The 72,089-nt window shown below is 33.8% G+C and overlaps 1 protein-coding gene across 1 annotated transcript; it reads right to left on the bottom strand.

Moving 5' to 3' along the window:
* Positions 1-60,936: 60,936 nt before the first annotated feature.
* LOC128550031 (uncharacterized) lies at positions 60,937-63,064 on the bottom strand. Its single transcript, XM_053527877.1, has 3 exons — positions 61,986-63,064; positions 61,304-61,502; positions 60,937-60,987 (listed from the first exon to the last, which is right to left on the bottom strand). The coding sequence occupies exons 1-3, from the start codon at positions 63,062-63,064 to the stop codon at positions 60,937-60,939; spliced, it is 1,329 nt and encodes a 442-aa protein (XP_053383852.1).
* Positions 63,065-72,089: the final 9,025 nt, after the last annotated feature.

Genomic DNA, 72,089 nt, shown 5'->3' with positions numbered 1-72,089 from the left:
CGATACAGCAGTTTCAAGGACCTTTCTATAAAACATTTATAGCAGTGTCGGTAACTATTTCATGTTTATATAGTACAAAGATTTTCCTGTGCCTGTTTAAGGACTTTTCATCCGCCTGTTGTGAACGCTTGACAGAATAGAATTGATTATATATTTCCGACACACTGACCTTTTCTATACGTTTGGTTGCCGTTTACATTCAAAAATAAACAAGAGGGCCAAGATGGCCCTAGGTCGCTCACCTAAGAAACACTCCATAACAGTGTAAAACATGTTTGACCTAGTGATTTCATGGAAACAAATATTCTGACCAATTTTCATTAAGATTGGAACAAAAAATTGGTCTCTTGCGATAAAACAAGCATTTTCTTAGATATGACCTAGTTTTTGACCCTAGATGACCCATGTTCAAACTCGACCTAGATTTTATCAAGGCAACCATTCTGACCAAAAATCATGAAGATCAACTGAAAAATACAGCCTCTATCACATACAGAAGTTTTTTCTTTGATATGACCAAGTGACCTAGTTTTTGACCTCAGATGACCCATATTCAAATTCGACCTAGATTTCATTAAGGCAATCAACCTGACCAAATTTCATAAATATCAACTGAAAAAAACAGTCTCTATCGCATACACAAGATTTTTCTTTAATTTGACCTAGTGACCTAGTTTTTGACCTCAGATAACCCATATTCAAAACCGACCTAGTTTTCATCAAGGCAATCACTCTGACCAAATTTCATGAAGATCAATTGAAAAATACATCCTCTATTGCATACACAATGTTTTTCTTCGATTTGACCTAGTGACCTATTTTTTGACCCCAGATGACCCATTTTCAAAATCAACCTAGATTTTATCAAGGTAATCATTCTGGCTAAATTTCATGAAGATCAGTTGAAAAATACAGCCTCTATTGCATACACAAGGTTTTTCTTTGATTTGACCTAGTGACCTAGTTTTTGACCCCAGATGACCCATTTTCGAACTTGGTCTAAATTTCATCAAGGCAATCATTCTGACCAAAATTCATGAAGATCAATTGAAAAATACAGCCTCTATCGCATACACAAGGTTTTTACGTGATATGACCTAGTGACCTAGTTTTTGACCCCAGATGACCCATTTTCGAACTCGGCCTAGATTTCATCAAGGTTATCATTCTGACCAAAATTCATGAAGATCAATTGAAAAATACCGCCTCTATCGCATACACAAGGTTTTTCTTTGATTTGACCTAGTGACCTAGTTTTTGACCCGAGATGACCCATTTTAGAACTCGGCCTAGATTTCATCAAGGCAATCATTCTGACCAAAATTCATGAAGATCAATTGAAAAATACAGCCTCTATCGCATACACAAGGTTTTTCTTTGATTTGACCTAGTGACCTAGCTTTTGACCCGAGATGATCCACTTTCGAACTCGGCCTAGATTTCATCAAGGTTATCATTCTGACCAATATTCATGAAGAAGAATTGAAAAATACAGCCTCTATCGCATACACAAGGTTTATCTTTGATTTGACCTAGTGACCTAGTTTTTGACCCGAGATGACCCATTTTCGAACTCGGCCTAGATTTCATCAAGGTTATCATTCTGACCAATATTCATGAAGAAGAATTGAAAAATACAGCCTCTATCGCATACACAAAGTTTTTCTTTGATTTGACCTAGTGACCTAGTTTTTGACCCGAGATGACCCATTTTCGAACTCGGCCTAGATTTCATCAAAGTTATCATTCTGACCAATATTCATGAAGATTAAATGAAAAATACAGTCTCTATCGCATACACAAGGTTTTTCTTTGATTTGACCTAGTGACCTAGTTTTTGACCCGAGATGACCCATTTTCGAACTCGGCCTAGATTTCATCAAGGTTATCATTCTGACCAATATTCATGAAGATTAATTGAAAAATACAGCCTCTATCGCATACACAAGCTAAATGTTGACAGACGACAGACGACGGACGACGGACGCCGGACATCGAGCGATCAGAAAAACTCACCTGAGCATTGCTCAGGTGAGCTAAAAAAAACAGGTCGCCCAACACGACATATCAAACATGGTGCAGGCTCGGTTTGATTCAGCCCGTTCATTGACGGTAGCGTAAATGCAAGCTACCGTCCACGCCCTCTAGCCACTCACATGTTATAAGTACCAGAATATAATTTAGGAATATCCGCGGATGTATTCATACGGCTGTGCACATGGAACCTTCAATGATGCACAGAGTGCAATTCTATGAAAAGCGGCGCATGGTCCCCGAAATAATAGCTTTGCCCTAAACGAGAAAACAATGGACAGAACTAAAAAACTGGAATTTAGAGAGGGGATCTGTGGTTATGCATATCACAGAAACAAAAGCGCACAAAATGACGTTTATGATAGGTAAAAACGCGACAAATGAGAGCATTTTTTTATCATTAATCATGAAATTACCTTTTGAATGTTCTATTTTGTTGACTGATATGACAACGCATTAAATTTGCACATAAATGAATTTATATAACAATTAGTAGGTAAAAATGTACACCAGTTAGGAATAACCAGATTAGTACTGTCAGCATTTTATTTAAAAAAAAAAACGGTTTTAACGACCGTCGTTTGTCATTGTTTATGGATTGATTTACTTACAGGAATAATTTAAAAAAAGAACTCAAAGGAATAGCGATATTAAAAAAAATACTTCCAAACGAAACCTGTATGGATAAGTAGATGACTGACACGTGTTCAATCTGTGGTAGATGATCTTGTTTTGAATAATCGAGGACGTAATTCGCAGAGAACCTGCGAAAGAACAAGCACGCGAACAAAAAATCAGACAACAATATAATTCCAGTAACACCAGATATAGTATGGCAATGTTTCTCGTCTTCAAATAATTATGAATAAAATTTGCATACAAGTCACAGAAAACAGATAAATTATAGCTCCTAAATTTCAATTTAAATGATATAAATAATTAAGAACCATGCAATGTCTGTTTTGAAAGATATTATTCAAATGTGTGCATGATAATATAAGACCACTGGCGACATGAGCGTACACTTCAATCTTGTTATCATGTTTACGTCACGTCCCTCAGAAGATACGTTCTCTATCAGGCGCGGATTTATTTGGACTGCTACAACAGCGATACAAGACAATAAAATCAAATCTGGAAAGTAGATCCCTCGGAAGCATCGAGAACAAGGCAAACAGTGAAAATTGCAGACTCGGTTTGATTGAGTCTGTTCATGAGCAGTAATGGAAAATGCAACACTGCCCACGCCCCCTAGCACCGGCTTAAGCAGTATTCAATCTTCAAATCTAATTGAAACATTATATATATAAATGGAATAATATGAATAAAATAAAGCTTTTTGTTGGGTTTAACGTCATACGACATAATTTTACAGGTCATATGGCGACTTTTCAGTTGTTGGTAATCGAGGAAGACCAAGAGTGCCCCTCCGTGCATTATTTCATCACGGGTTGGCACCTGGGTAGAGCCGCCGACCTTGCATTTTCCATTACTGCTCATGAACAGACTCAATCATACCGAGTCTGCAATTTTCACTGTTTACCTTGTTTTCGGTGCTTCCGATTGATCTACTTTTCAGATTTTATTCCGTAAGCCAGCGGGATGGTTACCTCATGAAAAATGCAACGCCCCAAGCAAGACTCGACCCCACATCGATGAGGGGTAAGTGATTCAAAGTCAGCGACCTTAACAATAGGCCATTTTCCAATGTACTTTACTAGACATTGAAAAGCCCAGTTGATTATATGTCACCTACCTTTACGCCGTACTGATCACTTTGTCTAATGAACAATCAACAAATGGAATGTCAGGAGGAGGCCTTACTAATTATGTCTCTTCCCCCGCCGTCTGTCCGCCACACTCCTTTTCCGATCAATAACTAGAGAACCATTTGACCTGGCTAGAACCTATAAACTTCATTTTGTGGCATGGTTTATGGAGTAGACGATCCTTATTGTTTTTGAGGTCAATCCATCAAAGGTCAAGGTCACAGGAGCCTGAACATGGAAAAACCATTTCCGATCAATAACTTGAGAACGACTTGATCCAGAATGTTGAAACTTCATAGGATGACTGGACATGCAGACTGGATGATCCCTATTGATTTTGGGTCACTCTGGTAAAGGTCAAGGTGACAGGGGCCTGAACATGGTAAACAATTTCCAATCAATAACTTGAGAACCATTTGACCAAGAACTTTCAAACTAAATAGGGTGATAGGACTTACAAAGTAATGACAGGAAGATATAACAAAAACCGTCTGTTGACAGCACGTTCAACTATTCGAAGAATTAATGTAAATATGGGGTCAAAATATATCCCCGAGATTAAGTAATGTAGTCTTGTAGTTTCAAAGCCACGTGTCAAACAGTTTTGACAAAATGTGAACTAGTACTAAATATTTTATTTTGTTGGGTTTAACGTCGCACCGACAAAATTTTAGGTCATATGGCGACTTTCCAGCTTTAATGGTGGAGGAAGACCCCAGATGCCCCTCCGTACATAATTTCATCACGAGCGGGCACCTGGGTAGAACTACCGACCTTCCGTAAGCCAGCTGGATGGCTTCCTCACGTGAAGAATTCTACGCCTCAAATGAGGTTTCGAACCCACATCGATGAGGGGCAAATGGTTTGAAGTCAATGACTCTAACCACTCGGCCACGGAGGCCCCGAACTAGTACTAAAATTTTACCATTTCCAAGAGTAAAAAATGCTCTTGCCTACAGATTGAGACTATCATTGTTACCAAGTGATAAAAGTTTCAAAGTCATATGTCAAACAGTTTTGACAAAATAGTGAGTGAGCTGGGTTTTACGGCGAATCGACACAAAATGGTCATATATCGCCGAGAAAAAGTCATATTGCAAACGCCACCTGTAAAGCATAAACATTGATGTAAAAATGTAAAGCATACCCAAAAACATCCATGTAAAAATGTAAAGAACACTATGAGTAATGTAAAACACATCCAAAAACATCCATGTAAAAATGTAAAGCATATCTAAAAACAGTTATGTAAAAATGTATATACGTGTGTGTTAAAATATCAGCTGCAAACAATAATATTGCAAGATGTAAACAAAAATATGAAATGTTAGATTTTTTGATATATTCCTATCTGCTTTAAAAACGATACAATATTTCCGACTGAAACGTTTTCAAATAACTCTTTCAAAGATTGAACGTCATAATATGTACCGCGCTGTGTAGCAAAGTCCACACAGTCGATTAGAATATGTTTAATAGTTAGTGGTGTTTGACATGGTACATATTCGGGTTGATCTTCTTTATTCAAAAGATAAGAATGAGTCAAACGGATATGACCTATTCGACAGCGAGAAAGAACAACTTTCTCCCTGCGAACAGATCTGTTCCCTTGGTGCCATTCCCCTAGAGTAGGTTTGATATCATGAAGTTTATTGAATGAAGCATTGTTCCATGACGATTGCCATTTAGATAAAATGTATTTGTTTATATTGGGCATAAAATCGGTATGTGGTAATTTCAAATTACATTGTGACAATAAAAGGGGCTTCTTTGCTGCAATATCAGCATCCTCGTTTCAATGAATACCAACATGACTGGGAATCCAACAAAATATGAAAGACTTTTTTAAAGATAGTTCATGAAACCTGAGAAGAATATTTTGAATGAATGGATTTTCCATATTTCGGTCATGAATAGACTGTGAAACAGAAAGCGAGTCGGAAAAGGTAATAAATTTTTCTTCACTATTTTTTTATATAAAATTTAGAGCTAAATCAATAGCTTTGGCCTCGGCTGAAAATATTGTTGCATTATTTGGCAAACGTAATTTTGATTGATGAATGAGGCTGACAGCAGCACAACCAACCTTTGATTCATCTTTTAAACCGTCTGTGTAAATTGCAAAATAGTCCTTGTAAGTTGATTTGATTCATGATATTTGGACTTGAATATTTCAGGGTTTGTTTCAGACTTTCTCAAGGCAATTTTCAAATCGAAAAAACTGTAGGAGTATAAAGGGTCCATGGTGGTGTATCTGGAATTGAATTTTCTTTAGTACCACCGAATTCAAAGTCAGTTTCATTCATAGAAGATGTTGTGCGAAATCCAAACGGTTTGATTTGTTTTGGTTTTTCCTCATACGAATCGGAGTACTTAGGTTTAAAAATAATTTCATGAGCAGGATTGGATTTGTTGGCAGCCACTCTTAAAGCATATTGCAATGAAAGTTTTTCTCGGCGTGTGTAAAGAGACGGTTCGTTTGCTTCAGCATATAAACTTTCAACTGGCGATGTTCAGTCGAAATCTAGATAGTTGCTTATTAGATTTTTCAGAAAGAAAACATTTCCCGCATTTTGAAATAAAATGTTGAACCTGTTTCCACGGAAAGGATCAAGTTGTACACTTCTCATTTTTCTCTGAGATAGGAATCTTCTGTAAATAAATAAAATTGCATGTGATGTCCTTACTTGTCATCGCCACCCCTGGCAAATGCTTTACAACAAGTTCTGACTAGTTTAACAGTTCGTCGCCCTAATTCCATAGTGTTGTAACTCCATTTTTGAACTCATTTTTGGTATCAAAATGTTCGTCTTCTCAAGCTCTATGTAATGGTGTGACCAGTATCATTGTGGAACTTACCTACAGGGCGATTTTATTAGGATCACAATGTTGTAAGTCCATAAATTGCAAAAAAAAAAAAAAAATGAAATTCATATTGTTTAACTTTTGAGCCAATAGCATTCCAAGATTATGGTCATGTGATGCCGTGTTTACAAGATGATAGATGTTTCAGATACAGAAGAACCATTTTTGGAGGTTGATTTTTGTCTTAAACCATGTAAGTGTTTGACTTAAAAGGATATTTGATTAACGAAATGTGTACGATTTGTTGCACTGTTCCATAAATTGAATTGAAATTATAGCTGCTCTGAACTGATCTATCAAATTCAGACCAACATAGTTGCTCCATCATTCGGATACGACACATTCGGGATAACTTTGTTTTATTTTCTATTAATTAATTCCACCAGTCCTGTCAGTGTATATATAAAATGTAAACGTTTTATAAATTCGTGGGTTATTGTTCTGAATTTGACCTAATAAATGTAAATATACCAGCTTTATTAGACAATTAACAAAGCACAGTTTTGATACCATTATACTTTGTTTTTATAGGACAAAGTTTCTTGAATTGCCGACGGAACTGATTGTTCAAATCTTTTGTTACATCGAACTGGAAGAACTTTTACTTTGAGCTCAAGCCAGCAGTACCTTGAAAGTGGACTGTCCTTGAAAAAGATGTTTGAAATGTACCAGGAGAAATGCAGAGAATCTGATAGAGTGTCTCTGAAGTTCAACATGTATAGAAAGGTTTTCAAGGAAGTTTAATTTAGCCTTTCATGTACCGAAAAAAGATCGATGTGATCTGTGTGAAGAAGAAAAGTGCATGTCAGAAAGTAATAGCGTAACAGAGGAGCTAAAGTTGAAATATGAACACCATCAAGAAGACAAGGTACTTACAAAATCTGAGAGAGATCGTGATAGAGCTAAGCCAAAAGATACATGTGCAGTAATTTGTTTTGATTTGGAAAACGTACTTCTTCTTCCCAGAGCTATTGTGTCCCATTTTTTTTATAAAAGAAAATTAAGCACGTTTAACTTAACAGCCCATTATTCATTGGACAAAACTTTATATAGTGCATTATGGACTAAAGCAATGGCTGGGAGAGGCGGTAATGAAATTGCTAGTGCTCTTACTCATATATCGTATCAAATATCAGAAAAGCATCCTCAGGTCGAATGCTATACGCTCTGATCAGACTCTTGTGTACCTCAGAACAAAAATTCTATAATGTGCTATGCCTTAAAAAGATTTATGATTGATCATCGAAATATCAAAGAAATCGTCCAAAAGTTTTGCTGCCCAGGACACTCCTCCATCCAAGAAGTGGACAATACCCATAGTCACATTGAAAAGGCTTTGAAAATAGCAGAAGTTTTAAGTCCTGTTTCTACAGTCCGTGTTCTCAAACCCGTGCGACCAAAGTTTTTCAATATTTTGCAAATGTACGCGCACAATTTTTATGACTATCAAAAGAACATACTCGGATTAAAGTTTCATAATATTCCATTCACAAAAGTGAAAAGAATGAAATACAGTTCTAGTACACCATTTCGGGTGGAGTACAAGACATCTTTTTCACAGTCTACATACACAGAGGCTCGGATTTCTAAACGTATGACACGAAAGGGACCTTGTCTTACTTTACCAAGGCCTACACATCTGAACAAAACCCCAGTGATCTCCCTTGAGAAGCAACGGGATTTGACAGGTATGTTGAAATTTATGTCTGAATCTAAAGCTATGAAACTGATAAGTGACAGACAATAACATTTCTAGCGACCGTCTTGAGCCATCAAGAAAGAGAACGCGCCGTCAGTAGGAAATTACATGTATGCACTTTGATGGAAACTCATAGGTAGTAGCACACTATGATTGGAACTCATAGAAAACAGCATACTGTACTGCTAAAAAAAAACAAAGAAAAATATCAAACAGGGAATGCCACGCACCAAAAAGGTAGCCTTCTCAAAATGAAACCCCCAGCACGCATACTGTACTTCTAAGTTTAGCAATTCTTATACGTGTGTGAATGAACAGCACTCTTGTATATGTATAAACACTAATACTTCATTGGACAGAATTTGATGTAACTGGGAAAGCTTTCAGATTGTTGTTAACTAACTGTCTGATACCAATTTTTTAAGCTTGTAAGTGAAGAACAATTATTCAATTTAGAATGTTATACCAAAGTAGTACTTTGTTTTAGTATGTAAATTATGTAAGTTAGAAATTTTCACGAAAGGAGATACATTCTTGCAGTTTAGTACATTTTTCAAGTTTTATCCATTTTAAGCAAAGCTGTTACTTTGCACATTTCTTGTTGTGTTTAGTAAGTTAGAAATACTTTTCTTACTTTTTAAAACTATTGTCTGCTCGCAAGCTTAGAGGTACTAAGCAATGAGAGTTAGTCATTAGTCAGTGAAATTACTGTACATTATACCACCTCGTAAATAAATCTTGTGAGCAAACTGAGGAGAAACATACTTTGTGTAATGTGGCAAAATTCATTTATCTATTTCAGGGTTTATTAGAATTTACTTATGTTTGTAATCAAGTGTATGGGAACAAATTGTGCACCCCTTGTTGCAGATTTGTTTTTATATTGTTATGAAAGAGATTTTATGTTGAGCCTTTCTCAAGATACACAGGCAGACATTATAACTGCATTTAATAATACATCACGCTATCTGGATGATATACTTAATATGGATAATTCGTTTTTTGGTCAGTTAGTGGAACATATATATCCCAGGGAGCTGCAGTTAAACAAAACTAACAACTCGGATAATACTACTTCATTTCTAGATTTACATCTCTCTATTTACGACAATTTCATACATACCAAAATTTATGACAAGAGGGATGATTTTAATTTCAGTATTGTAAATTTCCCACATTTGGATGGAGATGTACCCCAGGCTTCAGCTTATGGGGTATATATTTCTCAGTTAGTTCGGTTTGCAAGAGCGTGTAGTCATGTTGAAGATTTCAATTAACGTAACTTATTTATTAAAAATAAGCTTCTTCAACAGGGCTATCGTTATTATAAATTACGAAAATGCTTTTCTAAATTTTACTATCGTAATTCAGATTTGGTTTTCAAAAATACAACCTACTTTAGGTGAATGGCACCAAGGAAATAGATCTGTTCGCAGGGAGGAAGTTGTTCTTTCTCGTTGTCGAATAGGTCATACTCGGTTGACTCATTCGTATTTGCTGAACAATGAAGATGAACCTGAATGTATACCATGTCAAACACCACTTACTATTAAACATATTTTAATCGACTGTATAGACTTCGATCCACAGCGCAACTCATACTATAATGTTGAATCTCTAAAAGAGCTGTACGAGCAAATTTCAGCCGACAAAATTTTGCAGTTTTTGAAAGAAATAGGTATATATCATAAAATCTGAACCTTATTTGATTTTTATTCACCGCTTTTATACTTTTTAATGTTTGCATTTGATTTTTTACACTATTTATGTATTTACGCTTTTACTTCAATGGTTTTATTTATGCTTTGCAATTAACGTAATCCATTTAACATTTTCTCGGCGATATATGACCTTTTTGTGTCGATTCGCCGTAAAACCCAACTCATTCATTCATTCATTCATTCAAAAATACAATAGCAATTTAAAATCACTTCTGCGGGAAGGTATATCAAATAAAATCTGCAAAGTAGATCCCTCGGAAGCACCGAGAACAAGGCAAACAGTGAAAATTGCAGACTCGGTTTGATTGAGTCTGTTCATGAGCAGTAATGGAAAATGCAACACTGTCCACGCCCCCTAGCACCGGCTTAAGCAGTATTCAATCTTCGAATCTAAATGAGTTGAAATCAATGATCCCGAAGGACCAGAAAACATAACAACACTGAGAACCCGCTTTTTATGGGGATGTGGTTTACAAACTTCGTAAGATTTTGGGTCATGGCAATTTTCCAATTGTATTTAGTAAAGTAATTAAACGTTTTATTAAATGATGTTATGACCCAATTTGTTTTGAGACACACCGCATGTTTGGTGTTCAACCCTTTTACAGTTGGACGCTACGCTTTCCTCTTTGATAGTGTCTGACGGATCAGGTAGAGGACTCTATGATTAGTAGTTCTTAAATCCCACCAGGACTGAGCTATTTTGATTTCCGTCTTCTGGCCTGTTCCGTCGGGCCCTTAAGGGTGTTTCCCTTGTTGCTCTGTCTTCTGCAAAGGCATTGAGTACATGCGTTTTAGGTTCTCAAGGATTGCATTTTTATATTATATCTACAAGAGCATCTTTGTGTTTTACATTACATACCTTCTGTTGCCTTTACGTGTGTTAGAGTTTCACCTGGCGGAGATTACTTTTATTTACACTGTCTTGTGACTTTGGAACATGGTGGGGGTAAGAGTGAGGTTAGGTGCACCATAAACCGGTTTTAAGCTCCCCAGTGGTGGTTTTGCCACTGACCGTTCCAAGGCGGTGCCCCACTGTGTTCCTGTATTTGTTTGTTTTGTCCTTTGTGTTCATGTTTGTGTATGGTTAGGAAGAGTTGTTCGTGTGTGTCTTTGGGGAGGCTGCGTTTTTTGAACGTGGTTTTTCCTGTTTGATATTCTTCCTTGTTTTTTAATATCAATATGGTAAGGGTGTTTCCAAATTTGGTTTGCTGATTTATATCGAAGTGTTATACTACATGCAGAATATATGGTATCGTTTCTGTGATTTTGTCGATTCACCCTTCCGTTTAATCGGCAAGGGTTACTGTGGCAACGCTCAACACGACAAAAGTGAAAATGTAGCGGACTGTTTGAGCCTGTTCATAAACCGTAGTGGAAATGCATTCTACCGTGCACGCTTATTAGCTCAAGATTGAGCAGAACTCAACACTTACACATGTTTTTGACAGTTCCTGTGATATGCAGGCTCCATAACCTCAGATCCCATTTCAAAATTGCAGTTTGTTTAGTTTTGTCCATTGTTTTCTCGTTTGGGGTTAACCCATTACTTTATCTGGGGACCAAACGCCGCTTTTCATGGAATTACACGCCACAACCCGTGTATCATTAAAGGTTCCATGTTCACCGCCGTCTGCGGATGTCTCTAAATTGCTTTTTGTACTTTTAGCATGTGTAAATGTTGAGTTCTGCTCAACCCGGGGCTAGAGGGCGTGGACGGTAGCATGCATTTCCACCACCGTCCATGAACAGACTCTATCAAACCGAGCCTGCAACATTTTCGTTTTTGTCGTGTTGAGCGACCTGTGAAGTTTCTACTTTTTGTTTTTTACAATTTTTATATTTTACAAGTACAAAACTGCAGTTGTGTTCATACGGCGGCGCACATGGAATCTTTCAGCGACACACTAGTGTGCAAGTCCATGAAAAACGGCATATGGTCCCCAGTTAAAAAAACAGACTTGCTCTAAATGAAAAAAACAATGGGCAAAACTAAACAAACTGAATTTTAGAGAGGGATCTGTGGTTATGGACCCTGCATTGGGCACTGCCGAAAGACAAAATTAAATATCAGGCACCATATCCATGGGGTTTAAAAAAAAAACAAAGACAAATATCAAACAGGGAATGCCACGTACCAAAAACGCAGCCTCCCCAAAACGAAACCCACAGCACGCAGACGTGCACACTACAATCACACAAGACTCGCACACAAAGCCAACACAAGAGGACAAAAGGAACACAGCGGGGCACCGCCTTGGAACGGTCAGTGGCAAAAACACCACTGGGGAGCTTAAACCGGTTTATGGTGCACCTAACCTCACTCTTACCCCCACCATATATAAAAAATAAAGAAAAATATCAAACAGGGAATGCCACGCACCAAAAACGTAGCCTCCTCAAAACGAAACCCCCAGCACGCAGACGCGTGTACCACACACACACACACATACACACCCCCCAAAGCCAACACATAAGGACAAAACGAACAACACACACGCACACAAAGCCAACACATAAGACGAAACGAACAAACAAAGGAACACAGTGGGGCACCGCCTTGGAACGGTCAGTGGCAAAAACACCACTGGGGAGCTTAAACCGGTTTATGGTGCACCAAACCTCACTCTTACCCCCACCATGTTCCAAAGACATGGGACAGTGTAAATTAAAGTAATCCCCTCCAGGTGAATCCCTTACACACGTAATGGAAACAAAAAGGCATGGCATGTAAAACACAAAAATGCTCGTGTATAAATATATAAAAAACAAACCTTAAGAACCAAAAACGTAAAAGCAAACCTTAAGACCAAAAAACGTATGTACTCGATGCCTTGGCAGAAGACAGAGCAACAAGAAAAACACCCTTAAGGGCCCGACGAAACAGGCCAGAAGACAGATATCAAAACAGTTCAGTCCTGGTGGATTTAAAAACTAAAAACTGCTTATCATAGAGTCCTCCCCTTTTCCGTCAGACACAATCAAAGAGGGAAGTGTAGTCTCCAACTGTAAACGGGTCGAACACTAAACATGCGGTATGACTAAAAAAAAAACAAAGAAAAATATCAAACAGGGAATGCCACGTACCAAAAGCGCAGCCTCCTCAAAACGAACCCCCCAGCACGCAAACGCGTGCACCACAAACACACACACTCAAAGCTTACACATCAGGACAAAACGAACAACACACACACACACACTCAAAGCCAACACATAGACGAATAATAAGCATACACACACGCGCGCACACAAAGTCAACACACAAGGACAAAACGAACAAACAAAGGAACACAGTGGGGCACCGCCTTGGAACGGTCAGTGGCAAAAACACCACTGGGGAGCTTAAACCGGTTTAAAACAGTTGAGTCGTAACCTCTTTTAATAAAACGTTTTATAATTTTACCAAATACAGTTGGAAAATTACCATGAGCCAAGATCTTACGAAGTTTGTAAAAACAAACAAAGACAAATATCAAACAGGGAATGCCACGTAACAAAAACGCAGCCTCCCCAAAACGAAATCCACAGCACGCAGACGCGTACACCACAAACACACACACACATACACGCGCACATACAAAGCCAACACATTAGGACAAAACGAACGAACAAAGAAACACAGTGGGGCACCGCCTTGGAACGGTCATTAGCAAAAACACCATTGGGGAGCTTTAACCGGTTTATTGTGTGCACCCAACCTCACTCTTGCCCCCACCATGTTCCAAAGACACGGGACAGTGTAAATAAAAGTAATCCCCTCCAGGCAAATCTCTAACACACGTAATGGAAACAAAAAGGCATGGCATGTAAAACACAAAAATGCTAGTGTATAAATATATAAAAAGCAAACCGAAAGAACCAAAAACGTATGTACCCAATGCCTGTTCAGAAGACAGAGCAACAAAAAGAAACACCCTTAAGGGCCCGATGAAACAGGTCAGAAGACAGATATCAAAACAGTTCAGTACTAGTAGGATTTAAAAACTGCTTATCATAGAGTCCTCCTCCTCTTCCATCAGACACAATCAAAGAGGGAAACCACATGCCCCACTGTGTTTCATTGTTTGTTCGTTTTGTCCTCTTGTGTTGGCTTTGTGTGTGTGCGCGTGTATGTGTGTGTGTTCCTTTGTTCGTTTTATGCGTGGGTGTGTTCGTGGTGTGCACGCCTGCGTGCTGTGAGTTTCGTTTTGGGGAGGCTGCGTTTTTGGTACGTGGCATAGTGGTGTGTGCGTATATAATTATTTATCATTTCTACACCATTTGCATGCGCAGGTATGTTCTTACAGTGTATCTATTCATCGGAATGGTGTTCGAATACTGGCCGATATGAAAATGTGCCACTGTCAGATCCGGGAGAAAAGCTCCTGACACCACAATTTGCATATTATTTTAACTAAATTACAGCAAACCTGTAGTAAAAGTGTTGTTACACAGAACTACATTCTCCGATTTTCGAAAAAAGTTCTATCAATAAAAATATAAGATAAAATGTAAATTTTACTCACGTGTTTACAAGTAGAAACGGACGATAGCTGCACCACGGAAATGTCGATAGCTCTTTTCCTTATCACCACAATTTGGTGGTGGCGCTAGTGTTTAGTAGCCGTGTATTAGCATCACTGACATTTAGCTCTCCTTTCTTCTCTTGGCCTGATAATTAAAAACACTTCTTTCTCTTTCCTCCATCTAACAGGTCTTTCCCTCTTCTCTGTGAATATTCAAATAGTTTATTCCTCCATAAAAAGGAGGGTGACTTTAGCAAACATGAAAACAATTCAAGACAGGACCTGCTGTGCAGTCAGCATATTTTCTGCACACCACGTGTTCTCATATTATGTTCATGCATTTACACAGATCATGTTATGAATGTTAGAACCTGAAAATGTATCACATATATATATGGCATTCAGTTTATATTCTTGCTGCGCGTTTCTTCCATTTCCGACAGCACAGTTTGTGAAGAAAAATTATACTTACACGTCTTGACTAAAGGTATCGAATATTCTTCTGGCTCTTTCAAAGTAACACATAATGTTTTACTCTTATCTATCTTAACACCGAGTCCGCCCGCTTAGCTCAGTAGGGAGAGCGTTGGTCTACGGATCGCGGAGTCGCGAGTTCGATCCCCGGGCGGGGCGTATGTTCTCCGTGAATATTTGATAAACGACATTGTGTCTGAAATCATTAGTCCTCCACCTCTGATTCATGTGGGGATGTTGGCAGTTACTTGCGGAAAACAGGTTTGTACTGGATCCAGGAACACTGGTTAGGTTAACTGCTCGCCGTTACATGACTGAAATACTGTTGAAAAACGGCGTTAAACCCAAACAGGGTGCATGTACCACGTGACTTTTTCGCTAATCTGGGGTGCCAAGAACATGGCGGACTGCTCGATAAAGGTAACATTTTCTTAAATATCTTTTCAGCAACCTGTTCAAATGAAAGGAAACATAGATGAGTGCCGTCTCATATGAAAATTCAACACTCGGCTACAAGTTTTCTGTCTCAAAAGTCCGTTCGTTTTCTCTAAAAGTGCAACCGCGCAACTGAGGTGAACAAATTTGACGATGTTAGGACGGGGGACATTTTTGCAAATTCAATAAATAAACCCTTTAAGAGACCGTAAAAGACTATTTTGCGACACGGATATTTGTACGAGTATTGTCTTGACATATACACTTTAAGAAATTACAAATTAAGAGCCTTCAATAGCTTCCTATGCCGGATTTATCAAATTGCTAAGCGGGGGTCCGTTTTTCTTAATGCTGAGACGGGGGCTTGATTTAAAGATTTGTTATTAAAAGTCTATCTACTTCATTTAAGTTTTCCCCATGTATATACTGCTTACTGTAAGAAAAATTTCGTTATATGTGTAGTAAAATTCAAATGGTTATGACATATGAAAGCTTTTCGCCGAGTGTAAAATGTGAAATTTTACCTAAGGTGAACTACTTAGTACTTAATTTGACTGATTTTATTGAAAATGCACCAACTTTCCATTTATGTACTACATTTCTAGGTCGACTAAAATGGCATGTGTAACCTTTGTAACAAATACTGTTAAGTTTTTGAAAAAGCAACAGTTCATATTTAATTCTATTTCAGTCGCGTTAACTTTGAATTCTTTTTTTCGGCTGAATGAAATACATTTGCGCATCTGACATGAGCGTCAGTAACAGTTGTCAAAAGAAATCGGAAATTGTACTGGTTTCGTTGGTCATAAAATGTATGTTATTTCCAGATCTCTTATTTTAAGACATTTTGTTCGGAATGTCCTTTTTGGTTTAAAAAATATGAAATATTATTATCAATGTAGTAGTAAAGTGCATAAATTTACATTTCAGACATTTGTGTGCCAGGAATGTGGAAAGACATATAAGTCCAGAAAAAGCCTTCTGCGTGGCTTTATTTCCAGAAAGAGGCGACAGAAATCACGGATCTTATAACTGCGGCAATCGGTCTTTCTCGGTGAGACTAATCATATTATTACTAGTACAATGTATATTATAATATTATTACTAGTATATTACGACCTTACATTAGCATTGCTCATTTTATCCATCTCCTTTTTACTTCTAGAAATTGTTTTGACTATAATTTGGATTACTTTACATCTTTCACAGCTGATATGCCATGGTTTGCAGGAGACCGTAAATGGTGGATATTTTGGTCCTGTGTTTCAATGACCCTTAATCATTCCCATACAGTATGCTTTGGTGTCCACCTTCCCATTTTGTTGTATCGAATACGACGAATAACCTATACAGCCCACAGAATATCATTTTACTGAGCAGTCGTTTGAATGAAGTACTGGCCTGCGATGTATACGCTCATCTTTTTTGCAGATCGACTAATATACATGAAGGCTTTAATTCTTTTTCTGTGTCATTATTTTTTGCAACAACGTACTGAGAAACTTGACAGTGTTAACGTTTTTGCATGCATTCATAAATAATTTTACCTTACTCACAACTTATTTGTCTTTATTTACTTTCCATTTTATGAAATTTAACGCCAGTTGTATTGTGATCAGTTTATCGAACCATTATTCCTGGGAAGAACCGGCACCATATTCAAATCTTCTTAAAAGAAATGTCCACTTTCTTTCATAAGAGACATAGTCGGTTTCGGGCTTCGAATCATGGTCGTCTGTGAAAGAGATCTTACAACTCGACAATTGAGGCGGTCGACCTCTTTATAGTATGATTAAGTATCAAAATGATCACTGCGTCTATCAAACCATTTTATGTTTTATGATAAATATTGGCTCTGAATTATGTTTTCTTTTGTTGTAATTCAATGGTTTAAAAAAAAAGTTCTTTAAACTTTAACCTTCGAACATTTACTCTGATTTCACAACACATGTGAAGAAATTACTAGCACATAAGACTGATAATTCAATACATGTATCTAAATAACATTCGAAAGTATGATAATTTATTTCAAACTGAAGTTCAGATATGTATTCCAACAAAAGCGATAAAAACAGCACAGTTATGATCTAAAGAGAAAAAAATGAGATTATCATTGCTGTGCAGATTCTCAACCATTTCAGTGGTTGCCTTAAGAAGCAAAGCAAAAGTAAGAACTTAGAGACCTGTTTCAGCTAGCATGGCCAACATTCCAATACATTGACCAGTAGTTTCGGCAAAAGTAGTCTCCCTTGAATATACACGGATTGCGGACCAGTTTTACTATAGAGTTGTTTAGAAAAATAATTTCAAACATTAAAAACGTATTTTTATCGTTATTTAACAAAATTTTATAACCTCGTGAAGTAATCTTTATTTTTTGCCCTTTATTTCAATATATCTTTTGTCGCTGTGATACAAAAACTTATTGCTTCCATTTTTGTTTGAAGTTAGTTATGTCAGGTTATCGAAAGTTAAACCAAAAGAAGCAAACTAACTTAAACAATGAAGACAAAACCAATGCGATAAAAACAGACTTACTATTTTTCCAAAGCCTACCTGGAAATGTAATAAAACTATTAAGATAGGGTGTCACCCAGGTATTGTAGTACTTCCAGGTCGTTGTATCCTAGGAAGCAGTTAATTCTTTGAAATTTGAAGTTCCCGATTTGAAGCCATCTCTGCTTTGACTTGTTAAACATTTTGTGTCATTTCCTATGTCTTTAACAGTTGTTTTGTCCGTGTATTTTCCAGGACAACATTTCTGTGCGGAAGGATTAGAAACTTTTCCAGACTGGCGGCCATGACAGATGTGGGTGACTGAATACTTTGATATGTAGCAAAGACGTTCATTGTTGATGACAGTGTTTCTTTATGATTTATTGACATTATTCATCTTCAGAAATACAGAACTTTCAATGCTGTAAATTTGTTGTGAAATTCGCCACTGAATCTATGTCCAAAAGTGCTTGTTTTTACTATACAGCAAAGGAGAAATTGTACCCGGCCGACACCATAGAGTGAAAGTTGGTGAATTTTTCATTAAATCAGTCAAATTAAGTATTTCACCTTAGGTAAAATTTCACAGTTCACAGTCGGTAAAAAGCTTTCATTTGTCATGACCATTTGAATTTTAACATACATACAACCGGATTTTTCTTATAGTAAGCAGTATAAACATGGAAAAACTTAAATGAAGCGGGTTAATGAAATACAAAAGAGTTCCATTACCAAATCATTGAATCACGCCCCCGTCTTAGCATCAAGAAAAACGGACCCCTGCTTAGCAATTTGATAAATCCGGCCTAGGAAGCTACTGAAGGCTCTTAATTTGTAATTTCTTAAATTGTGCATGTCAAGACAATACTCGTACAAATATCTGTGTCGCTAAAAAAGTCTTTTACGGCCTTTTAAAGGATTAATCAATTGAATTTGCGAAAATGTCCCCCTTCTCAACATCATCAAATTTGTTCACTTCAGTTGCGCGGTTGCACTTTTAGAGAAAACGAATGGACTTAGAAACAAAAAACTTGTAGCCGAGTGTTGGATTTTCATATGAGACGGCACTCATCTATGTTTCCTTTTATTTGAACAGGCTGCCGAAAAGATATTTAAGAAAATGTCACTTTTACCGAGGTATCCGCCATGTTTTTTGAACCCCAGATTAGCGAAAAAGTCACGTGGTACATGCACCCTGCCAAAACAAACAAACAAAAAACTATTTATTTTGGTTTTACGGCGCACCAACACAGTATAGGTTATATGGCGCCAAACAGGACTACAAATTTTGGTTCCACATCTCATTTACATCGAAATAAAAACATGAGGTATGGAATCAAAATTTGCATACCTGCTGGGATCACAGAGTTACAGCAAAACCAAGGGTTAAGACCCTATTACTCGCCTCTTACGATCATGCAAGGGTAAGGCAGTGGTTCCAATTCTTTTCATACACAGATCGTCCCAGAACCACATGGGGCAACAAAAAACAAACATTTCATTTTTTTTTTTTTTTTTTTTTTTTTGCATTTTTAGCAAACGAAAAAGAATTAAAACTAGCAAATGTGTTTTATTAAAACAGAGAGTGTATTCTGGAAGACACATTCATTAACGCTTCATGATGTAAAATGACAATATTCTATATATGAAAGTACTTTTCCTGCCTCTGGGGATGAGTTTAGATGGAAAAGGGATTATTTGCACATAAAATATAGCCTCTCAGCTTGTGATACAATCAGTAAAATTGCTATAAACTCGATCATAAAATTTGTCTGCAGCCTGTCCTTGTTATAACGTGAATACTCTGTTATACATGTAAATACTGATACTTTTACAATTGAAGGATTGTAGCCGGCATTTTAATACTGACGATGAAGGTCTTGAACTAAAAAAGAGCGGTCATTAGAATTTAAGAATATATATTAAGAATCAGCTGACTTTCTGTGTAGGCCAGTTTCAAGCCTTCCATAAAGGTGGGGAAAAAAGTAAAATCATATGACTGTTGATTCTCCGCGCCCACAGGTGCTGAGTATTTGTGGCTTTTTGTGAGTGCAGTGTAGTGTATGTCGTAAATGACGATGTTTTCCTTTCGATTTGCAAAATTTCAAATTTTTATTTTTCACATCTAATCTGGCCCATAATAATATAATCAGATTTAACAGCAAAAACGTGAAAAATAAGTTTCACTAGAAAAAAAAGAAGCAGGAATGAAATCAAAGAGCAGAAAAGAAAGCACTTTCTGTCGGACATCACGTGAAAAATTCCTTTCGTTTTCAGTAATAGATGAATGCGCCAGAAAGAAGCTTTTTCGTGTGTAAGAATTTTTTATTTTATTTTAAATACATTTGTATTGATTTAGTATATTGTAGGCATTATTATTTGCCACATTTATTTCATATGATAAGTGGTATATACGGGAAAAAAACAAAGAGAAATATCAAACAGGGAATGCCACGCACCAAAAGCGCAGCCTCCTCAAAACGAACCCCTAGCACGCAAACGTGTGCACCACACACACACTCAAAGCTTACACATCAGGACAAAACGAACAACACACACACACTCAAAGCCAACACATAAGGACAAGACGAACAATAAGCATACACACACGCGCGCACACAAAGTCAACACACAAGGACAAAACGAACAAACAAAGGAACACAGTGGGGTACCGCCTTGGAACGGTCAGTGGCAAAAACACCACTGGGGAGCTTAAACCGGTTTATGGTGCGCACCCAACCTCACTCTTACCCCCACCATGTTCCAAAGACATGGGACAGTGTAAATAAAAGTAATCCCCTCCAGGCAAATCTCTAACACACGTAATGGAAACAAAAAGGCATGGCATGAAAAAAACACAAAAATGCTCGTGTATAAATATATAAAAAGCAAACCTTAAGAACCAAAAACGTATGTACTCACTGCCTTTTCAGAAGACAGAGCAACAAGAGAAACACCCTTAAGGGTCCGACGAAACAGGTCAGAAGACAAATATCAAAACAATTCAGTCCTGGTAGGATTTAAAAACTGCTCATCATAGAGTCCTCCCCCTCTTCCGTCAGACGCAATCAAAGAGGGAAGCGTAGTGTCCAACTGTAAACGGGTTGAACACTAAACATGCGGTATGTCTCAAAACAGTTGGGTCGTAACCTCTTTTAATAAAACGTTTGATAAACTTTCCAAATACATTTGGAAAATTACCATGACTCAAGATCTTACGAAGCCTATTAGGGACATTTTGTCTTAGTTTTTATGCATTACCTCTTATGTGTGATGTATTATACGTTACCTATTATTTATTACATCTTAGATTATACACGTAAGGTAGAGGTGAAGCGGGAAACATGAACTCAATCGTATGTATGTGGAATGTATAAAGTTTTCTTTCACAAAGCTCGACCGAATAACTGTTAACTGGAATCTACATGCCGCATGGAAATAAAATCTGGAAAGTAGATCCCTCGGAAGCACCGAAAACAATGCAAACAGTGAAAATTGCAGACTCGGTTTGATTGAGTCTGTTCATGAGCAGTAATGGAAAATGCAGCACTGCCCACGCCCCCTAGCACCTGATCTAATGTACTTTGTTACCAAAGTATTTGATCGGTATGATTTTGGCAAGAAAGTTAGCTAAGAAGATGTCAATATATGCTGTGATATGTGGTTCGCGTAGGAAGATATATAGTCAAGACTCAGAATGTCTAGTAAGACGGCACAGACCTATAGTGTTCAAATTTCCATACATGTACAAGATGCTATATAGAGAGCTAGTAACACTGATTGAAGAAAAGTTTGATTTAATCACTTACTAACATAATGAAAAGGTCGTTCATTTCAATATATTATTTTTCCTTGTATTTATGAAAATAAAGGTTCTATTGGATATGATACAGATATAGTTAGGGGACACTTCTATGACGTTTGAATCAATTCCTTTGCCTCAAGGAAACTGTATGTAAATTTATCCTGGGCTTACGCTAAACATTGATTTGTAGCAACAATCGCACATACGCTTTAAGAATATTTTCATCGAAATTCTTAGTTGAAAAAGGGACACTAAACTGCCGAAGTGATGTATGTTTTGTTTTTAAATGTTGGTGTAAGGTGTTAAATAGCTTTTAATACTGGTGAAGTTATAAATATGCTGGAAGAAAACTTCAGTCATTAGTGCATATCGAACTGCGAATTCCTACTTCCTACTTAAGTCAAATTTATCAGCTCTTGCATATATATAATGTACATAATTTTGCATTGGGTATTTCATCTTATGTCTAAGGTATTAGGAATTAGGTATTTCATCTTATGTCTAAGGACATATATATATACTCTCTATTGTGGCTAATGTACTTTATAATAGATAAAGTATATAATTTGTATAAAAATAGTTTTCAGTTACAGACTTATGTTAGTTCAGAGAACACTTACTGCGCAGTTAACAAAAGACGATAGGCGCACAAGATCTGTTGTCAGACAGAGCCCTATAAGTACAACTGCGCATTTGGTGTTTGCACAACCGTTAGCGTTTATCTTTGTACTATCCTTGAAGTCTCCTTTAATGGCAGAGTGAAGGAGTCGTAAGCACCGAAAATCCTTGGCAAATATCATTTCCTATGTGTATCGTAAGAGGCGACAAAACGGGCTTTAACAATTGAAATATGTCCTACACTAGATTGTAGCAGGAGGGCAGTTTTGATCCCGAGCATTGTGTTGTCCAAAATCCTCCTCCTGTAAAACAAGGTGTCAGTTTCTTTTACAATTGGTACTGGTGGGTTAGTTTACCCAGGAAAGATATATAAACTGAATGCCTTAGCATGACGTGAAAGCGACGTAAAACCCAGCATTAACTGGCCAGGAAACTAGTGCAATTTGAATGGAAACGTCGGTAAAGAAAGGAAACTAATATATTATTTTAATATTAAGAATATTATATCACTATTGACCTAGGTCAAAATGGACCAGACCTGCTAAAATCTGTTTTTCGTTTTGTTTTGAGTGTCTATAGACAGTAATGAAATATATAATGCAGCAAGACAACAAACCGAAAAAGAAAAAAAAAAGAAAATTAGAAATGGGTAGTAATGAAATACATAATGCTGCATATGCCCTTTTGAACCAGTTTAAGCCATCCTCTATTTTTAGGAACAGCAAACCCCGACTTCCTTTTACAATAAGTATATTTTAACTAAGTCATGGCCATGGTCTGGCTTTATACTAAAAAAAACAAAGAGAAATATCAAACAGGGAATGCCACGCACCAAAAGCACAGTACCAGATGTACAATGTAACATGTTTAATAACAGTCCTAGCTCTGATGACTCTAGGTTAAATACTTTTTGAGATATACATGGCATATATTCGGACAGACGTACGGACAAGAACAATTTTAGGTCTCCCATAAAAAAACAAGAAACAAAAGCTGTGTTGACAGCGCACTCGACTATCCGAAAAATTGATGGAAGTATGGGTTCAAAATATTAACAGAGATTTTCTGACAAAAGAAAAAGATAAACAATCTACCTGTATTTGTGGATCAAGATATATCTTGCGCTATATGGCAATGTGTGGCCATGATGGTAAGCAAGTGTTCAAAGTTTCGAAGTTATATATCAAACATTTTAGACAAAATGGAATTGTATGCGAAACGTAACTAATTTCTATGCCAAAAGAAAACGCCGTGACTGAGCTAAAGACCTTGTCCTAGTTATGTAGTCTTGCCTACATATGTTTACTATGATGGTAACATGTGGTCATCAGAAAAAGTTGTTTAAAGGTATTTTTATCTCTTACGGTTTCAGAAAGGGATTAAATGCCCCGTGTTTAAACTACAGAAGTTTGATGAAAATTCAGCAAAAGACTTCATGAAAAAAAATGTTTAAAGGTATTTCTGTGTTTAGCTCTAGAGGGCCCTACAAGGGGACCATTGCGCGTTTTGAAACAAATTTGGAAATGACCTTATAACGGTGGTACAGACCAGGTTTGATCAAGATCCATTATTCTGTTCATAGCAGAAGTCGTTTAAAGCTTTTTTCTAGTTTTAGCTCTAATGTCTGGAACAAACATACATGAACTGTGTGTTTAGTTTAATACTTTGATTTTTTAAAGTCAAGTATGTATGTATTTAATGTTTGATATGCATAATTATAGTTAAACTTTTTACAAATGTCACCTAACAATAAGGCAAACACTGGCTTTTGAACCAAGGTGACATGCATTTTAAAGTATCATTGCTCAATGTAGGTTTCTTACAGGCTGACCTTTAGCAATATCAGAACAATGGTCTTTCTTGAGAGGTGGCTGATTGCACAACATTCACTGTTTGTCCTTCCAAAATACCAATTGATCAGTATATGACTGTATATAGTGGTAAAGGTTTCATTCATTGTACATCTTAGTCCTTCCTCATCATTTAACTTGAAAGTATCATATACAGCCCACACTTCTGATTAGACATCTATCAAAATAATGGTCTTGGTAACATCTGAGCAAAGTTTTAAACTCAGTCAATTCGGTTGAACAACTACGTTAGAATTTAAGCACAACCTTGTGTATGCAATACATTTCATTCCATATACCGAAACTTAGTGGGGGTTAGAGTGAGGTTAGGTGCACCATAAACCTGTTTAAGCTCCCCAGTGGTGTTTTTGCCACTGACCGTTCCAAGGCGGTGCCCCACTGTGTTCCTTTGTTTGTTCGTTTCGTCTTATGTGTTGGCTTTGTGTGCGTGTGTGTTGTTCGTTTTGTCCTTATGTGTTGGCTTTGTGTGTGTGTGTGTGTGGTGCACGCGTCTGCGTGCTGGGGGTTTCGTTTTGAGGAGGCTACGTTTTTGGTGCGTGGCATTCCCTGTTTGATATTTTTCTTTGTTTTTTAGAGGTCAATTTCGCATATGGGTCATGATCAGTCAATACTTAGGTCACTAAATACAACAATAAAACTCCTGTTCACACTACAACATTTATAAAACCCGATCAGACTGTCTGTTTGCTTAGGGTCTACAACAACGACACCAGTATCGTTATATCATCTCCTATCAGTACTATGTACACTGCTTTCTTTGGCGCGGAGTTTCCTTTTGCCGCATCTTGTAGCAGTAGTGAATAAAATAAGGCTGCGGGCGTTATTTGACCCCACTTAACCCCTTGCCCCTCTTTTTAAAAATCCAACACCGACCAATTCAAATTTAAAAAATCCAAAACCAGCCAATCTTAAAATACTAACTCGGCGTATTTGTACCCTGAAAATCTTTAAGAGAAACACAGTTTCTATCTTTGATTGGCGTAAGGTTGAAGGGATAAAATGAAAACCAAGGTCCACACACCCTCTTCTAAAAATTCAAAAACTCTGGTATTATGAACGTAAATGGGTTGAAACGTCGTCTACCCACACAATTAAAAAACCTCACAAGTTTAGATTCATTTCATTTAAAACACTAAAAAACAATTTTCAATAGAAGTGCCCTTATTGATAAAACACAACGCATTAGATTTTTACTACGTTTATTCATTCATAAAGCGTAGTAAATATTGGTCTAGACAAAGAGAGAGTTTATCATGCGGAGTGACAATCGATACTAGCTGTCAATAATTTCTCACTAGAGAGAAATCAATATCATTATTGCCAGTGTTGAAAGCATTAAAAGCTTGGACAAACAAATATACCTGGGAATACCTCTTTTAGTACAAAAATTTTCACTAGCGAGAAATGGTCCCAACCCCATTTGGCGGACCTTCCACAGTCTCGAAATGCACGGAAGGTTCACCTGAAGTAGTGAAATGTATGAACAATAACGTGATCAAAGCTATCAGTCACACAAATCCGTACTTCAGTCGGACAGTTTTCATAACTTCATAAGAATAATTTATCTTTAATATTCCAAGTATGCTACAGGTAAACCGTTTAATTATAAATATCGATATTTACACACGTTTATACACAAGCGTTCATTGCTCAATCGGTTAGATGGAACGAAACAGTTTTTATTACCGCCACGGTCAGGGGTTCGATTCCAGGACCAGGTGTTTTTTTTTCTTTTGTTTTTTTGGTAAAAGTGGGGTTTTTTTAATAATTTTAAATACATATAATATAAATGAATCAAAAACAAATATATTGTGTAAAAGAAAGGAAATTTACTGATAGTATAAATCCTCAATACGTTACAACAAAAAATGGTAGACTTATGTTAAGAGCTCAATGTGCATCCTGCGGTAATATAAAAACACAATTTGTTAAACGCTCTGGAGGTGCAGTTGATATTCATAAAGCAATGTTACCTTTATTACCTAAGAAAGGTCTGCTTTTACCAGGCGGCTTCCGCTATTGTGGTCCTGGAAACGCTTTAGATAATGGACAACCCATAAATGAACTAGATGCAGCATGTAGGGACCATGATATCTGTTATAGTTCAGAAGTAATAAACAAAAATGCGATAAGCAAATGCTTTCCGACTTAAATAACACTAAATCAAAAACATTTGGGGAAAAGATTGCAAAACATTTAGTTGTGAAACCTATAATTAAAACGAAATACAAACTTGGGCTGGGACAAAAGTCAAAAAACGGGAAAAGGGGGTAGAGTACACCCCCGAAATAACTGTACCAAGCTACCACTGGAGTGATGAATTAGCAGAAGAATTACACAAACCAATTAAAAGAAAATTTAGGAAACGAAGAGTGATTGTCAATGATATTGATGATACTTGGTCTGCCGATTTAGTTGATATGCAAGCTTTTTCAAAATATAATAAAGGAGTACTTGTTAACCGTTATTGATATATTCAGTAAATATGCTTGGGTTATTCCATTAAAGAATAAAACCGGAGAATCTGTTACTGAAGCATTTGAAAAAAATAATTTAAAAGGTAGAATTCAGGGACGAAAGTCCCCGAAGACTGCAAAGATTCCACAAAATTTATGGGTAGATGAAGGAAAAGAATTTTATAATAAAAAGTTTTAATCATTTTTGAATAAAAATAAGATTAATATGTATCATACATTTATTGAAGGAAAAGCTGTCGTAATCGAAAGATTTGATAGAAGTTTAAAAAGAATAATTTGGAAATATTTTACAGCAAATAATACTTATACTTATTTAGATAATTTGCAGGAAATGGTTGATAAATATAACAAAACAAAACATTCTAGTATAAAAATGACACCAACCGAAGCCAGTAAAAACTAAAATAAAGGTACTGTTTACTTTAACTTATATGGTAATTTAAAGGTACCAAAGAGTAAAGCAAAATTTAAAATTGGTGATCGAGTTCGTTTAAGCAAACTTAAAAAACATTTTGAAAAAGGATATACACCAAACTGGACAGAGGAAATATTTATAATTTATAAAATTAATAATACAAATCCCAGAGCATACACTATAAAAGATTTAAATGATGAAATAATTCAAGGATCATTTTATGAACAAGAACTTTTACCTACTACACAAGAAGTTTTTAGAATAGAAAAAGTTATTAGACGAGACTATAAGAAAAAACAAGCTTTAGTAAAATGGAAAGGTTAAAATAAAAAATTTAATAGTTGGGTACCATTTAATGAATTGGAAGAAATTTAATGAATTGGAAGAAATTTAAATTGAAAATATATTATATAAATGAGTAATAAAAATCTAATTTCTAATAATGGAATAGAAACAATAGATCAGTTAATTATTCACCAAACTAAACTAGCTGCTGCTTACAGAAAAAGTTATAAATTTTGTGGGAGAGTAAGTACTGGGTTATATATTACAACAAATATCTTTGGTTGTTCAGCTGCATTAGCACTTGTTCCAGCTATTCCTATATTTGTAGCAGTTGTTGGTGTTGTTCCACCAGTAATTACCATATGTATTGATAGACTAAAACTTGACGACAAGAAATTTATTTTAAAAACACATCATCACAAAATAAAACAACTAACAACAAAAGCACGGATTGCAGCTTTAGCTGTTCATAACCCAAATGATCCTTGAAAAGAAGAAGAGAAAAAAGTTATTCAAGATATTTTTACAATACCGTTAGAAGTGCAGAAAGAAAAAAACTATTTAATGCCCTTTGAAACATATATGAAGGAATTTAAACTTAACGGTTATAAAAGTAAAAAGGAAGAAGAGTTATATTAACTTTAACTTTAATTAAAGATTTTTTATATAAATGAGAAAAATTATATCACCTGAAGGTTATATTGCATCAGGAAAAAGTACGTTTTTAGATATTATTAAAGAATATAATCCTAATTTTAATATAATTCCAGAACCAATTCATGAATGGCAAAATGTTATGGACCCAAGCGGAAATTCATATAACCTTTTTGAACTTGCTGCTCAAGAACCTCTAAAAAATATTCATTTCCTTTTCAATTAGCAACTTTAAACAGTCACATAAAAATGTTAAATTCTGCTAAAATATTTGATGGTGTTTCTTTTCTTGAACGATGTTATTTAACTAACAACAACGTTTTTACAAAACAATATCACGACAACGATGTTATAAATGACCCCGAGTGGGCAGTATACAATCTTTTCTTAATTGATCATGTTATTAAAATACATGGAAAAAACCAATTGATGCTTTTATTTATGTTAAAACCGATCCTAAAATATGTTTCCAAAGACTTCAAAAAAGAAGCAGAACTGAAGAAAACAGAGTTGGTTTAGATTATTTAGAAAAACTACACAAATTACATGAAGAATGGTTAAACAGAATGTCTCAAGAAGGTATTAAAATTTTAACAGTTGATAACAATTTAGAAAAAATAACTTTAAAATCTTATTCAAAAGATATAGATAATAGAAACAAATTTCTCAAATCAATATAATTTCTATAAGTATATTATATATAGATGGTTAATAGAAAGATAGATTGAATGATTATGCCAAAATTATCTAGCACTTTAGGAGAAATAATGAATCGAGGCAAAAATTCATATAAAAAAGTTCTTAAAAAAAAGAAATGTTATTAAATCAAAACTTAATCAAATAGTTAGTGATGAAAATAAAAGTCATGTCATTGATAAATTACAAAATGTTATAGATCCTTATCTATTAGAAAGGAATTTATTTGAATGGGACTGTGGTTGTCTATTAACTGAAGAAGAAAATGTCGAAAGGTTATGTGATTGTCCCAGACCAAATAATCATCGAAACAACCCTAAAAGAGTTATTGCAACTGGTTGTGACACTAATGAAGAAAAAATATATATAATAGCACATACGCAGCATTTAAAGACCTTGATATTAATTCAGGGTTAATAAAAATGTGCTGTGAAGGGAAAAACAGAGTAAAATGTGGAATATCAAAAACTAATGGAAAAAGATATAAATTTAAATATTTTATTTCTTCTTAAACTTTATTTATTTTATTATTTTTTAACCCTTTTTTGCTTAACGACTTTTTTCTAAATATAATATATAGATGGAAATTGAGAGATCTATAAAGCAATATTATAAGAAATTTGAAATTAAAATTGAATAAAGACAAGATCCAAAAAATCAGTTATATTTAACTATAAACGACTCTTATGAAATACTTAAAGCTGAACTTAAAGCTTTAAAAGGTATAAAAATAAACGTTGTTTTAAAAATAACTTTTGTAAAAATGAGTGCAACAGATACAATATATAAACCAGCTTATTTTCAATCAAAAGCTTTAGAAATTATTAACACAAACGAAATAAAAAAACACTTTACGTCAAGCCTTTGATGAATTAATAGATAGAATTGGCAACTGGATTTCAGAAAGAAGTGGTTGGAGAATAGAGTCAGTTGATGCTCATTATATAAATAGATATAAATATACACCACTGGCTGCTTCAAGTTATTTAGAATTACCAAAACCATTACAAAATTCAATGAAAGGATTGATAAATATAAAGAATGATGATAATGAATGTTTTAGATTGTGTCATTTAGCTTATAAATTTCCTGTTGATCCTCAAAAAATTTCAAAATATAAAAAAACATATAGATAAACTTAATTATAAAGGAATAAAGTTTCCCGTTACATTAAATCAAATACCTAAAATAGAAATTTCAAATAATATTTCATTTAATATATTTGGTTATGAAGAACCTGCGGGAATTTATTCATTGTACATATCAAAATATCATTACGAAGAACACTGACATGTTACTAATTAATAATAACGAAATAACACAGTGAAGCTCACCAGAGGCTTCACCGGCGGTGCAACATTATGTTTGGATAAAAGACTTTAATAGATTAATGTTTAAAAAAAAATGTAAAAATAAAAAACAATTTTGCAAATCATGCCTACAAAATTTTTCACAAGAAAGAATATTAAAAGAACATGTTGAAAATTGTTTAGCTATTAATGGTGTTCAGGGTGTAAAAATGCCAAAAGAGGGAAGCAAAATACAATTTAAAAATTATCATAAAGGTTTAGCAGTACCTTTTATAATTTATGCTGATTTTGAATCAGTAACTAGAAAAATATCAACTGCTTTGCCATCATCTAAATCTTCATTTACAGAACCGTACCAATAACATATAGGTTGTGGTTACGGTTATAAAGTCGTTGTTGTTATGACGACAAATCTACTAAACTAACCCAGATTTTCAGAGGACCCAATGCAATACAGTTTATAAGTTTATTAAAAAAATGCTTGAGGAAGAAGAGTATTGTAAGGAAATATTTAGAGATAATTTTAACAAAGATTTAAGAATGTCTAAAAAATATGAAATTGAATTTAAAAAGCAGAAATCTTGCCACATCTGTGGAAAATAATATATAGAAGGTGAAGTTCGAGTAAGAGACCACTGTCATATAACAGGAAAATTTAGAGGAAGTGCACATCAAGACTGTAATATTAATTTTAGACTAACACATAAAATTCCCGTCATTTTTCATAATTTAAGAGGTTATGATTCCCATTTTATTATACAACAAATAGGGAAATTCAAAAAAGAAATTAATGTAATTCCTAATAATATGGAAAGATATATGGCCTTTATGGTAAGTGATTTAATTTTTATTGATTCATTCCAATTTATGTCTCAACCATTGGATAACTTAGTAAAAAATATTCCAGAATTTAAATATCTTCTGGAAGAATTTCCTAAAAATACAGAATTATTAAAAACAAAAGGTATTTATCCATATGATTACATGGATTCATTTAAAAAATTCAAAGAAACAGAATTACCTCCTAAAGAAGAGTTTTATTCAATTTTAAATGAAACACACATATCTAATGAAGAATATGAACATGCTAAAAATGTTTGGAATAAATTTAAAATTAAAACAATGGGAGAATATCATGATCTATATTTAAAAACTGACGTATTACTTTTAGCTGATGTATTCGAAAATTTTAGAAGGTTGTGTTTAGAGTACTACAAATTAGACCCTTGTCATTATTTTAGTAGTCCTGGTTTAGCTTGGGATGCAATGTTAAAAATGACTGGAATTAAGTTAGATTTAATAACTGATATTGATATGTATCTTTTTATTGAAAAGGGACTGAGAGGAGGAATAAGTTATATTTCAAACAGATACAGTAAAGCAAACAATAAATATATGAAAGATTATGATCCTTAACTTGACAGCAAATACATTATGTACCTCGACGCCAATAACCTTTACGGTTGGGCCATGTGTCAACCTTTGCCCTCTGGAAACTTTAAATTTATATCAGAAAAACAATTCAAGAAATTAATTGCAAAAGGTAAAACTAACTTTATAGTTGAATGTGATCTTGAATATCCAAAAGAATTACACACTGTACATAATGATTATCCTTTGGCTTCTGAAAAAATCAAAATACCAGACGAATGGCTTTCAAATTATAGTAAAAATATTAAAAAAGAATTTGAAATAGGAAAAAGTAATGCAAAAAAATAAGTTCCAACTTTAATGGAAAAACAAAATTATGTAGTTCATTATAAAAATCTTGAACTATATACACAATTAGGGTTAAAAATAACAAAAATACACAAAATATTAACTTTTGATTCATCTCCTTGGTTAAAAAAGTATATTGATTTTAATACTCAAAAAAGATCTAAAGCAAAAAATTCATTTGAAAAGGACTTTTTTAAGTTAATAACAACTCCGTATTCGGTAAGACGATGGAGAATTTACGTAAAAGAATCAATATTAAATTAACTCATGATGAAAACCTTTTATTAAAATATATAGCAAAACCTTCTTTTGTTAGTTCAACGATGTTTAACAAGAATTTATTTGGTATTCGTAGAATAAAAGAAAGCTTGTTATTAAACAGACCTTGTTATGTTGGAATGTGCATTCTAGATTTATCAAAATATTTAATGTATGATTTTCATTATAATTACATTAAGGAAAAGTACGAGAGTAATTGTAAATTACTATTCACTGACACTGATTCATTTTGTTATGAAATAAATACTGAAGATGCATATGAGGATTTTTATAAGGACAAAGATTTATTTGATAATAGTGATTACGATAACAACTCAAAGTTTTATTTTGATAATAATAAAAAAGTAATTGGAAAATTTAAAGATGAAGCTGCCAGTATTCCAATCGTTGAATTTGTTGGATTACGTAGTAAAATGTATTTATATTTATTTCAAAACGAAGTTAATGTTAAAAAATGTAAAGGAATTAAAAAACATGTTGTAAAGAAAACAATAGTTCATAAAAATTACAAAGATACTTTGTTTAATTCAACTCGAAGTAATCACACCTTTAAAGTTATTCGTTCTGATAAGCATAATATTTCCAGTTATGTTATAAATAAAACATCTTTATCATGTTCTTACGATAAAAGATATATTCTTGATAATGGTATTGATACATTAGCTTATTTTTAAATTATAGAACCATAAATTGTTAATTGAATATTTTTAACGTTTAAAGAATTAATATAAATTACATCATTCATTTTAAATTTATTAGCATAATTAATAGAAATACATTCATTTTTTCTGTTATTTTTTACATCGTAACTTTGAAGAATTATATTTTCTTTATTTTTTAGTTGTAATTTAGCTTCTCCTTTATCTAATTTAATTCCATCAACAAGAATAGTTAAAATAGAATCATGCTTGATTCTTACATTATTACCATTTTGAACTAAACCAGGACTAGCATTTACAGTTTTCCACTGAAATAATCCACTATCAGTATCTTCAGTATAACATGTTAAAAACAATGGAGGTTTTCTTATTATTTGTCTTTCTATTTTACTTACTTCTTCGTTTATATTATTGAATATTCCTATTATATAAAATGGAAATAAATGGAAATAAATCAATTGACTAGATATATTTTGAGATAACTTTCTGGTTCTATAGTATATGTATCACCACCTTTAGGAAATTTCGATATGTCTTCATTTGGTAAAATTGCAAACCATGTTTTTTTTTGCTTAAATTAATTTTTTCTTAAAAACAAGTGTTGTATTTTTAACCTCAGGTTTTATACACTCTATTCCTTTTGTGTGACCATCCAACCCCAACCAGCTTAAAATAAAATCAAAACTTTATTAAAGGAATCTACGATACCTACGATAATGTTAACTTCAATTATATAATACTCATCTTGTTCGATTAGAAATTTACTTGTTCCTTTTTTAAATAAAACTTTTATAATCTGTAATCTTATTAGCTCGTATTCCAAATAATGCAAAAAAATCTTCCGTTATCACTGTTTGTTGTAACAGTTTATCTTCAATTATATATGATAAATTACCAAAAACCGTTATATGTAGTTGTCTGTTGTTGTAATGTTCAAAAAGAAACACTTCACGTCTTACTGTTTCTAGTTCATCTTCTATTGCTTTATAGTTTTCATTTAGTTCAAGAATTACTTCAGCTAAATCATCAAGTCGTTTTGTTGTAGCAACTTCAGAAGCAGACAAATTGTCAACAACACCTTTTGTTCTAGCTAATTGTGTTTCTTGTTTTAAGAAAACATTTTTTACTTTTATAATTTCTTCAGCATTAGTAGAAATTACTTGGGTATTAGCAGTAATTGATTCTCCTTGTTTAGCTGATATTTCAACTACAGAGTCCAGATCATTTATTATTTTTTTAATTTTATCATTAAATTCGTTGATATCTTTTTGTAATATTTCTGTAAGTGTACTTAATTCCGCGTACTTTAAATTATGACGTGTGTCAACAGTACTAATCAAGATCCGGAGTTGTTTCTTTAAATTTTTTAGTTGATCATTAATTGTGTTAATTGCTTCTCCTTGTTTAACTGATTTTTCAACTACAAGGTCCAGTTCATTTTTATGTTCTTCAACTTTAGCATTAAGCTGTGTTATATCTTCTTGTAATATTTTTGTAAGTTTACTTAAGTCTGCATACTTTAAATTATAACGTGTGTCAACAGTACTAGTCCAAATTCGAATTTGTTTTTTAAAGTCATCTGTTTTAGAATTAAACTCTTTTTTAAGGTTATTTAATGTAGTGTCATGGTCATCACCTCTTTGCGAAGCTGCCTTTTCCAGTTCAGATTTATATTCTGCAAATTTATTTGAAAATGTATCGAGTAAATCTTGGTGTTTTTTTTTTCAGCTTCAGTATTTAGTTTATTTATTTCTGTTCTGATTTCTAACTGATACATATTTTGTAACTTTTTCTCGGCTTCAATAATCTTGTCTTTTTGTTCTTCATGTTTAATCATACTATCTTTTAATTCTTGAACTTGAGTGTATAACTTTTCAAAATTTGTTTTAAATACTTCTTTTATGTTTTCGTCTGTCAAATCAGATTTCTCTTCAAGTTCTTTAATAGAATCAACCATAGCTTTCATTTCTTTTTCAATTTTATCTTGTAATTGAACTATTAATAATGAATTCTTTTTAAAATCTTTTGTTAATTCTTCAATATTCTTTACTTCTGTTTCTAGTGTCTGTTTTATACTTTTGATATCTTCAAGGTTATAGTCATCTATTACACCTTGAACTTTTTTAAACATAAATCGTCTCGAAACTGCATCGTTGGGTTTATCTGGATTTCATAGGTTAATAAGGTTATTACCTCCCATATCCAATGCTCTGTTCATTGTGTTATCAAGTTCCTTATTTCTGTGAAGATACGATTCCGTTTCCTTTTTAAGTTTTTTGAATTGTTTTTAGTAGCATAACCACTTAAATCAATATCAAATTTAACTTTACTTATACTGTCGGGTTCACTTATTTGTTTTACATCATTAAAAACTCCCATCTATATATTACCAGTAAAGTTTTTTCTTAAAAACTTCCTTGGTTTGTCAATATATAAGAAATCATATTTTTGATTTGTTGCATTAGCAAAAGAGTTAGGGTTAATATTTTGTTCTTTACAAATCATATCATTTTCCCGTTTACTTGGACTTTCAAATAAAATATAATGTGAACAGTTAATCCGAATATCTTTTGGTGTTTTATAATAAGACTGACTTAAATAAATAACACAACAGTTTTTGTGACGTCCTTGAATAAAGGACTTTGTTATTTCATTCTGAACCTTTTTATCTTCGCATACAAAATCATCAAATATTACTATTTTTTGTTTTTCTGATTCAAGATTCTCACAAGGTTCAATTTGGTTGGGATCAGTCGAATATTCGAGTATTTCATTTGGATCTACTTTAATATTTCTTGCAGTTCCATTTAAGAGTTTAATTAAATCCTGATATTTAGATTGTTCTAGGTTTTTAGCATATAAGTATAATTTATCATAATATATAAGAGGTTTTCGAAGTATATGCATTAATGTATTTGTTTTTCCAGATCCAGAAGATCCACATATTAACATTCTAAAACATGAATCTGGCATAAAAGGATATTGTTTAATTTGTTTAAACTTATTGTGCTTGACATTACTTTTTGTATCATAATTCGGAATTTCCATTATATAATAATATTACATTATCTTACAATATCTTACATTATCTTACATTATTATATAAATGTTAGCAAAACTTAAAGAAATAAGAGAACTAAACAACCTAGTTGAACAAAAAGCAAAAACTAAAAGAGAAGAAATAAGAAGAGAAAAAAAAGAAAAGCTACTAGTCAAGAAATGTATAATGAAATTTATAAACCAATTACCGAAGGAATAGAAAGTCAAAAAGAAAAATTATCAAGTCAGTTAAAAGCATTACCTGGAATAAAACAACAATTAGCGTTACTAGGTGATGAAATGAAAGACATACAAACATATCAAAGCCCGCCCGCTTAGCTCAGTAGGTAGAGCGTCGGTCTACGGATCGCGGGGTCGTGAGTTCGATCCTCGGGCTGGGCGTATGTTCTCCGTGACTGTTTGATAAACGACACTGTGTCTGAAATCATTAGTCCTCCACCTCTGATTCATGTGGGGAAGTTGGCAGTTACTTGCGGAGAACAGGTTTGTACTGGTACAGAATCCAGGAACACTGGTTAGGTTAACTGCCCGCCGTTACATGACAGAAATACTGTTGAAAAACGGCGTTAAACCCAAAACTAACAAACAAACATATCAAGGTTTACCACAGCTATTCCAAGAACCGCTACCATCATTACCGGACTCCTGTGAACGTGTTAAAAATCTTGCAAAAATATTGGCAGATTATGAAAATAAAATAAGAAAAGAACAAGCTTTAGAATCGACTCCTCATTTTCATTCAGTAGATTGGGGAGATGAACCTGTTGAATGGGTTTCTCAAGATGAATTTAAAAGATTAGAAGATTACGGAAGGGAAAAGATGGGAATAACTGAAAAACCAGTACCAACAATTGATGAATCAGAAGAATTTGTGGCAAATTTAGATGAAAATATCAATAATAATGTATTATCAGAATGGGGATTACCCACAGTAACAGAGTTAGCAATGAACAAAGATAAAGATGGTTGGATAGAAACAAGAAAAGAGGTTTCTGAAAGTTTAAAGAACTGTACTCGTAAAAAAAATAAACACAGGAAAAAAAATCCAGATGAAATAATTGAATTTTCAAATGCAGAACCTATGACTGCAGGTGAGTATGTTTCAGAGTTAGAATTAGACAAAGAAAATCTTAAAAGATACGGTAAACGCTTATCAAAAATGATTAATGACTCAGAGGTATTTGGAAAGGGAATAAGATATCATAACCCATATAAAGTTTCACCAAATGGACATTATGGTAATTTAATTAATAACTTAAATAAACTTTGTGGTCAAAACAAATTAATTGCTAAAGATAGAATAACTGGAAAAGAAGTAATTAACACTAAAGTAGATGATGATTTAATTGATTTGATTAATAAAAGATGTAACAATGATAAAAAACATTCAATTCATTCTAGAAAAATATTTAAAGAATTAACAGAAAAATCAGGATTACCTATCAATAAAAGATCTATGAAATTTAAAAAAGTAATTAGGGGACAAGGCTATGACGTTTGTCCATGTAATCCAGAAGAATTGGTTAATGACTTGGAGTTTATTTGTGGTTCGATTGATGCTGGAAATAATAATGAAGAACTAAAAAATGAAGGTATTAGGGTAGTAGATCAATTATTAAAAATGGATAAATTGTTACCAGAACAACATGAAATGTTATATAAAAATATTTTTCTTGAATATATAAATGGAACAAAAATAGTATTAAGTTCTGAAACAGTTAAAGATGATAATAAAAATACTCCGAGTGATTTTACAATCAGATTTGGTCGTTCTTTAATTTTAGATAAAAATAAAACTTATGTTGTCGGCTTGGATAGTATTAACACTATGACTTATTCTTGGCATAATATTAGTGATGAATATGATAATAAAAGAATTCGTTATAATGATGGTAAGGATTGGAAAGATATCATTTTTTCGAATGGTTCTTACAGTTACACAGACATTAATAATTATATAAGGGAAACATTAATAACCAATGATGATTTTAAATTTGATAAATCAGACATTGCTCCAATAAGTTTAGAATTTGATTTAAGTAGTTTTAAGATTTTGATTTCAATTCATGATAATTTTATGTTGGATTTAAGAATGTCAAATTTTCATACATTACTTGGATTTGAGAAAAAAGCATTGAGAAATACTGAATGGGGAACTACAACACCAAATATAACTAACTCTGTGGATACAATTTATATTCATTGTGATCTTATTGATAATTCACTTGTTAATGGTAATTTCAGTGATATTATCTATGCTTTAAGTACTGCAGATTTAACAAGAGCTTATCCATTTACAAAAGAACCACAAAGAGTTGGATATTCTGAAATTAATAAAAATATTATAAATTCAATAAGAATATATATTACAGACATATTTGGTAGAATAATTAATTTTAATGGGGTTGAAACAAGTTTTACACTAATTTTAAAAGAAATATAAATTTTAGTTTTATATAATGTACAAGAAGGTTTATGATAAAAATAAAGGAATATTTATTTATGTTGATGCTCACACAGGAGAAGAAAATATACATGGTATACCTGTGGTCTCCGAGGACGCAGTCCTTGGTACATGTATCTTTGACACTTTAACGAAATTGTTTTCAAGTGGAGTTGCATCTTCAATTAGAACACAGCTCGAAAAAAGGCTCTGGAAACAGCAGGAAAAGCAACACTTGAAAGTGGAACAAAAAAGGTTGGAATGGAAGTTGGAAATTTAGCTGCTAATAAAATTGTTGAAAATTTTAAAAAGAAACCTGCTCCAGTAGTTGGTGATTTAATTGTTAAGGAATTACAAGAAAAGAATAACAGTAAAAATAATGAGGAGGAGGAGGATATTAATATAAGATTAAATAGATTATTGTCAGGGTCGGGGACGCGTAAACGTATTAACAGACTAATTTATAAAAAATAAAATAATATATAATATACATGTTTAGAACAAAACAATATTGTGAAAGATACGAATTAACTCTTACTCAGTTAGATACAGCCTTAATATCTGTCTTGGGAAATAATGTTAAACAACAAAAAAGTGGGTATCACTTTACAATTAATGATAGAAGTTCATATTTTGATTGGTTAAATGGTTATTTTGCAGTAAGTTTTAAAGTAAATAAGTTTGCTAATGGTAATCATTATGTTGACGGAGATCAAATTGCTTTAATTAATAATGTAGCTTCATTAATTGATCAGCTTATAGTAAAACAAAATGGAAAAATTGTATATGATTGTAATAATTTATACAAGGTAATAAATGTAAAGGATTTAGTTGAACTATCTAAGGATTATGCAGAAACAACTGAAACAAATGAATTTATTTATTTAGACGTTAACGCTAGTGCTGAAAGCAGAAAAGACCAAGCTACATATAATAGTGGTTTTGCTTCTAGAAAGTTATTAATCCAGGGTGGTAAAGAGGTAAATGCTAAAATTCCACTAAATAATTATTCATTTTTTCAGGGTTTAGAACAAAACATGTTACCACCATGCCAAATACAAATAACACTTCAATTAACAAATGATGATGAATTAATTTTTAGAGCTAATGCTGCTGATCCAGGTAGGGTAATTGTAACTAGATTAATTTTGTGGGTTCCACGTTTAATTTTTAATCCATATGGAATTAATTTAATTTCTGAAGGATATATGAAAGCAACAAGTTGGAAATACCTTCGTGAAATGATTTCACAATCAACTGATACGCAACAGGTTAATACAACTTTTAGAATAACAGCTGGTGTAATAAAACCCGAGAATGTCTTTGTTTATTTACAATGACCTGATAAAAGTAATTCACAAGCACATAATCCACATTTATTAGATACATTTAAAGCTAATGCTGCAGATAATGATTGTAGGCTGGAATCTTGCCGTCTTGAAGTTGGTAATGGTGTTTTTTATCCGGAAACGGAATATACAAGCATATCAAGAATTCATGATGATGTTCTTAATTATTATTATAAACAAAGTAACAAAACTGCTGGAAGTTTCTTAAATAGATTTAATTTTCAAAGTTTGTTTGGTTTTGTTCATTTTAACTTAGAATTCAAAAAGGAAGGAATGGCAGAAGATCCTAAGCATATTACATTACACTTACGTTTAAACACACTTCCCACTGCAAGATATCGTATTTATGCAATTGTATTATATGAAGAAACAGTTAAAATAAATACTATTGGAAATGAACTTGTTATTGTGTAAATAAAATATAAATTTAATATATAATGACATCAAATTATATTGAACATAAAGTTAACCTAACAGATGGACAAAAGAAAAATTTAGCACAAGCTTATAATAATAAAATTCCATATACTTTTAGATTAAAACATGAACAATTACGTAGAAACTTCCCTTTACTTTTAACAAAAACACAAATCAATCAAATTAGAAAAGCTGTTGCAAATAAGAAGGGATTACTAATTACAATTACAAAAAAACAGATGTCCAGTCAAGGTCAAAATGGTGGATTTTTAGGAGCTTTAGTTGGTTTGTTGGGAAAAACAATTCTTCCAATGGCAGCAAAAATAGCTCCAAAAATATTAGCCCCTCTAGGCATCGGAACCCTCTCTGGGTTGGCCAGTACCGGTGTTAGTAAGTTATTTGGGAATGGTATGATTTCAGTAGCTAATGATAAGAGAAATATGATATTACCATATCTTACACCTAATCAAAGAAAGCAACTAGTAGGATCTGGAGTGATTAAATTAACACAAAAACAGAGACAAATTGGCGGCTTTTTGGGTATGCTGGCTGCTAGTCTAGGAATACCTTTGATTACATCTTTGTTAAGTGGGAAAGGATTACAGATTGATTCCCAACGGAGGTCGTACAGACGAATTCCTATAGTAAAAAAAAAATAAAATTTATAAACAAACCAATTTCTAACTTTGGAATTGAACAATGGGTTAAAAAATTAAAAATTAAAAATTTTAGGGGTGCATTTAGTAGAAATAATTTAACAAAATCAAAGTTGAATAATGAATGTGGAATTATAAATTTGGACGACTCTGTTGGACCTGGAACACACTGGGTTTGTTACTTAAATACTTTGTACTTTGATAAAACCGGAGGTTTTCGGAAAAGTACTTTGTACTTTGATCCATTTGGACTTCCACCGCCGAAGGAGGTAACTGAATATATACCCGGAGTTAAGTATAACAACATACAATATCAAGACAAAACAAGTACACTTTGTGGTTATTATTGTTTATTTTTCATTAAAATGTTACAAGATGGTATAAATATTTATGATTTATTGTATAAAATACTAAAAGTTAACAATCAAAGAGTAAATGAACAAACAATTATAAATTATTTTAATTAATAAGGACATTTTCTTCCCTTTTTTCTGTTTAATTAATGTGTTTTGATTTGAGTGGACCTTGGTTTTCATTTTATCCCTTCAACCTTACGTCCATCAAAGATAGAAACTGTGTTTCTCTTAAAGATTTTCAGGGTACAAATACGCCGAGTATTTTAAGATTGGTTGGTTTTGGATTTTTAGCTCACCTGAGCAATGCTCAGGTGAGTTTTTCTGATCGCTCGATGTCCGGCGTCCGTCGTCCGTCGTCTGTCGTCTGTCGTCTGTCAACATTTAGCTTGTGTATGCGATAGAGGCTGTATTTTTCAATTAATCTTCATGAATATTGGTCAGAATGATAACCTTGATGAAATCTAGGCCGAGTTCGAAAATGGGTCATCTCGGGTCAAAAACTAGGTCACTAGGTCAAATCAAAGAAAAACCTTGTGTATGCGATAGAGACTGTATTTTTCATTTAATCTTCATGAATATTGGTCAGAATGATAACTTTGATGAAATCTAGGCCGAGTTCGAAAATGGGTCATCTCGGGTCAAAAACTAGGTCACTAGGTCAAATCAAAGAAAAACCTTGTGTATGCGATAGAGGCGGTATTTTTCAATTAATCTTCATGAATATTGGTCAGAATGATAACCTTGATAAAATCTAAGCCGAGTTCGAAAATGGGTCATCTCGGGTCAAAAACTAGGTCACTAGGTCAAATCAAATTAAAACCTTGTGTATGCGATAGAGGCTGTATTTTTCAATTGATCTTCATGAATTTTGGTCAGAATGATTACCTTGATGAAATCTAGGCCGAGTTCGAAAATGGGTCATCTCGGGTCAAAAACTAGGTCACAAGGTCAAATCAAAGAAAAACCTTGTGTATGCGATAGAGGCTGTATTTTTCAATTGATCTTCATGAATTTTGGTCAGAATGATAACCTTGATGAAATCTAGGCCGAGTTCGAAAATGGGTCATCTGGGGTCAAAAACTAGGTCACTAGGTCATATCACGTAAAAACCTTGTGTATGCGATAGAGGCTGTATTTTTCAATTGATCTTCATGAATTTTGGTCAGAATGATTGCCTTGATGAAATTTAGACTAAGTTCGAAAATGGGTCATCTGGGGTCAAAAACTAGGTCACTAGGTCAAATCAAAGAAAAACCTTGTGTATGCAATAGAGGCTGTATTTTTCAACTGATCTTCATGAAATTAGCCAGAGTGATAACCTTGATAAAATCTAGGCTGATTTCGAAAATGGGTCATCTGGGGTCAAAAACTAGGTCACTAGGTCAAATCGAAGAAAAACATTGTGTATGCAATAGAGGATGTATTTTTCAATTGATCTTCATGAAATTTGGTCAGAGTGATTGCCTTGATGAAAACTAGGTCGGTTTTGAATATGGGTTATCTGAGGTAAAAAACTAGGTCACTAGGTCAAATTAAAGAAAAATCTTGTGTATGCGATAGAGACTGTTTTTTTCAGTTGATATTTATGAAATTTGGTCAGGTTGATTGCCTTAATGAAATCTAGGTCGAATTTGAATATGGGTCATCTGAGGTCAAAAACTAGGTCACTCGGTCAAATCAAAGAAAAAACTTCTGTATGTGATAGAGGCTGTATTTTTCAGTTGATCTTCATGAATTTTGGTCAGAATGATTGCCTTGATAAAATCTAGGTCGAGTTTGAACATGGGTCATCTAGGGTCAAAAACTAGGTCATATCTAAGAAAATGCTTGTTTTATCGCAAGAGACCAATTTTTTGGTCCAATCTTAATGAAAATTGGTCAGAATATTTGTTTCCATGAAATCACTAGGTCAAACATGTTTTACACTGTTATGGAGTGTTTCTTAGGTGAGCGACCTAGGGCCATCTTGGCCCTCTTGTTTAAATTTGAATTGGTCGGTGTTGGATTTTTTAAAAGAGGGGCAAGGGGTCAAGTGGGGTCAAATAACGCCCGCAGCCTTATTTTATTCACTACTTGTAGCAACTATTGTATTTGTATTTAAGGAAATGATTGAGTGTGTTAATGACGTCATGTGCACACTACTTCATCATTTATATTGCAAGTGCTTATTTAAATAAATTTATTTCCATATTTTCTTGAGTATAATATTTAGAGCATGATAAGATCGTTCTGTGCAAAACGTAGGAAACACAGTTCTGTAAAATCTGCCATCTCATTGCTCTTTGGTGTTGTCATGGACACAAAAAGCTGCCATTTTAATTAAGTATTGAAATGTTTTTATCGTTCTCATGTTTAGCAAATTTTGAAAGTAATTATCTTCCTTAAATATATTAGAAGACATAAATTTAAAACAGTGTTGCCTTTCTTTTGAACCATTCACTTTTCACTTAGGTTTTCCCCGAAGATTGGAAACGGCATAACGTATTGGGATTTGTAACGTCAGGCAATTTTATAACTTAACTGGAGATTGTAACGGCATATAATATATTGGGTAGAGGGTTTTTTAACGACATATAAGCCGTTAGTTTTTATAACAGTATGTAAGGTATGTAACGTGTTCGGATAAGTTGCGAAATATATCATGTTTAGGGAATTTGTAACAGTAAAGAACGCATTGACATTTGTAATGGTTTAAAACGTATTCAGACTTGTGTATAGCTTATGGTATGTTGCATTATTGCAAGAAAGTTTAAAGCTATACGACAGGCGTAATTGCTTGAAAGAAACCTTAAAACCGACTGACAATAAATTGATTTTTTTAATTCAGAATGTTTTACTTGCATTAAACATAAAAAGGAACTTGGCAGGATATTTTTCAAATAATTATTGATATTAGTAATATAGTTTATTCTTTACTCAGACTGCTAGAGGACCGACCTCTTTTGTAGCCCAAATAGCATACTTAAAATTGCTGGACGGTAACTTTTATTCACACTACGATTATCTAAAGGAGGGTAACTTTTATTCACACTACGATTATCTAAATTGAAATGCGCAGCTACACCGGAAGAGAACGCAAGGTCTACGAGATTATAACGAGATTATATATATCCAATTTGTGGCTGTTTGGAAATAGGTTGGAACTGATTTTTCTTTTACAGCTTCAAAGTATGATATTCGAATAGTAATTTAGACAAATAATGAGCAAATGCCACTCCATGGTCCTTTGTCTCTTTTCCTACTTACAATTCGCATAAAAAGACTTGTTTTACCTTACTTAATTTTCAAGTTACATTCTTTCTAAATTGGATAAATATTTTCATGCAATGTAAGCGTTACGCTAATAAACATCAAATGATAAATATGAAACCCTTTAAATCACTTGGCAAGAATATTGTGCTGGTCATGTCTGAATATCAGTGTTAAACTGATCGATAACATTTTATTTTGAATCGAAATTACGGGACATAGACAATTTATATGCTGAAAGGCAACTGGTATGCTAAACGAAGGTCAAAGGTAAACAAAATGATACAAGTGTGATGTTTAAAAGGGACCAGAAGACAGTAAAGTCCCAGTCACGCTTTGAAATCGAAAGAACTCATTGAAATGGATGGTCGCCTCACAGTACACGAAGTCTTAAAAATATGAAAAGTTCTTATTTGTTCCCAGCAAGGTTTTAGAAAATACTTTTAATTTCGAGAAACATTGAACCATGGACACTTACAAATTATATTAATTAATTTTGTTTGATACACGAATTACATAGGGCCGCTTTAACATTACTGACGTTGCCGTATAAACAGAAAATAAACTAATAGGAGTATACAATTTTCACATATAACATGTACTTATCTATCACAGTTTTAAATTCAGACAAAAAGGACAATAAATAAAGCTTTCGTTAACTACTCCGGGTACTTTTTAACATCCCTTCCAAAGCATACTCGAAATAATTATAATGAGTTTCAGTCACAGATCTGGTTTAATCTTGATATTTTTATAGACTTTTCAACAAAGTATATATTAAATGAATCAGGTTTTTTTTTTTTATTCCCGCGGGTTATTTGAGGTCTTTGCCAGCATCTGATCTTGCAATTATTATTCATCACCGTGGCGATAATTCATATAATATAGTAATGTGAAATACTAGTTCATCCTTAACACCATCTAGTATAACTTATTCAGACAGTTATTTTCGTCTTTATCTATATCTGATATAACAACTGAAAAAGATACAAGTTTTATCGTACTCCTCACGGCTGATAGTATACATATGAATATTCTTTTTATTCATAAACTATCCCTTATATACGTCATAAGAGAATCCACTTACTGTATAGATACTGTAACTGCTACGAGAGATATCTATGTCTGTTTTATATACTTAATGCACAGAATGTCTTCAGTTCAAACAAATATGTACAGAAGTGGTTAGTGTTGTACAATTTGAAGTGTTCCATATTTCTACTACTTCGTTGCAACACAAAGTCGTTAGAATAGAAAAAACTCCATAAAATTAATATGACATCAGAGTAATGGAAAGCATAAAAAGATATCAAAATGTCTGAAGATGCATTGTCTCACCTTTTATGGCAGGGGATGGTTATTGTCACGCCGACACAATATAGGTCTTATGGCGACTTTTCCAGCTTTGATGGCGGATGAATACCAAAGATGTTCCTTTATGCATAGCCTCAAGCACTGCCATATGTCAGCACATTAAGAACTTTGCTCACCAATCGAGGTCCGACCCTACACTGGTGAGGGACATGCTATCTGAAATCAACGACCTTAACTACTCGACCTGCTGCCGTATTATTTTAGGATTGGAAAATAATTCCAAAACACTTTACATTAATAGGGAAAATACATCAACAGTGTTAGGATGCATGATGAGAAGATATGAAAAGATAAATGAATGTTAAAAAATGATACCTATTTAGAAATTTGTGTAAATCAATTACGCTATGCAAAAGTATTTGCATTATTTTAGAAAACAAAAACAAATATAATAGGCTGTGACAAATTGTACACATAAAAAGCTACATTTGTTAATTGTCAATGCTTTCTAACAATAGAGCTACCGCACAGCTATTAACATCACTTCAAAACAACAATGTGAAAATATTACCATACACAAAAGTTGAATTTCATAGATCTTCGGCTAGAAAACCTAAAATAAAATATAAAATTTTAAAGACAGTTACACAAAATATTGACAATAATGACTACAAACGCATGTCACCGACGTTCGTAAATAAATCTCCCTAAACAAAGCGGAGCTTTCAGATATTGGTAATACGAACAATGGTGTTGTGAGCGGTGTTCTTCTTTTTAGCTGTGCCATTGAAAACGACAGAATAAACGTAACGTTATTTTCTGAAGAGACAATTGTAGAGGGGACGCACGCAAGCATAAGAACTAACTTCTGTGCAGTTGGTCTTCTCTCAAAAAGTGTATCATACAATATTTTGGTAGATATTGTTTATGAGAGCACAGTCAACAAATGAAATGGTATTGAATTGATCTAATAAAATTGAGTTTAAAAAAACTACATATAGTAAACTATAATGTTAACTGTCATTAACCTTTTCTACATTTTAGCTGATTTCTTAACCTATCTATTAAATATCTGGAATTTTCACCCAATGAGTGGCGTAGCTGCACAGTGCTAACTGAAATGACAGAAAATTTGTCAAGACTAAAAGAACTAGAAAAGCTGCTTTCACATGCCGATGTAACTAATACTCTGACATATTATTTCAGAAGACATTTAAGATCCAGATATTTGCTGAAAATATAAAATGCATGTACAAGTAGGAGAGAACAACTTCTTAATTACACATTAGTTCAAGGTTGATAAATATTTTATAAAACTCGGGAGCTATCTTTATCTATGACTTCTTTGTATTCAGTCCAAGAAAACATATTTACAAAATACATGTAATCTTATCAGAAATTTCAGTTGCATTTAACTGAAAGACGATACTTATGGAAGTTAAAATGACTCATCTGACATATTAAAAATCTTTTATCGTACTTTCATGCAAAATAAAGGCAAAAATCAAGGGGTATGATAAATTTTGCCTAATTAGGTCAGTGACTAAATGAAGCTTCCCGAACTACTTTTTTGATTTTTTTTAAACGACGCCATCTTGTTTTTGAGAATAACTGCTAAACGACATATTTATGCAATTATTTTTATATACGCGCTTTTATTTTGGACCTGTAAAGATGGTAATGAATAGTTTCGTAATGATAAACTGAACACAGTGAATAGTTTGTAAAAGGACCCACGATATATCACAATAGATTTTAGTGAATAAACAAAAAAATTGGCAAAAAAAAAAACCCATAAGAAATGTATGTAATGCAACTTATTATGTGATACAAAACAATGTTATCTGTCTTTCCTCTCTTTATTTGTAGAGCAGAAAATATTTTTTTATTTATAATTTCGTCAAAATGTTGATCCGATTTATTGATAAGGGAGGTTACTCTGTAAGTCAAGTTTTCTATTTCTGACCTTAGCATGACCTACTTACCTATCTAATTTTCTATAAATAGAACACATCGCAGATATACCATACTGCAACGCGTGAGATCTATTGCGGACAAGGGAGCGTTCATGTATTTTACAATAAGTAAACTTCGAGGAGAATATTAAAAAAATAAAAATACGGAAAATTACACCTTGCCTGCATAAAATTCCTTGAAAAAAACGTATTAACAAAATAAATAAAGGAACCAATAAGCATATATATGTTGAAATGAACGTAGGAAGTGCTGCTGTTAACTTATTTTTAATCTTTTGTCTTATTTTCTTTGTTGATAGGTACAGTGATGTAATTTCAGAATGCGCACATTTTTACAGATTCCTTTGGCAGTTGTATATTTATATAATTGTTATGGTTACCTTAACTTTGAAGCATAGACTTTCCCATTTGTGACCACATGTACAACTGGTCAGAATATTTCTAAATATTTTATAAACTCATCTTGATTCTAACCTTTGACTTTTTTTTTTTTGCTTATGTGTCAAATACTTATTGTTTACAGATATTCACTGTCAACTAAGGTGTGCAATAAAGGGCCATCATTTGGCTGAATTTGTCAGTGACAGGTTAATACTTCTTTAAAATATGGTTAGATCGAAATATCAAAAGCCATGGGACCATAACTAATCAAAGCATCAGTGACTTTCAAATAGATTTCCTTGTTGAATGTATATTTTCATTAATTTTACATGACTAGTCAGTTGCTCTGGTTGTATTATATCTTGTTACTTGTTTCTTTTTTTTTTCTTTTCTTTTTTTACTTTTATAGATAGTTTGTTTTTGTATCTGTCCATTCCTGTCTATCTTAAAAAGATTTTCATTAAAACATTTTCTACACTTTGGCAGTGGGTTTTTATGCTTGCTAAATTTCTTGTAATATTAGATTTGAATCTAGACACTGACATATTCCTAGTAACCTTACGGTTCAACGAGGACTTCAAGTTTACCGTTCGTCCAAAAAAAAAAAGAATTCTATGATATTCCAAAAGTATATAAGAAAGATTCATGACATTTGCTATGTGAACAGGGGCAATTTAGAGATTATTTATGTTATATCATTCTTTTCTTGGACAAAATTTTTGGTTGTTTTGGCAACGGAAACTGTATAATCTGCATTCTGAAATCTATAATGTAGGTGACTAAGGTCCATGAAACTTTATCAGTGAATAGAAAACACTCAATACATTATATGATAATAAAGATAATGGTTTCTGTGAACCACAACTTCGAAATAATTATCTTTCATCATTTCCTCATTTCCCAACAAACTGCATTTCTGTGAAACTTCATACACATGCTCCTGCATATAAGAACTTTCACAGGTGCTGACCTTAGTTGGTGAAATATTTACTGTTATTTTGTATGTAAAGGGACCCCCTACTCGCAATGTCATTGTCATTGCAGGTAGAGGATTTGTATTGCATGGTAATGCTTTTCTAACATGCTTATTCTTCAAGCTTTTAACAGTTTATAACATATATTGTATTATGTGCTAATGTTGATAATTTGTAACCAGTCAGAATAAGCAAACGAATGGATATCCGACTTGCATCTGAACTTCGGATATAACTTCACTTGGCAGCAAATTAAAATTATTCGTTCATGTTCAGCAGAACAGAGAGGTCCGGTAAAATACACAAGGTAAGCCTTTGTTTTCCCGCTTTTATTTTATAATATTTGGGATTTTATAGACCTATTTCAGTGCAGTATGTGCGTAATTTGGAGGGCGTATTAATTTTTAAAAGCATGGCAGGCAAAGATCTAGTTGGTGGTAAATTTGAATTTTAATTAAAAAATGATTTTAGATCAGAAGGTAGGATAAATAGAACATAAGTTACTGTCTTATAAATTTAAATTTATTAAGTTCGTCTACGAAAAGAAATAAAAGTACACATTACTAGGCTAGAGCCTCGACTTTTATATTTTCTTTGACTTACTTAATAAATTTAAATTTATAAGACAGTAACCTAATATTCTCTATTTATTTCGTTTTGTCTACAAGACACCATCACCCACGCCCATTATTTGAAAAGTACATTTATCATAGTAAAGCCGTAAAGAAACACAGTTTGGCACCGCATGGAAAGGTCAGTGGCAAAAAATACTGGTGAGCTTAAACCGATTTGGTGGGCGCATAGCCTCACTCTTACCACCCCGCCCTCTCCCAACACAATTTTCCAAAGTCACCCGCCAGGTGAGCCCTTAACATTGAAATATGGAATGTAAAACACTAAAATGCTCGAGAATGGCTGATTTAAATATAAAAAAAAACCGTAAAGACCAACCACTCATTTACTCGAGCATGAAGAGAAAAACCCTTAAGAATCCGGCGAAATTGTTTAGAATACAGACATCAAAGACGTAAGATGTTATTTAGAATCTTTTTTTGATGTGCTTTCAAAATGCTATTTTTGTAAGATTTTGTTGAAACGGTTGTTATGCTAATTGCTGATGTTTCGTAAATCCAATTAAATAAACTTAATTCGTAATTAAAAATGTTATATTAATTTATATTATTTATGAATGCGTTTGTTGCATGTGTTTGGATATATGTAAACTGACAATTATATAAAATAAATTTTGAATCTTTTAAACACTTAATTTTAAAAGCTAGGTGTGTGCCGTTACACAAAATCCACGCAACTAAATGTGCATTTTAAAAGTATGTTGATCTGTTTCAAGCGTGAGAGGAAATAGATAATTTTTCGGAACGCAGTTCTCTGTAACGCAAAGATCAAACCCCACTTTCAATACATACATTGTATAATGTTTCATGATGCTTCTTCGTCAGTTTATTTACATGGCCCTCTTTTAAAGCGAGTTAGCCTGCAGGCCCCTCTAGAGTATCGTCCTAAATTAAATGAGCTGACCTACAGGGGCCTCTCTGGAGTATCGTCACAAACGAACTCAGTTTGCCTGCAGGGTCCTATATGGAGCATCGCCACAAATGAAATGATCTGGCCTGCAGGGTGTCTCTGGAACATCGTCACAAATGCACAAAGCTTGCCAGCAGGGCCCTCTCTGGAACTGCGTCACAAACTAAGTGATCTTGTCTGCAGGGCCCTTTCTGCAGCATCAACACAAACGTACTGAGCTTCCCTTCAGGGCCCTCTCTCGAGCATCGACACAAATGCACTAAGCTGCTGACTTCGGAGCATCGTCCCAAATTCATTGAGCTGGCCTACAGCTGGCAACTTAGTCCGAGGCTATATACACGGCTGCCGTGTGAACAATACATTACGTACACGGCAGCCGTGTCCCTATTTCGTTATTCACACGGCAGCCGTGTCCCTTAGAAAATAATCGCACGGAAGCACTTGTAAGGGACCACTGGAGAGACCTAATGAGAGGATTTTTCTGCTGAAAGTACGGATTTGCGATCTATTTTTACATACATTTTCGTTCTTTTATGTATTTTAAGGCCGGGGAGTTTTGCATTATGTAAATATGTCGTGTATTTTCCAAAGGGTGCAATATTTAACACCTAACAAAACAGTATATACATGTGACCAAAAACGATCGATTTCGTAACATTTTCCCCTAGCGCACGGAAGATGGTCACTAGCGTACTTCAATTAAGAGATCGAGTATCAGTATATATTCATTACTCGTACATATGTATTAAAATAAATGTTCAATGTGGACAAGAAAGTATCATATATCCTGCCTGTACAATATAAGATTTGAGATACATTGTTTATTTATTTTATTTTTTTTATTTATTTATTTATAACCATATCATTTTTACTTTCAATTGCACTGCAGAACTATTATCCGGAATGTGTATAAAAATACACATTTACGTAATATACATTATTCAAAGTACACGACTTTTACAAAATTAATTTATACAAACTACATCTGACCATCATCAAATTCACTTAAATTGATCCCGACTAGCTTTTGGTGGTCGAAAGACAAACTTCTTATTAGTGGACAGCCGAACGAAAATTTATCAAAAAATAGATTGCGAAATCCCTAATTTTCCGCCATTCTCCGTATACAACCGATGATTCTCATTTTTACATAAATGATTTTAGATATGCTTTACATTTTTACATAATGATTTTAGATATGCTTTACATTTTTACATAATGTGCTTTACATTTTTACATAAATGATTTTAGATATGCTTTACATTTTTACGTAAATGATTTAAGGTATGCTTTACAACTGGCGTTTTCAATATATGGTATCTTGAATTGCATCTCTTAAATACGTCTTGATGTCGCCCCACCAAACGTCGCCCGGCCAAAGATATACGACAGTACAATTTATATAGTTATGATATATTTATTAGTCCCTAATGAAGTGTTACCAGAATACATTGCTCACTTTTACCATCACCATCCCCTCACCCAACGACTTTCAATTGGTCAGTGAGTTCATCAGTAACTCGATGTCTAATTTCAAAATTGCAATATTTATTATAGTATGGACAGGCAGTGGTAAATATGCGTGCGTGCGTCCTCCCGTCCGTCAAATTCTGTGGAAAATACTTGTGTTGTTTTTGTTAGGGTTTAACCCTTTTTCAACAATTTTCAGTTTGATGGATTGTCGCGGACAAACACCAAATTCCTATTTAAATGTCAATTCACACTGCCGGACTCGTGTCAGATTTTATTTAGCAGTTACTTTAACACTCGTAGAGAAATCTTTTTTATTTCCTATTGTGGCTGATTTGTATTCATCCATCCATCCATCCATCACGCACCACTGATGGACTCACTGATGGATTAAAGAAAATTGGGGATAGGGGTGATAGGGTGAGGAATAAATTTGACGTTATTTCGGAAGGCGAAAAGACGACGTTTGGAGGGGTGACGTTCGGCGGGGTGACGTTTGTCTGGGCGACATTCGGCGGGTGACGTTTGTCGGGGCGACATTCGGCTGGGTGACGTTCGGTGGGGAGACGTCCGACGGGGCTACGTTTGGCGGGGCAACGTTCGGCGGGGCACTATAAAGACGTCTGTCGTTATATCACTGAGAAAGAACGATAAAACGAAATGGCACAAATAAGCCACTATAGAATGTAGCTCTACAAACAGAGTTAGTTTATATATTTAGTCATGTTAAATTCATCTGATGAAGATTTCCAACATTATGAATTAAAATATTTTAGTGAAATATGCATACTTTATATCTTTAAATGATGAATGACCACACCTGTTTCTTATAGAGGGAACTAGTATTCATTTCTATTATAAAATCATAACTTTCATGTCAGATTGGCATCAGCCATTAAAGTCATTTAAAAGTCAATCATTCTGCCATAAAATCTCCCGAAAACGTTTACAATATATCCTATTTCTGACTTTAACGTTAAGCTTAGAGCCACAGTAAAGCGGGGAGCCACAGAACGAGAGCGTTTTATTTTCGGTCCATTGATATAATGTGTCTGGAATGGAATGGGAAGTGTTTAAACTCACTAGAGCTTGCATGTCTATGTTTATGTGTATTTTTGTTAGTTTTTTTAAGCTGGGACGTGGTGGTAAATCAGAAACAAAGCTACCTTTGCGAGCTTTGATAGTTTATATTGGAGGGGGCCTCCATGACCGGGTGGTTTAGGTCACTGACTTCAAATCACTTGCCCCTCATCGATGTGGGTTCGAGCCTCACTCGGGGCGTTAAATTCTTCATGTGAGGAAGCCATCCAGCTGGCTTACGGAAGGCCGGTGGGGCACCTGGGTTCTTCCTCCACCATTAAAGCTGGAAAGTCGCCATATGGCCTATCCTGTGTCGGTGCGACGTTAAATAAAAAAAAAAACAGTTTATATTGGTCTCAAAATACCATGAACTTAAAACAAAAGTAATTTTCAAATTATTTACAAAAGAGACACCAAAAATCCCATACATTTTATTATATTTAACATACTTTCGCCGAAGAAACCGTTATTTCAAGGAAAGAAGGGTGAGATTAAATTGCATTGCCTATATATTTTGTTCAAACATAGTTCAGATATGTCTTACTTGCTTCGCAAAAATATACTGAAACTGGCTCATCTTGATCGTAGCAAATGAGACCTGTTCAATGTTTATCCATGTTTTTCTTGCTCCATAAAAAGTAGACAATACATGCTAAATCAATGCATTAACCTTTTGATACGTCCCGTGCGGATACACTTTCTAATAAGATACAGCGGCAGCTAGGACATTCCTATAACTGTCATTTACTGATTTATTAGCTTGATGATAAACCCACCTTCCAGGTCAGTCCAGTACAAGTAAATATGTACAAGACTGGTTGCTCTGGACGATATGAATTGTGTCTGTTTTGATTTTCCACATGTTGACCATTCTTATACAAATAGTGAAGGAAAAGACAAGAATTTTGCAACATGATACTTAAGAAGACACCAAGACTTACGCACGTTATGAAAATGACGAATTTATCACTCATTACAGGCATACGTAAGTACGCCTTCCGTCACTCTGAGCTGAAATGAATGTGACAGGGAGATAGCGTAGAAGAAAGCGCAGAGATAGAAAACTGTTTTGAAAACAAAACCAGGAATAATTTCATGTACAAGTCGTTACGACGATAAAAGTATGGCACATCAAACTTTGCAATGTTCTATATTGATATATATTATATACAACTGTTTAAGTATTAAGAAGTGACCAAATCTGTTACGTATGTTTTGTATTCATCCAAGTTAAATAACTTGATTATAGAAATGGTTGACATGCCATTTAAGAGCGTACGTTCAAACATTTATATACACCTTTAGACAAACTGAAATCAACATAACGCTAAAACAAAACACGAGTTGCAAGATTATTTTAAGCTTTTTTCAATTTCTTTCTACTAACGTAAGATAGTCAGGTCCTGGCCATTAAATATAAACTTAATTAGCACCAATATGACCAGTCTTATAAGAAAATTCTGTCTTTTTACAATGTTAAATAAATATATTAGCTGTCATTGATAATGTCTTAAGTGAACGTATTCGAATGGTATTTTATCTAGTTTCAAGTGATCGGAGCGAGTAAATACACCTCGGGAAAAAAAGCAACAAATAAAATGAATGCACTGACATATTGATACTTCCCATGCGGATACACCTTCCAATAGGATACGGCTCCTAAAACTGTGTCTTAGTTTGTTGATCAAAATATATTCCAAGTTAATTCAGTCCAAGTGAATAAAACAAGGATAGGTTTCTCTGTACATGGTGTGAGCAACATTTGTTTTTCTTTCTCTTCAATTAATAGAATGAATGCTATTCTTTTAAGCACTATTTTATCATAGAAGCGTATGAATTCACATTGGAAGTAACTGTGTCTAACAATTAAATATAAAGTGATTAAAACATCCTGTCCGGCATGCAAGAAAGCTTATTTCTCAATTAAGACATGTTTATATTTCTCCAGTGATGGAAAAAATATTTACGATTTGAAAAGAACTATTTAGTGTTTATAGCCAAATGTAAGAAAAAAATACAAAAGCCACGTCTCCCTGAAACGAAACCCTACAGAAGTATATATACAAATAAATATATATAATAATACCAAACAAAATCAAACAATTCGCGAAAAAAGGACAATTATAAACAGTTTACAGTTTTACAGTTTTATTTCATATAAATCCATGAAGAAGGTCAAGGTCAGGTTTACAGTGAGATTATGGATTTTTTAGCTCCGTAAAAATATCAAAATTATGTGTTCAAACTGGATATTTTCGATAAGAAATGGAGTTAAAACTGTTTTAAAGTGTTCTACTAATGTCGGATATTAATAACACACCGAAATCTAATTCTGGATTGAAGAAAAATAGGAAAAATAAACGACCGGCTACCTCGCCTTTGTTAGCGGACAACACGGACAATACGTGCAATGATAGTGAACATTATGGCGGGGTGGATAGCGGTCAGTCAACAAAGAAACATAAACAAAAACCGGGACAGTGTGTAAGTGAAATTGTAGACTTATCAAACTTATCGAACTTCTATCAAACGATGGCATTTCCACAACCACCCTTCGCTATGTCACCATATATGACTAGCCCCACCCACTCTCAGTTCAATGGCGGTTCATTCAATATGTCTGCACCCCCACCATGGGCTTCAGAACTCTTGGAAGAAATGAAACTGATTAAACAAAAATTACAAACAGTAGATAAAATAGAAAAAACTGTTAACATGATAAATTCGAAAATATCAGACATTGAATCAAAAATGAAAACTTTAGACATACGGGTCGGCGAAACAGAAAAATCATGTGAATTTATCGCCAACGTTAACGAAAGCCAGAGGACAGAACTAAAAAGAGCAAGGGAAGAAATTAAGCAAGTTAAAAAATCATGCGAACATCTTGAAAGTGAGTCGAGAGAAATAAAATCTCAGAAAGCTGAACTAGATGCAAAAGTTATTGAGTTAGAAACAAAGTCAATGCGTGAAAATTTGATGTTTTATGGTGTTAACGAAGGTGGAGAAGGAGAGAACTGTGTCGAACTAATAAAGACAGTATTCGTAAATCACTTAAAAATAGAGGAGGATGAGGCTAAAACAATTCTGATAGACCGCGCCCACAGACTGGGTAGGAAATCCAAGTCCAAGACACCTCGGCCTATAGTGGCAAAGTTCCATTATCCCAACGAGAGGGAAAAGGTCAGGGAGAAATCGTTTCTGTATGCAGATGACTTGAAAACTGCAAAAATGGGCATTGGTGCTCAGCTACCTAGAGAGCTTCGAGATGCCAGAAAACCGCTTTATCCTGCAATGAAAAAAGCTAAAGAGGCTGGAAAAACAGTTAAGTTTATAGGTGCCAAGTTGTTTATCAATGGGGAAGAGCATAATCCGGAAATAGCTACTGAACATTAGAGGGGTCAAGAAGAACATTCCTTGAACATTATATGTTGGAACATAAACGGTTTAAAACGGAAATTAGTAGAGCATGATTTTCTAGAATATATAAATAGATATGATCTTATTTTTGTAAATGAAACATGGCTATCTATACATGACACTTCAAATTTTGATATAAACGGATTTTGTGCAGAACACATTTGTGGAAATAAGTCGAAAAACACGACGAAAGGTAGATTTAGTGGAGGAATTTCATTTTATTATAGATCTAATCTTAAACAGTATATCAATGTTGTTGAAAGATATGATTATGGAATAATTTGGGTGAAACTCTCCGCCACATTGTTTAATTTTGGAGAAGATGTTTATATATGTCATGCATATGTACCACCTACTGACTCAAAGGTTCTTAATTATGCAAACATTGATTTTTTTGAACAAATAGAATTAGATATTATAAAGTATAACGATCAAGGAAAGGTCTTTGTTAGTGGCGATCTCAATTCTAGAACTTCAAATTCCGCCGATTACATAGAATTCGATAAATACTTGGACCAAAATTTGACGTTTATAAACACATGTGACATCCCTATACGCGTAAACAAAGATCACGTGGTCGATCATTATGGGCGGCGCCTATTAGAAACTTGTCAAACAACCGGACTATTAATAGCAAACGGTCGTTTATACAGGGACAGCAACAGGGGGGCATTATACTTTCTGCTCACAAAGGGGAATTAGTACGGTTGATTATTTGCTTTTAGATTTGGCTGATTTTGATAATTTAACCGATTTTGGAATAAATGACTTTAATGAATTTTCTGACCATGCACCCGTAACATTTACGTTTGCTCGGAAAATTCGAAATCCACTGCGAACACCAGCAAACTCAGATAACACTGACCGTAGAAATAATTTATCTTGGGATGAAAATAAAATACCCTTGTTCAGGACAAAGCTTATGAATAATAATGACTCTATACAACAGCTAATCCGCAATGCGACAGACGAACCTATTGATCACGTGGTACATACATTTACTCAACTTTTGTCTGACAGTGCGTATGAAGTATTCGGTACGAAGGGGAACAGAAATGTGTCGAATAATCACGGAAAAAGTAATAAATGGTTCGACGCGAACTGTTTTGAATCAAGGAAAGAATTTAAACAGGCTAGAAATGCCTTTAATAGAAATAAAACAAACGAAACGCGTACTTCCTTTGTAAGAGCGCGTACTAGTTATAATAAAATAAAGAAAAAGGCGAAACAAAAATTTAAATTAGACGAAGGTAAGCGAATAAACAATTTGGCAAAAACTCAACCTCGCAAATTTTGGAAAAATATTAAGAATACATTCAAAAAGAATAACGACAAACCTGATACTTTAAATATTGAACAACTTTATGATCATTTTAAATCAATGTTTGGGGAAGAATATTCGAATGATAATCAGAACGTTTCTATTGACGAAAATATAAACGATGAAGACCTAGACGCAGAGATTACAGAACAAGAGATACGCGACGCGGTATTTGGTCCAAACAATAATAAATCTCCAGGCAACGACGAACTTATAAGTGAAATATTTAAATCGACTTATGATATTATTTCCCCAATTTTACTAAAATTATATAACAGACTGTTTAATAACACTGAATACCCACTAACTTGGGGGGAGGGTATAATAACGCCAATTTTTAAAAAAGGAGATGACGCTCAAAACTATCGCGGTATAACTCTTATCAATATTCTTGCAAAAATTTATTCGCAAATTTTGTTAAATAGACTTACCAAATGGACAATCAAGAATGAAAAAATTTGTAAAAATCAGTTTGGTTTCCAGAAAGGCAAATCTGTAGTTGATTGTATATTCATTTTTCACACAGTTGTATCAAAAGTACTTGACTCTGGGAAGAAACTGTATTGCATCTTCATAGATTATGAAAAATGCTTCGACCGAATAGATAGGTCCTTTTTGTGGCAAAAACTTATTTTAGAAAATGTTAGTTCAAAATTTGTCAAAGCAGTGAAGTCGATGTATACCCAAGTTAAGGCTTGTGTAAAATATAATTTATCTTTTTTGAGTTTTTTGAATCAAATATCGGCCTAAAACAGGGTGACCCAAGTTCGCCTCTTCTCTTTATGTTATTCGTCAATGACCTTAACACTATTATAAATACAGATCTAAGCGATATTTTCACCATAAATGAGCTTAAACTCTTCCTGATCCTATTCGCAGACGATCAAGTACTGTTTGCACAATCTCCTGAATCTTTACAGTCAATGCTAACTGATATAGAGCATTATTGTCAACAATGGGGATTGAAAATAAATACGTCTAAAACAAAAGCCATGATCTTTGAAAAGGGTAGACATTCCCATCATGACTTTTTTATATATGACACTCCAATCGAAATTGTAGACTCATTTAAATATCTTGGAATTACTCTATTTAAAAATGGTAACTGGTATAGAACGCAAAAACGAATTGCACAACACGCATCATTTGCACTGCATAAGCTTTTTACGGTTTTTCAACATATAGATTTACCAATTAACCAGAAATGTAAATTGTTCGATTCTTTGGTGGGGTCCATTTTAAATTTTAGTTCGGAAATATGGGGGGCACACGAGGCCACAGATGTAGAATTAATACACACCAAGTTTTTACGTAGAGGTTTAGGTGTAAAAAAGTCTACAAACCTAGCAGCACTTTATGGCGAATTAGGTCGTGTTCCCCTAAATATTTTCCGCAAATTCAATATGCTTAGATATTATACAAACATACTTAAACAAAATGATAACTCTCTTGTTAAACAGTCTTACTTACTTCTCAAGTCTGACGCAGATGCTGGTCGCACTTACGGTAACAATAATTGGGCTTTTTATATAAAGGATATTTTGTCAAGTCATGGTTTTATGTACATCTGGGAAAATCAGTTTAATATTGAAATACCTTTTAACGCTATCAAACAAAGAATAATAGACACATTTTTGCAAAAATGGTATACTGAGATTAATAACTCGGCTCGTTTACAGACATATTGCATATTTAAACATAATTTTGAATTAGAAAACTATTTAGATTTAGTACAAGAAAATAAATATAGAATAGCTTTAGCTAGATTTAGAACATCCTCGCATAATCTTTATATTGAAACAGGGAGATACGACAATATACCGCGTGAACAGAGGTTATGCAAATCATGTAATATGAAACAAATCGAAACAAAATACCACTTCCTCCTTGTTTGTACGCATTATAGAGATCTGAGAATGAAATATTTTAAACCGTATTATTGTCATTGGCCGTCTGTGTCTAAACTGGATAATCTTTTGTCGTCAAAATCCAAGAAAACTGTTTGCAATCTTTCTAAATTTTTATACTTTGCAAATAAGAAACGTGTCACTTGAGAAAAGTTATCTGTTCTAATACCATTGGAAATTATTTATATTTGTAATGTTCCATTTGACTAATGTACTCTTCAGAAAAATGTTAAATCTGCCATTTTCTCACTGTATTGTATTGTTGTAATGGCTATAAACATTGTAATATGTTTTATGCTCAATAAAATTCGTGTTCGTATTCGTATTCGTATTCATTAGGCTAAGAAGCCCATGAGGCATACAAGTACAAAATTTTATGGTGAACAGTAACAGCAATACACAAATATTGACTATGAATACATATGACACAAGTAAGTCAATATCATAAATATATAGTTTATCCCAATGGAGAAGGTTCTATTAAGTTAATAGCAATCTCTAGCTTTCAATGTCATTTTCATACATGTACATATAACTATACATTTTACAACACAATCAAATGTCTATAACATTCCAGTTGTGCGTCACCTTAAAAGAAACGAAGCAGAAAGGTGACTGGCTGGAATAGAACTGCATGTACTTACATCATGCAAGAATATATAGAAATACAATATTAGAAAAATAAACAGTATAAAAGTGCAAATTATCAGAGTCATTATTTATATTGATATTCTTATTCACAGCACTATGGTTTTGTTACCAAGGACTTTTCTAGAAAATTCATTTATATTTCAGGGTATTATAACATTGCATAATATATCATTAATGATTACCATATAACACTTCATTACGTTTCTTAAAAGCATTGTATATGAATGTTCCAAGCTTTCTTACAATCATTTTGTTTTCATTATTTAATAAGTCCACAAATTTAAACATGTTTGGTCTTCTCCAATATTTCGATGGTATATATGTGCGTCTAAGTTCATTATATATTATACATTCTATTATAAAATGATACTCGTCTTCTAAGACGTTACAAATATGACATAATCTTTCATTTAATGGTGTAGCTGCTGGTCTTGACCAACGCCCTGCTTCTATTTGTAATCTATGAGAAGAAACTCTTAATCTCACTAATGATTGACAAAATCTATCGTTTGTAAAATATTCTAAGTATGGCTGGAACCTAAAATTTGAAATGTTTCTGTAAAATAATGCTCTACTAGAGTTTTCTAATCTCTCGTGCCAATTGTGTCTGAACTGATCATATAACCTTTGTTTAACTACAGATAGAAACATACCAATATCACCAATACTTTGTTGTAACCATACAACATAAAAACCAAGAGTACATAACAAGTTTTTCACTAAAGAACACCAGTTTACCTTATTTGGTGCAGCGTCTAGGTCACTTTTGAGCATTCTATATACTAACGAGACATATTTATTTTCACTTGTTTGCAATATTTTAACCCAGTACTTTATGATATTGTAATAGTGCACAGTCTTAAAATTAACTCGACCTAATTCACCATAAACGAAATCATTTTGTGTGGTCTTTTTAACTCCAAGTAATTTCTTGCAAAAATGTAAATGTACTCTTTCAATGGACAAATCTTTGGCGAAGCCACACACTTCACTTCCATAATTCAAAATAGGGGCTACTAATTTATCAAATAAATCTAATTTATGCTTAGGAGTAATGTATGTAAATTTGTATAAATACTTATTTAACTTAAATATAGCTTTCTGAGCTTGTCCAGATAGTGTACTCTGTGCTGTAGTTAAAGAACCACCACTGGTAAAAACAATCCCTAAATAAGTAAACCTATTTACAATTTCTACTTCCTGATCATCATAATAAAATTTAAGATTTCTAGGTACTGTACCACCTCTTTTAAAAATCATTACTTTTGTTTTCGTTGTATTTACTTTCATCTTCCAGGTTTTGCAATAATCTGCTAATAAATGTATATTTTGTTGCAATTCTTCGGCTGAATTACCAAACATTATAATATCATCTGCATACAATAATAAATATGCTTTGAACATGTAAACGTCTATACCTTGTGTCCCACTCTGAATATATATATCTTCAAGATCATTAATACAAAGAGAAAACAAAAAGGGAGATAAACACTCCCCTTGTCTAACGCCAAGCATACAAGAAAATTCTTCACTCAGTTTATTCATATACTTTACTCTTGACTTAACTGATTGATACATAGACTGCATAATGTTTAAAATATTACCCCTCAGACCTAACTTGATCAATTTATACCATAAATTTTCTCTCACTACATAGTCAAAAGCTTTTGAAAAGTCAACAAATAAAGCATATAATTGTTTTCCTTGGTTTAACATATGGTTTATTAAGCCATGTAATACAAATACATTATCTATGGTACTCATATGAGCGCGAAATCCAGCCTGAGCTTCGACATACACGTTGTATTCTTCAGCCCAATTTCTAAGTCTGTTATTAAGTATATGTGTAAAAAGCTTGCCTAAACAACTCAATAATGTAACTCCACGATAATTATCCACATTGTTAACGTTTCCCTTTTTATGTAAAGGTATAATGTAACCCTCAGACCATGACTCGGGAAAGTAGCCTATATCGAACAATCTATTAAAAAGTTTATGTAAAACAGGTATAAATACATTTCCACCAGCAATAAAGAATTCATTTAACAAATAATCTGGGCCCCCAGACTTATTAGTCTTAAGTTGTTTAATTGCCCTATATATTTCATCAAAAGAAATATGTTCATTTAATTCTGCAAACATAACTTTAAATTCATTGTGCTCATAACGCTCTATAAAGTTTAACACATCATCTGGTGTAAAAAATCTATCTTCTGGATTATTTATTGACTTAAAATACATTTCAAAAGATGACAAAGGTATATTTGCGTTTTTAACGCCAGCAGATTCTTTCAACATATTCCAATACAATCGTGCATTCTTAAACCTAGCATTAACAAGTTTTGATGTTTTTTCTTTATCAAAATTATACCGGCATTTTCTTAAAGTATTTTTGTATATTGACCGTGCTTGCACCATATTAATTCTGTTGACATCATTTGGATCACTTCTATATCCATTCAATAAATTTAAAAATACATCTTTCTTTTCACAGCATTCGTTATTATACCAAATATTATTATTTTGAAATGAGCCATTACTATCATTTTCAGTACGTTTCCGAACTGCCTTTTTAAACAATGGAGATGCAACTTTATCAACAATAGTTTGAAAACTTTGTAAACAATCATCAACATCTTGATTTGTAGAACACAAAAGTATATCATTGGACAATGCATCTAAGCAATGCGAAATATCCGTGCTCGACAACATCTCGATAAACTGAGTTTTGTAATCATTATTCCACACGTATTTAAAATCTATATATTTCTCACTCTCAATGTTCGTGCATTATAATCACCAAACAAAGCTAAGTAGCAATTACCGTTACAGCTGTTTTCTACATGTATAAGTGAATCAGTTATTCTATCAAAAATACTATTTTCTACAAAAGTTTGCCTACTACTGTCATCTGGCAAAACATAACATAAACCTAAATAAAAGTCTTTATCAAGTGATAATTTTTCTCCTGAAATTTTAACCCATAAAATATCGTCCTCACTTGTAAAAAATAAGGTTTCTTCCGTAATTAATTCATTTCTTATATAAATGACAATCCCACCCGAATTCCGTTTACTGGTACTTTTAATCAATTTTCTATGCAAAATAAAGTAACCAAAACCGTCAACATTTAAATCTGAATATTCATCACTCCAAGTCTCTGTAAACATTACAATGTCATGATTATTGAACACGCGTTTTAAATAATCGCTATTTAATTTATTTGATCTTTTTGTTGATAATCCCTGTACGTTAAGCGAAGCACATCTCAGGTAAACCTTCTCCGCGCCGTCCTATATTCTAACACTAGAGTTCAATGTGTCAACCTCGTGCTGTTGGCTACTTTTAGAAATTGGGGATTTCCGTTCCCTACTGGCCGATACACTACGATTATATGGTTTGAATGACTGCGTACGTCTCACACTACGATTTCGCGCACGAGAAACATGCGCTACTCCTTTATTCTGACTGTTATCTGAAACCGTTGGTGTGTTAACGGGATCGCTTGACCTGAAAATGGATTGTTTAGTGTTTTGTGTATTCATTCCATCGGATGAAACGTTATGAGACTTTGATAAATATTCGTCGGAATTTGCTGCATTTAATTCTATGTAAGTAGCAGTTTGATCGTTTTTATCACATGGTGTGTTATCAGCACTATCGTCTACCGACGCATGATTGATTGTATTTATTTCACTGTGACTTGACTCGTGTATCACAGTATTTGGGGCCACATATGTAGAATTTTCCAATGGGGACATAGTAACGATTGCTAGTTTTTGAGGGGGCAAAGTATCCATCTCTGTCGGCGGGGGCAAACAATTATTTTCAGAAGAAGTTTGAAGGGGTAAAGTGTCCATCAACTGTTGAGGCACGTTATTTTCGCGACAGCGCATACTATCAGTTGTTGGGGGAGCAAGTTGTCCTTGTTGGCACAATACGGTGTTGTCTGTTGAAAAGTTGTTTGTCTCATTCAAACATGAGTTTGGTGCTGGTTGTGACATAGCTACACTGATACCAGGAAGCCCGTATGGTATTTTTCCAGTTTGCATATTTCCAGGCGAATTTGTAAATTGCCCATTTACAGCCGGTGATTGAATGTTTACATTGTTTAAATGCTGTTGAACAGGCACACTAACGGGCATGATATTTTGTTGTGAATTCAAAACCTGCATGTAAGGGGGCAATGCGGGACCAAATACCGGCGGATTAATGAAACAATCAGTCATATTTGATGCAAAATGGTTGTTTTGCATACCTGCTGTCAATAAACTAGTTTGTTCTGTACGTGGGAAAAAAACATGGTTGTTCGCTATTTGTTCAGTGAAGTTCGTACCTGCTAGCTGTCCTGCTACTGGTGCATGGTTCTGTGTTGGCGCTTCAGCTGAATTCTGATGACGCGCGAATTGTGATACGCAAGGCTGAGGTCCGATAACATCCACATTTTGAAGCCTGTTTCCACTGACACAAGCTTTCCATTCAGGAAATTCATCATGCACTAAACGTCCATCGACTATAAGTTTAGCGGGATATACGATTTTAACCTTCGCATTTTGATTGAGCGACCTGTACTGCTTGAATTTCGGCCATAATCGCGATCTCGCGTCCTGAATTTCTTTTGGAAAATCAAAATCGATGGACATACCCGGGACATCTTTAAGTCGACTTGCCCTACTCATTATGTATTCCACATCACCATGGTCCCTAAAATTGGCAATTATTGGGCGCTTGTTAGGGTTTACGCCAGGTTTTCGAGCTCCAAGCCTATGTGCTCGTGCAATATAAATCTCATTGTATTCAATGTCTAATCTGCGCTCCAGGAATTCACATATAATTCTAATGCAATCCTCGTCTCTGTTTTCGGCAAAACCTCGAAATATTAAATTGTTTCGTCTCGATCTTGCTTCAAGATCTATCGACTTATACGCGAGTGTACGCATCAATAGCGTCTGAGCATTTGTCACGTTAATCACCTGATCAACTTTTCCGTTTACCTGTCCAATGGCGGCTTGAAAATTTTGTACATTTTTACAGAAAGTGTCCTGCTCACTTCGCAATAGTCTCAATTCATCAAACACAGAAATCATTTTCTCATCTAAACTACATGTCACAAACTCTTCCCTCGATGTACACTTGTTTCTTTGTTGCAATAGTTGATTTTGGTCCATTTCCCGCTCCATAAAATGTTCAAATCTGTTTGACACTGGCACTGAATAATTGGAATTAAGATCCATCTCCGACTATATTATACAAGTTCAACAAGTCTATCTTTTAAATCACTATAGTTCCATGCAACTCACAGCAATAATCCATTGGTTTAGTACTTAAAATTTGGTAAAATTACTAAAATTTATCTCCGACAAATTTATGCGCTCACACTGTCCGCCATATTTATAAACAAAAAAAAAACGAATACAGTTGGTACCACATTAGAATGCTCAGTGACGAAACCATCACATGAAAGTTTTATGTAGCGCACCAAATCTCGGTCAACTCCAAGCTAAAATCATAGAGTTCATATTATTATGACTATAAGAGTTTCTTTGTAGGTTATTGTACGAAGAAAGTACCAAACGTTAGCTTCGGTGTTGAACTCTCAAAATAACGGAGCGGTGTGTTTGGTAGTAGATTTCGAATCGATACAAAAAGACTTCCATGCGAAGAGTCTGTGGCAGGATCCCTTGTAAGAAATTAATCTGTTATGTTTCTTGTCTCAAATAAATGATGAAGAATACAATTTGCATTCAAGGCATTAAAACTGATACATTTTCAAATAGGTGCACGGATATATAATTATACTTTACAATTCGTTTGAGAAATACAATATTTTTAGTCGATTGGGGCAGTATAACGATGCATAAACTATCACTATTTCAGCTTAATATGTAAAGTTATACACAGTTTTTTTAATCGAATGATTAACACGGTGGGGAACCACGTGACTAAATCGGATAACGTGCACGCAAAAGTGCTAAAAATAAGGCCCGCTTCAGGTATGTTTTTTCACTATAACTTTTTTGATCCGCAATTGTTTTAAACGAGATAACGTGTATAAACCCCGCAATAAAAAGCTCTTTCAGCGGATATATGTAACTTGATGAAACCCCCTCCCGTTTTTACGTAATCCTTGCCCAACCGATTCGAAAGATGCAAAATATTTTGGTAACGAACACGTCTGTTCACAAGTTACGCATCTAGGACAGATTCTGCAGAGAATTTTCGCTGGAATGTAGGTTTAGAATAAAGCTTGTCATTGTCCAAAGTCCTGTACCAAATATTTAACATGACTATTTATGAATATTGAAGATATCGTAAGACAAAGGGTGCGGTAACGTACACGTTGCGGTTTTCAGGAGGTAACGTACATGTCATTTTCCCCAGAGGATAACGTACACGTCAAAGACTATTTATCATGCATGTAGAACATATTTGTCTTTAAATGATTGAACTGTAAACATTTTGATATTGTTAAAAAAAGATGCAGATGCTGGAAATAGGCTCAGTTTTTCTTTCGATAGGTTAGTATATACACAAAAATGCTACAGTGAAAATAAGCAGCGTCATTCCTCACCCTAACTTGGAAATAATTATACGTTTACTGCTCTTTAAACGTTTCTTGTATATCTATACATAAAAAGGTAAAATGATAAAATTTTGAAATTATTTTGCTCTAGATATATCATATGCGCAACCGACCATGTATCTTTGAGTGAAAATGTTGACAGTTGTTTACGGGGGATGGAAGCCTAGTACTTGTTCTTTCCAGTAACGATGGTTAGTTTAGTTGTCCGCACCATATGATTATGACGTTTGAAAGAGGACGTAAATCAAAGACAAAAAAAATAAGTATTAACATTTAATACGCACATAGTTATCATTGTTGCACCGAGGGTAACAGCATTAAAACTATCATAATTATTATCTATTTATAGCATGGAGAATGACTAAATGTGCCAGGAGTGCAGAAAGTCTTTTCGGAGAAAAAGTAATTTAAAGAGCACGAGAAGAGACACAGTGGAGCGTGTCCTTACACGGTTGTGGGAAAAACTACTCTTCAAAAGCCCATCTAACCAGACATCGGTAAGTTCGGATATATTCAATTCATCAAAATCTGTTTTTAATTTATCAGTCTAAATCTACGATCATAATGTATGGGTAGAGCGTTGGACTTGTAGCCCGGAGGCCGCGGGTTCGAATTACGTCTGCAGTATTTGTCTGCTACCATCACAATGCATTCGTTCCTCGCGAGTACTGGCAGAACTCAAGGAAACAGTCGTGGAGAGTGGACGATATAATGTGTATGAATTCCACTCTACAATCGATCTAAAATTATAAATTATTAAAGAAACCTATACACTTTAAGTTTTGTTTTTTTCTATCAAGAATCGACTAAAATGATGCCACAGCAAGTACTAGACTCCCATTCTCTATAAGCAACTGTCAACTTTCCCACATAACGTTTGAACGTGGCAACATTGCATGGAAAGTCTTACAGCGCTTGTAATGTTATGATTTATCCTTAGCGTTGGAGTCCTGAAATTATGGTTGCAGGGGTGTATGCGCTAGATCGAATCTAATTACTAATGTTGGGGAAATGTGTAAGTGGTTCGTAAGCTCAGTCGGTAGAGCTTTTGCCTTATAAGCAAAAGGCCTCGGATTTGAGTCCCGGTCAGGCTGCATATCGTTAGCGAGGGGCTCGAATTCATGACCGTCTATCAGCAAGAGGTTACAGCGACTTGAGATAAGCGACCTTAAGCACTTGACAACGGAGACGGATCATAAATGTATCTGGTAACATTAATCAAGAGTAAAATAAAACGTGAAAAATAAAGGTTTCCTTTAAATCTAAATTTCAAAGGAATCTTTATTCGATGGCGGGCTTTCCAGTCCGTCAGCATTTCACAACAACTTTGGCCAGGCTCCTAATATTAGGGTACGCCCATGTACTGTATTCCATAACATTAAACACTTTTAAAAAGTTCCAACATATCATCAAAGGCTTAAAGATACATGAATACTTATGCCAATGATGATCTGGTACTATAATGTTAAAATACTGTACACATGCGTGGTTGATATGAGTGGCCTTGCGAAGAAGGTAACTTTGTGTTTCCTCGACAGGTCAAATTATCCATTTGATATTTATGAAATCAGTACTCAACTGTATTAAATTATTGTATGGATTTTTATAACTGAAAAATGGGACTACCTAGAGTTATGGTTCTTCGATACTGCACGTCCTCCCATTGTGTTCTATCATTGTGTGAAGTAACAAATTAGCACCATTAATACTTCTTGAGTTATGCTCCGGACAAGAAGCGTGACGGACGCCTATCAGTCGGCAGACGGACAGACAGACAGACGACGGAAAATTGATACCTATATGTCGCAGCTACTTTGTAGCAGGCGACACAAAAACTGTCTAAGTTATCTGTACTTGTTTAAAAATACTTACATTTTTATAAAATCGCAATCCAATATAGCTTAGTTTAGTTTAATAGTTAATTATAATCTCTTTAATGTTTATACATGTACAATAAATTATGAAAAAAATGAAATCATTATCAAAACATATAAGATATTTGATTTTGTGACTTAACCGAGTCTGTTATTTTAAAGCTTTGAATGTAATTGACGCATTTATAGATCTATATTATCAGAATATGTCAGCATTTATATCTTAATCAATCATGGAATGGCTATAGTCTTTAGATATGCTAAATTTAGGTCAATACTGATATGTTGTTTCAGTAAGGAGGTCTAAATGAATATCTAGCTGACCAGCAAAATGATATGTCACTAACCTCCAGAAAGAATAACATATTACTCCCGCACGATAGTTTAAACGACAACGTGTTTATATTATTGGTTGATTGTTATGGTCCCATGCATAACTGAACTGAAAAATGTTGTCAATGATACAAATAAAGTGCATGCTGTCATATTATACAAAAAGATTTTCTGTATTGAAATGTTTTAATGAAGAAAATCATGGTTATCAAACATGTTATTCGTTCGAGTTATCGGTCGGAATTTATACTAATTCCAGCATCTTTTAACAATACCAAAAAATGTTTACAGTTCAACGGGTCATCAAAAAGATTTGAACACATGGATTTAATTGAACACCGCTGACAGACAAAACTATATGGTTTATTCCCAGAAACCTAATCGACTTTTGATATTTGGAAAGAAAACAAGTTGACATTTAAAATGGAAACTGCTAACAATGTCTACTTGTCAAAATAACATACACGTTTAGACCATAAAATTCCAACTGCTGCTCATTTTCACTGTAGCATTTCTGTATATAATAGCCTATCGAAAGAAAAACATAAAATTCCAACTGCTGCTCATTTTCACTGTAGCATTTCTGTATATAATAGCCTATCGAAAGAAAAACAGCCTATTCCCAGCATCTGCATCATTTTTAACAGTATCAAAATGTTTACAATTCAGTCATTTAAAAACAAAGATGTTCTACATGCGTGATAAATAGTCTTTGACGTGTACGTTACCCTCTGGGGAAAAATGACGTGTACGTTACCTCCTGAAAACCGCAACGTGTACGTTACCGCACCCTTTGTCTTACGATATCTTCAATATTCATGAATAGTCATGTTAAAAATTTGGTACAGGACTTTGGACAATGACAAGCTTTATTCTAAACCTACATTCCAGTGAAAATTCTCTGCAGAATATGTCCTAGATGCGTAACTTGTGAACAGACGTGTTCGTTACCAAAATATTTTGCATCTTTCGAATCGGTTGGGCAAGGATTACGTAAAAACGGGAGGGGGTTTCATCAAGTTACATATATCCGCTGAAAGAACTTTTTATTGCGGGGTTTATGCACGTTATCTCGTTTAAAACAATTCCGTATCAAAAAAGTTATAGTGAAAAAACATACCTGAAGCGGGCCTATTTTTAGCACTTTTGCATGCACGTTATCCGATTTAGTCACGTGGTTTCCCCACCGTGATTAATGAAGATATGCATTATGCAAGATCTAAATGCAGTGTTTGTTAATCTGTTTCATGCGTGATAGGAAATACAAGTTTTTGTTCAAAATATTCTTTGTAAGATAAAAATCAATGTCAGCATTTACTATATGTAAATTTAATTACGTTTAAGGAGATGTATGTTACAATATAAAAAAAATAAACAGAAGCGGCTATGAAATATAAATGCTTTTAAACCAATGCTTTTGCAGATCATATTTTATGATTTTCATCAACGTATAGTTTAATGTAGGTAAATGTTTACGTTTTAAAACAAATTTGCACGACATGTCTAGCGTAAAACACATTTTATCTTCTTAAATATTGATTCAATGGAGCGCATTATATTTAATTTTTAGTTACAGTTTCTTACAAAAACAATTTCAACGTTAATATAAATCTGTCGCTATAGTGCACCAAATCAATTGTTTTAGGTCGTATGTGAATAAGCTGTATATCTCTGACATGGCCAGTCATTCAAATTGCATGGCAAAACTCCGTTATTTGATAAGCCATTTTCAGTATGTAAGAGTTTGTCACCATCTGAGTTATGATTTTCACAGCTTTATATTCTCAAAGGGACTTACATATATTTAAGGCGAAAAATAATTTCTCTCAAATACCCATAAAAAGTGAATACTCTGAAAGTGACTAGTGGTACAAACTTATTGACATTAGATTTTTGCAAAATATTCTTAACCAAAACTATTAAGCAGAAGGTATTTCATCCACTTTATCATTATTCAGTGTCATATATACAGTCTATGCAAAACTTGATGAAAATGAACATGTTGAAAAAGTTCATCCAGACTGTTGGCAAGTCGCTTTAATTTACCAAATACTCGTTATACCTAGGTATTATGTAAACCCATACATCTGTTCTCTTGATTAATACCTTCCAACATAATGTCCTTAGTGAAGTGCTGCTTGTCTTGATTTACAACATCAACACTTTAGAATTTGATTAAAATTAAACACTTTTTCAAAGCTTCAGGATATATTCAGGAAATTATACATACAAACCTTTGCATGCGATAGCAAAAAAATATATCTAAAAAGTTTTATACACCATCTTACTGTAAGAATTTCGATTTATCAAACATTTATATCTAGGCTTTTTCATTGTTTCGTTAGATTATATATGGGACGTCCTTTGCTTATAAAGCACTTATCTAGGGTATACTTAATATTTTTTCACTTTTATTTTGCAGGTTTTTTTCTTGTAATTGCATTGTTTTACATAAAAACAGTATCAAATGCAATAGTTTCCAAACTGGGATCACAAATGGAAGAAAATGGGTTTTTATCATTGAGTATAGTTTGATGTTGTACCAGTAACTGACGTGTGTGTGTGTGCTCGGGTTTAACGTCTTTTTCAACAATTTTTCAGTCATATAAACGACGTGTCTTTCCGAAACGTTTATAGAAATATTGACACATTGTTTGATCGACTTTGAGCTAAGAAGCAATGGAATATATCTTGTCTCTGTTGCAAAGACAGGCACCATATTTTGAACTAGATTAATTTCTACATAAAGTGAGACACTTATTCAATTACTGGTATAAATGAAGTCAGGTTTTATTTGCGTTCTAGTTTGGTAAATACACAAAGCGCCTGGAGCCGCTTTTCCTGAACCCCGTGTCGAAACCGTGTTGTACAATATAGATGGGCCATAAATATACACTGGTCGCCGTTCTTACAATTGCAAACCTTAGTACATAATAGTAATAATTAC

The sequence above is a fragment of the Mercenaria mercenaria genome, chromosome 17 (genome assembly GCF_021730395.1).
Source record: "Mercenaria mercenaria strain notata chromosome 17, MADL_Memer_1, whole genome shotgun sequence".
NCBI lineage: Eukaryota > Metazoa > Mollusca > Bivalvia > Venerida > Veneridae > Mercenaria > Mercenaria mercenaria.
This window is presented reverse-complemented; position numbering and strand designations above follow the sequence as displayed.

What these genes read in the sequence shown, in the direction of transcription:
- LOC128550031 (XM_053527877.1), bottom strand. Translation starts at nt 63,064, where the DNA reads ATGTTGTCGAGCACGGATATTTCGCATTGCTTAGATGCATTGTCCAAT. An exon ending in GTAGTGAGAGAAAATTTATG is followed by an intron (nt 61,503 to 61,985) that starts GTATAAATTGAT and finishes TGTTTTTACCAG; the next exon opens with TGGTGGTTCTTTAACTACAG. An exon ending in AAGATTTGTCCATTGAAAGA is followed by an intron (nt 60,988 to 61,303) that starts GTACATTTACAT and finishes TTCTATCTGTAG; the next exon opens with TTAAACAAAGGTTATATGAT.